At 35.0% G+C, this 72,089-nt stretch overlaps 2 protein-coding genes and 1 long non-coding RNA gene across 4 annotated transcripts; 2 read left to right on the forward strand and 1 right to left on the reverse strand.

Moving 5' to 3' along the window:
- Positions 1 to 13,765: 13,765 nt before the first annotated feature.
- Positions 13,766 to 16,319, reverse strand: LOC145090879 (uncharacterized). The gene is made up of 3 exons (XR_013701808.1): positions 15,729 to 16,319; positions 15,384 to 15,476; positions 13,766 to 15,297 (listed from the first exon to the last, which is right to left on the reverse strand). It is a non-coding gene; the product is annotated as an uncharacterized LOC145090879 (long non-coding RNA).
- A 10,769-nt stretch (positions 16,320 to 27,088) lies between these two features.
- Positions 27,089 to 29,793, forward strand: LOC145088915 (mitochondrial carrier protein MTM1-like). The gene is made up of 10 exons (XM_079027393.1): positions 27,089 to 27,226; positions 27,309 to 27,612; positions 27,975 to 28,064; positions 28,133 to 28,261; positions 28,355 to 28,414; positions 28,500 to 28,670; positions 28,759 to 28,831; positions 28,904 to 29,145; positions 29,231 to 29,289; positions 29,364 to 29,793. The coding sequence occupies exons 2-10, from the start codon at positions 27,349 to 27,351 to the stop codon at positions 29,494 to 29,496; spliced, it is 1,221 nt and encodes a 406-aa protein (XP_078883519.1). The 5' UTR covers positions 27,089 to 27,226; positions 27,309 to 27,348; the 3' UTR covers positions 29,497 to 29,793.
- Positions 29,794 to 35,245: 5,452 nt separating this feature from the next.
- On the forward strand, positions 35,246 to 38,317 carry GLA1 (Folylpolyglutamate synthetase family protein). 2 transcript variants are annotated; one of them, XM_079027395.1, is made up of 10 exons: positions 35,246 to 35,920; positions 35,993 to 36,090; positions 36,168 to 36,318; positions 36,387 to 36,449; positions 36,533 to 36,694; positions 36,773 to 36,964; positions 37,068 to 37,167; positions 37,260 to 37,391; positions 37,472 to 37,646; positions 37,765 to 37,993. In XM_079027395.1, the coding sequence occupies exons 1-9, from the start codon at positions 35,624 to 35,626 to the stop codon at positions 37,639 to 37,641; spliced, it is 1,365 nt and encodes a 454-aa protein (XP_078883521.1). In that variant the 5' UTR covers positions 35,246 to 35,623; the 3' UTR covers positions 37,642 to 37,646; positions 37,765 to 37,993. The 2 variants fall into 2 exon arrangements, with proteins under 2 accessions (XP_078883521.1, XP_078883520.1); XM_079027394.1 differs by having other exon boundaries at positions 35,247 to 35,920; positions 37,472 to 37,603; positions 37,765 to 38,317.
- The last annotated feature ends 33,772 nt before the right edge of the window (positions 38,318 to 72,089 follow it).

Below are 72,089 nucleotides of genomic sequence, written 5' to 3' on the forward strand. Positions count from 1 at the left end.
AACAGAAGAATAAGCCAAAACCTTGCAAAGCCCCTTGCTCCAAGCCTCTTAATCTTCAAAGATTTCTTCAACCAACACTCCTTCAAGACCCAAATGCTATCTAATTCTCTCACACACGAAAATTAGGGTTTATGGACTTCAAAGGGGAGCAAAGAGGCTGGGGAGAGGGTATTATGTTCTTTATATAGGGCTCAATCCCTGAGATTAGGGTTTTCTCCACACAACACCAACTCGCCGAGTCCAGCCACCAACTCGCCGAGTTGGTCACTTAACACGCGACCAGAATCGCGACCCTACTCGCTGAGTCCACCCATGGACTCGCCAAGTTGACCATTCACATTTTCACTTTGAACCCTGAACTTGCACTCCTGAACTTGGGATGTTACATATATATATATATATATATATATATATATATATATATATATATATATATATATATATATATATATATATATATCGAATCCTTGTCACATATACTATAACTTTAGTTAAGATTATTTATCCTAAATAACCTCTATCAAAATGTTGTTTTTATGATTATATTTTAATTCTCTAACCTGAAATTACGGACGTTACAGTTATCTCCCCCTTATAATGATTACATCTCATAATCATCAACAAAACAAGGATTGCATAATGACTCCATACATTACATTTCCATCCTAGGTAATAACCATAATTCTTATGTCTTTTGAAATGAGTTTCTAACTCTTAGACTTTTGGACTGCTGACGGTGCTCAATCTTGCACCTTTCTCTTCATTCAAAATTCGATCTTCATTGGAGACTCAGACTCCTTCTAGAATAGACTTAACCTAAGATAAGATTTTTACCTCAACTATCGTAATAGACCGATGGGTCATGCTCTAATGACCTTTCATCGTATGATGTAATTGTTGGGTTTTTTGGGCATAAGACATCCTATGTGCTCATACAAACCCTAATGCTTGGATCTAGGTTTCTCTATTGTACATGCTTCGAATCCAAGACTATAAACCCTAATATTAGCATATGGAAATCAATATTAACATATAATTAGGTTTAGGATATTACCTTGATTGTTATGTAGCAATAACAATCCCAATTCCTCCTTGAATTGACTTTGGAAGGCTTAGAGTCACAAGTGTCACTCCTCTAATGGCTTACAAACACCAAGAGCAAATGGAGAAGGTATAAAGAGAGAGGAGAGAGGTAGAAATTCGTCCTTAGATGCTCTAGGGATCAAGTGCACGAAATCTTAAGGCCTTAGGGGTCTTTATATAGGGTTGGGATTAGGGTTTCCGTCCTTATCCTTATCTAGTTACTTGCCCATCAAGCAACAATAAGATAAGCCTTGAAAATCCATATCTCTTGGACCTTGGACGATTTTAAGGATATCCTTATCCTTGAATTCGTCCATCCTTTAACAAGGATAACCATTGCCCTATTTTGCAACTATCACATAATTACAATTCAGCCCCTCTAGTTTAATTAATTACATTTGATCACAAAATTAATTCTTAATTAATTATTGACCAATATTAATTAAACAAATATGATTTCTCCTTTAATATATTATTCTTATAACATATTAATAAATCATAATAACCTCTCTCTTTATTTATTTCTCCAATCAAGTTGCTTTGGTGAAGGCAACCCAAAAGGACCATGCACCATCGGGTCAAGTACATACCAAAATAGTTATGGACTTAGACACTAATCCAACAGTCTCCCACTTGGATAAGTCTAACAACTATTCTGCGTATGACTTCAGATCCTGATCTGCAATTGTAGCTTTCCAAAGCCGCTGTCAACTCTGATCCTATCAGATACGCGTGTCCTTAAGATAAGGGATCATATATTCCTCCATTCTAGATATCATATGAGATATGATTTCAAATCATTCTCTTTGTACTATATCTCGATTCCGATTTATGACGACTGACTAATTGAACAAATCAAATTAGCCCCAGCCCGGCCGAGCATTTACGTTTGTCATCACTAAATCATCGAGGGGCCCAAAGATATCGCTTTTATCCTACTTTGGATAAAAGGAACGGATAAACTTTGATACAATTCTTGCTTGCACTCACGCACCGAATCACACACAACAATATGTTTTATAACACCAAGTTACTAGTGCGTTTACATATTATCAATGTGCAACCGATTCGCAAGATACAACTCACACATCTCGGTTTCAAGAATATAAGATGTTATCGTCTCACCAATCACTCGTGATACAATTCATGGAGTGATCCAAGTGAGCGTGGGTTTAATCCAATGCTCAAATTCATATTCATAAGCACTCATGAACGTTGCAGCAAACATTTGCTTATGTCTAATGTTCTTTAGACAATCCACACACCAATTCACGACAGTCTTCATTCATATCTACTTCCAACATATGAATGACTGTGGCTCGTTCGAATAATATGATTATTCTTAATAAACTCAATTATTCTGGAAGTCAAAACATGCAAATGTGAAACACAAGAATAATACTAATCCCATATGGCCTCAAACCTTTGAGTATAAATAAAACGCCTTTTATTTATCACCATATTGATTACTCATTATTTGTCGTTTCGGGTAATCAACTTCTTACTTGAATTACAACACTTGTCCCATGCTCCTAGCATGCACACAATGTTTACCTATGGTTCTTACTTTGTGAAATATATCACATTGAACACATTTCCAATCATTCTCATTTCACAACTTCAAATCCTTTTCATAAGTGAAAGAATATCAAGTTCTTGCTACTTATAGAATATGCTAGATTCTAACATTCTATGCAACTTATACTTTCGTAATGTCACTGCACAAAAGTCACAAAGACTATTGCCAATGATATTACAAAGTCTTTTATCGGAAATTGTTACAAGAAAATTCCTTAGATATGATGTCTCTCACTCAAAGTACATTCCTTTGAACATCCTTTTGCATAAAAGTTTCTAATCTAGTCATAGATTATCAATATTCAATTCCCAATGTGGATACATTTCCATATTTTCCATATGACAACTTATTCTTAATAGAATCTTATCTATTCCTAATAATGTCGATATGGTCCATCCAATATGAAAACATTTCCATATCTTCCAATACTATACTTCCAACTACTCACAAGCAACCAATCCTCGTCGAACTTGGATTGTCCTTTGATAGTTGTTTAATTATTTTAGTCTAAACCGATTCTAGTCCTTTTTCCCTCTAAATGCACTAGACATTTGGAAAATTTTAGAATGGTCAAACATTAAAGCATTTTCAATCGATCCTATACTCGAAGCGTATGGGACACGACGCATAATGTTTTATTTGCTATGTTCTCAAAATTCGAATTGTGAAGAGGAATGTCGTAATCATAATCGAAATTTTAAGAACACACTATGTACCCTTGACTAAATTTATTAACATTTCTCAACCTAAACCTTTAGATTTGAAATGAAGCATAATATTCTCTCCCTTAATTATAGCAAAACAACCTCTCAACTCTTACAACTTTGCAAAGTATGACTCTTGTTTTCTATAATTAATATTGCTAACCTTGAAATACTTTCCTTAATAATCATACAATTATAACTTTTATGCTCCCACTATCTTGATGATTATTATAAACATAACACTTATGCTCCCACTAGCTTCGACATGTATTCAGAAACAGCTAAACTTTCAGAAAAACAATACTTATTGAATTTCTTAAATTCATGTTTCTAATACTTAATGCTTTGATAATATTTTATCAAGGCCTTTTAAACTTATACACCTTTGCCTTAGATAGCTCATATGTGTGTCTAAACAATTAAGACTAATTGCCAAACCTCACAATTCAAATCATGGAAAGGGATACCGTAACCATAATTGAATTCGAGAATGCAATTTTATAATCACTATCTTCTTAAAATCTTTCTTAGTGAAAGCATTTACTCACAATCATTTTCATGAAGGAGGAAATCTTATGACACTTAGATTTAACGGTGTATTTGTTCCTATTCATGTGAATTTGTCAAAACCAAAGTTTACGAAAAATTCAAACTCATATGGATCGAACTTTCTTGATCTCGATTTCTTGCCTTGATGGTAACACAGCTGCCCACCATGTCTTCCAAGTAGTTAAGCAGCTCACATTTTTTATCAATGTACTTTCCATTGATCAAGGTCCTTGCCTTTTATGCATTCAAATGAGAACTCATAGAAAACATATGCATAATTAACTCAATTGGAACGACATAGAAACAAAATGATGCCAACACGATAGGTCGTGAACCTCAACTCGTGTGCTAGTGATGATTGATAAGGTCTATTTGATTTGTTCTTGAAACTTTTCAAGACCATTAAGACTCCCACTGACTCCTTGACATATAGGATCCTTTTGTCAATAAACATTTCTTGACAAACAAATATTCAAGAGTTAGTGTAGCTTTTATCAAGACTCTTCATAAATTGGTTCTAGTTGGTCTTTGTCTTATCCAAGACATCACAACTTTCCACATTTGATGAATATTATAAACCTTTAATACTTTTCACTCATTGTCACAATCTTAACTTTAAGACTTGTCATTGGAACGAAGTATGATAGACTTCTTGATTTAACCATTTCTTCAATCCTTGATTCATCTTCTTAAACATACAATTGTGCTAAGATTTACTTAGAGGATCAATTGAGATATGGTTCTTAATCATTAAGACCCATCATAAAGCATAAAAGGTACTCTCCCTTCTTCTTAGAATGGAGAAACTTTTATCTTTCTGCCTACTTGATTCTTCTTATTCGTTCTACTATTGATTTAAACCTTTTTTTTTTTCAATTAATCTAGAATTACACTTAATCTTGTAAGTATAATCACATTTACTAAACCTTTAGTAAATCATGATGAATTTCTTTGTTACTCTTATGGTGGACTTGATCAACACGCAACTTTGTGTGCTCGATCTCCTAGTCCTTCACTTGACACTTTGTCAACAAATTATTCTAATTTCCAAATATGAAATTTCTCATTCATCATGCAACCAAGTTGCGTGATTCCAAGTTTCTGTCCAATTGAAACTTGGGCGATGAGAAACTCTCCCTATTTGGTAAATTCTCGACTTTCCATAAGAACCAAATCCATTATTGCTAATATTCAAACATCAATTTTTCATATACGCCATTGCAAGGATAAATAAATAATATAAAATCAAAATTTATTTTATTGCGGAAAAATTTGTCGTTACAATGCAATTCATTGAGAAACTATGCTAATACATCTTTCTTAGCAATCTAATTCTAACTCTAAATAGTAGCTCAAGAATCTAATCTTCGAGAAATGCGGTCGAAATCCATTCCTTCATGGTTAGATTCTGCTCTCTTCTTCCCTTAAGCTTCCTTTCTTTTCTTCGATCCTACAAAACATCAATTGTAATCTTATCACATTATGTATTAAGAAGCTAGAATAGAAGCTTAAAAGAGTTAGTTAATGGATTTTACCTATATTAGAGCCATACGTTTCGACTCTCCCATCTCTTAGATCTCTTAGGTAAATGGGGCAGCTTCGTCTCCAATGCCCTTTCTCTTGGCAATAAAAGCAAATTGACTCTTTTGGAACATGACATGGAACTACTTCAGACATTGCCTTTCTCTTATGATCAAACTTTTCGATCATAGCATGTCTTTCGTTGTCATTGTCTATATCCATAAAGGTCTTGAAGGAAGATTCACCAATCAATTTTGCTTTTCTATTGCGCCAAACCATTGTTGATTCAGCAGCAATAAGCATATAGGTGAGATCTATAAGGTTCACGTCACGGTTCATCATATAGTACTCTCTTACGAACTCACTATATGAGTTAGGAAGTGACTGAAGAAACCAATCAACAGCCATTTCCTCACAGACAACGGATCCCATCATTCTTAACCTATCAATGTGTGACTTCATCCCTAGGACGTGTGCACACACCGACTTTCCTTCTTTATGTTTACTTGCCAAAAGGGCTTGAGTGATCTTGAACTTTTCAAGCCTTTGAACTTGTGGGTTAGGGAGAATAATTGGAGGAGGTGGAGGAAGTGAAGCATGATTTCTTATTCTTCGATCGAATCGTGGAATATCGTCTTCATGTGGAAGGCTTGTTCCACGGGATTTAGGAAAACCATAGTTGTCGAACTCTGACATCTACAAAACGGGAGAAAACGAATTCAAGTTAGTTGAGTGATTGAGTCCTCAGTAAATCACCCAAATGAGTTACTAAGGCTAGGACCCAACACAATATTCTACAACTCGGGAGAGGGATGCTGTAACCCTAATTGCAGAATATTTGAAGGTAAGTGAATGACGATTCACTAATTTCCACCACGAAAAACGAAAAAGAAATTTAAGTTTTAAATCTATGAAAACTCCTAGATCCTTTGAGATTCATTGAACTTTCAATGGCATGTTTAAATCTCGATATGCCCCTCTTGTTTGTGACTGGGATGCCGAGGATCACAAAGCGGGTGTGAATAACCATGCGAATTTACATGGTGCCCTCACATGTTACAGTCACCTATTCTATGTGCCGGTAAACCACACACGCTCCACCGAACTATGACAAACATTAAGTCACCCTTTGCTACCTTTGCTTAGAACCATTTAGTGTGCCGGTAAACCACACACGCTCCACTAACGTCTTCGCAAGGGCACAAAGTGTAATTTCATGGAATTGCATCAATTCAATTTTGCCTAAGTAACTAAGATTGGGAATTTTATGAAAACATTTAGTTACTTTAGTAATTCATTATACTTATAATGGAAGGTTTTGTCCCATCCTACCCGTTCGGCTAACGACCCTCCACTAGTCAAGAGTGCGGTGGGTAAGAGTGGATACCCATTCAATCGACATTTTATAGGCAATTTCCTTAAACACCCCTTATAGACTAGCTTCGTGAATGAGGCCTACTATCGGTAAGACTGACTTTTACTCATACATATATATAGTGTTAGACTTTTAATGTTATATATAGTATAGGGTGTATTTTACACTTTTAAAATATCAGGTGGTCAAATTTAACAATTATACTTTTAATTCAATTAAATTTTAAACCAAAAACTTTATGGATTTTTAAACCTCTTTAAATTATACACCTTAATTAATTAATAAAACCATAAGGGTGTCATTTGAACTTTTTCAAAACTATAATAAGGTTTTAGAATTTAACATTCCTAATTAAACTTTTAATCAACTTTTAAATTCCAAAACTTGAGGGCAAGTTTTGAAACATTTCAAAACATTAGGGTTTAGAATTTAAATATACATCAAAATTAAACAATTAATCAAAATTTAAATTACAAAACTTGAGGGCAAGTTTTGAAACTTTTCAAAACAATTTAGTTTTAATCTTTCTTAAAAATTTCGAATTTATGACATTTAAATTAAAAAAAATTAAATATTAAAACTCTTGATTTAATAATTATCTTGAATTAGACTATTAATTTAATTATTAAATCATAAGAGATTATCTAAATCATGAGGATAATTACCATTTATACATTTAAGATATCCTAATCCCTTAATTATCTCTATAGATTTCGAAAATAAGGATAGGATAATGCAAAATTTATAATTACCATATTTAACAATTAGAGGATAATTACAAGATATGGGATAATCCAAATCCCTAAAATTTAGGATCTTATCTTGGGGAGGAGGCTAATTTCGAAAATCAAGGGATTAAAACAAATCCTAGATTTCGAAATTTAAGGGTTTAAGGAAAGGATTTGAAGATCTTATTCAAACTCTTGCAAATTAGGGTTTGCAAACCCTAATCTCGAAAAAAAAACTTTAGCCTCTTAGGGTTTATTGGCAATAAACCCTAATATGTCAAGTTCATACAATTGAATTTTTTTATACATATTAAGCATCAATACAATAGAAACCAGTCTAGTCTCTGATACCACTGATGAGTTTTGGTCCTAAGAACATCCTATGTGCTCATACAAACCCTAATGCTTGGATCTAGGTTTCTCTATTGTACATGCTTTGAATCCAAGACTATAAACCCTAATATTAGCATATGGAAATCGATATTAACATATAATTAGGTTTAGGATATTACCTTGATTGTTATGTAGCAATAACAATCCCAATTCCTCCTTGACTTGACTTTGGAAGGCTTAGAGTCACAAGTGTCATTCCTCTAATGGCTTACAAACACCAAGAGCAAATGGAGAAGGTATAAAGAGAGAGGAGAGAGGTAGAAACTTGTCCTTAGACGCTCTAGGGATCAAGTGCACGAAATCCTAAGGCCTTAGGGGTCTTTATATAGGGTTGGGATTAGGGTTTCAGTCCTTATCCTTATCTAGTTACTTGCCCATCAAGCAACCATAAGATAAGCCTTGAAAATCCCTATCTCTTGGACCTTGGATGATTTTAAGGATATCCTTATCCTTGAATTTGTCCATCCTTTAACAAGGATAACCATTGCCCTATTTTGCAACTATCACATAATTACAATTCAGCCCCTCTAGTTTAATTAATTACATTTGATCACAAAATTTATTCTTAATTAATTATTGACCAATATTAATTAAACAAATATGATTTCTCCTTTAATATATTATTCTTATAACATATTAATAAATCATAATAACCTCTCTCTTTATTTATTTCTCCAATTAAGTTGTTTTGGTGAAGGCAACCCAAAAGGACCATGCACCATCGGGTCAAGTACATACCAAAATAGTTATGGACTTAGACACTAATCCAACAGTAATGGCTAGACTCACAACTAGAATAGAGCATAGAAGACACTTCCCTTCATGTTCTAATGTTATATAATCACATCATAATATTTAGTATTTCTAGCTACAGTCTGCTTAGTCTTAACGACGACCATGATACTTTATCGATCGCTTCGATCGTCTTTCCTTCGATCTTTTAACTAAAGTCAGATACAACATCGATCATGGTTCTCTGAACCAAGTAACAAACTTAGATTTATTGGAATCGATTCATCATGACCACTAAGGTCAGAATAACAATCATCTTCTTAGTCATTTATCAAAATGATTGTAATGATGGAAGCAAACGAAACAAACTTAACTACTAGTGCCTCAGTAACCTTGTGACTCTTCCTGATCCAAGTGTGAGTCTTGTGCTTCTGGTAACATATGTGTCTACTACTTTTCACACTTACTCATACTCGTCCCAAGAATTGCATCGCAGTTCTCCAAGTCACCATACAAGAAAATCGCACAACATCTTATCGCATTAAGTCATATAACATAATTAGGGATTGTATTACTTCTTGAAAATGATTACAATGTCATTCAAGTTCACCATACATCATGGCCTTTTTCTATCAGGTTACATAACATAATACTATCTATATAGGATGACTATTTCATATCTTGGACTCGGGACAAGCAACTCCTTATTCTTAATTTTCTGAAGTGTCATCTGCTTCATCAAGAATCATCTGGAATGCTCTTGCCTTTGGATTTGTGGAGCATTTGGCCTTGCTGCTTCATTTCTCTTTGGACAGTCATTCCTAAGATGCTCTGCTTCTCCACACTTGTAACACACACTTTCGGTGTAATTACTGACATAGTGACCAATATTTCCAAAGTTGAAGCAAGTAACTTCATTGGTTCATCTCCTAAATTCTTTCTTCCTGCACTTCTCACACCACTTGGCTTTAGTGTTATCCCCAGACCTCTTGTCGTTGGGTCTGGAATTTGAAAACCTACTCTTTTTATCGGGCCTTGACTATCACTCAAACTTCCTTTTATCTATGGTTTCAGCTTTCTCCAAACCTTTCTCCCTTATCTGGGTCTTTACATTCCTAGCCACTTAAATGGTTGCTTTCAGAATGGTCGCTAGCTTCATCGTTGGACCAAAATTCGTTCGTAGTCCCATAGAAAACTTGTTTACCTTGGAAAGTTCGGTAGGGACCAAGTTAGAAACTAGCTTCTTCTTTTCAGTGAAAGTTGTAACATACTCACTGACACTCATCTTGCCTTTCTTTAGATTCTGGAATACATTATTGATCTCTAGAAGATCTTGTTCACAATAGTATTGCAGTTATAACTCTTCAAGGAAGTTCTCCCAAGACATTTTAATGGCTTCTTCTTTCGGTATAGTACCAACTAATAGCTTCCACCAGCTTAGTACTCTAATCTTCAATTGTCTTAATGTAAGGACAATCTTCTGCCTGTTGCTACAACCACAACTTTCAAACACCATCTCTATTTCAAAGATCCAGTCCATTACTTCCACCAGTGTTGAGTTACCAGAAAGACTTGGTGGTTTGGAAGCCATGAAGTCTTTGTACTTGCATCCATCCTTTTCAATTTCCTTATCAGGATTGTTCCTCCTAACCCTTCGTGGTTAAGCTTGGCAAACAGTCCAAATATAGTTTCCTTCCTTTGGCTATTCCTCATTCAACTCAGGTTGCACAACTGGTACAGTAGGTTCATCCCTATTATCCAGTAGCATTTTGTATCACCTCATCCATTTACTCGGCTAACATGACATGAATTATTACTTGGACTCCTGTCATCATGACAGGTTCAACTATTGGCACGTATTTAGGTGCACACTCATTCGTACGAGGCTATGTTTGTCGGTTTCCATTACCGTTTCCTAATCCACTTTGTATCTTTACCATGATGTTATCTACACCGGAACAACCGTTCAGGGTCTCAGAATTGAGAATACATTATGATAGAGAAGATTCTACTTATGTTTAGACACATGATCCTCCTTATTACCCCCTAAAAGTTATATGGCAATTTTAATACAGTAATTAAACATTTAGAATCCTAGACACCTAATGTTTCATAATCCATGTCAGCAACATGCCTTAAATATAGTCAAGTAATAGCAAGTTAGGAAACCTAAAGCATGTTGTTAATCATTTAGCACATAGCAACAAATTAGGCACCTTATCCTAAAGTAAGCTAGTGTTTGTGTCAATTCAGGTATACTAAAAATAAAATTGACACACGCCTCACGACCATTGCTTAGAATTCTAAGTTTAAGTATAGATTTTCTCAAATATTTCTAGTTCGATTAAAGTAATGCTTTGATACCAACTGTAACATCACCATTTTCATAGTCAGAAAATACATTTTTATTTATGCTTATTTTAAAACATAGTTTATTTATAACTGCTGAACTTTTCCCATAAAAGTATTTATGAGGAAACATTTTTCATTGATTTATTTAAAAACTTGGGATGTCATAACTGACAAATGAAACATAAACGTAAACATAAACATAGTCACTACTGACCTTAAAACATTTAATGGCTTATATTTCATTGAATCTCATCATCATATCCAAACATCATATATACCTACGTATCGATACATGTGATAAAAAGAAACTAAGAGGATCGGGTTGGGAAACATGAAGAGTACATAGGATTTTCAACTGTAACACCCGTTTCTGCAAGTACATCTCTTAAAACTTTAATTTTATTTTATTTTGGAAAATGGGTCCTACGCGGAGCGTAAGTAATCACCTACACATGATGTAGGTCATCAAAATCATAACGGGGACTTAGGTCCCTACAGGAGACGTAAAGCTTGGTACGCCATGTACAAAAACGACATGTCAATCCGACTTGGAACGAATGAGATATGAATGTTTTAAATTTTTCACAAAAATCGGTTCCGACCCCTAAAAGTGGTTCCGGTTTACTCGGATCCGATGAACCCAAACCCGGATAAAATCATTCTTTAAACCCGGAACCGGAACCAGTTTTATATATTTTGGTTCCAGTCCGATTCCAATTACAGTCCGATTTTAATCTCATCCCTAGTTTCCACATGTTATAAACTAGTTTATATATATAATTAAAAAAACAAGAAAAAAAACTACACAAAATAAATGAGCTCAAATCTTACCAGTTTAATTAAACATATTGAAACCTATTTACATTACTTGGCTATACCAATGTCCAGCTAATACCGGTTATAAGCCTATAAATGGACCAAATTTGTCTATCGACTTCAAGCATCCAAATTATACGAGGACCAAATTTGTCTATCGACTTCAAGCATCCAAATTATACGACATGTCAGTAGTCCTTCATGTAGGCTTTATGCTTATAAAGTTTGTGTGGTTAGTGTTTATTGTTAATTTTTTTATAGGATATTATAATATATAACTTGTTATATATCATATAATATTTTTTTAATATATATATATATATATATATATATATATATATATATATATATATATATATATATATATATATATATACACACACACTAGCCGTCTACCCGCGCAATGTGATGGGCGACGAATAGTTTGTTTCGGCAATTCGTTTTTTTTTTCGGGACGAAAACTAAGAATCTAGGAAACCACATGGACCATTTGTATAAATTTGTTTAAAACATATTAAAATTTTCATTAATTTTAATCATCTAGTTGTAATAACTAAAAAAGACAAACGCAAAACAACATACATGTAGTTACTAATGGTTGATTGTATAATCACGCAATATTTCTTTATACATCAGATTTGAGGTATAGACTTTGTCATCGTTGAACCTTTTGCAGGATTCACTAATACATTTATATTATCACATGATGTCCCTCTAGACACTGCAACATAAAGTTTCCTATGTGACAAAATAGTTTTTGGTCGATGATTAGTTTTTGTTTAGGCGAACGTCAATTAATTCCATTTCGGTGAGTAGTTTCTTGTTGTCTATTAGCTTCATTTTGACAGACAATGATAATTTCCTTATAAACATGTGATATTACAAAGAACATGAAATGCATCAACATATATCTAAATTTACGTTATGGTTTAAGGTTTAAGAGTTATGGTTTAAGGTGTAGGGTTTAGATGATAAGTGTTAGTAGCAGGGTCATAGGTGGCGTTTTTAATGTGGGGATGATGTGACCGATAGTTTTCTTTAAAACAAATAGTTTACTCTTTTGAAGAATGACATTATTTTTTTCAATTAATAGTTGTTTGTTACTATCTTTAAGACTTTTGTATCGATATATAATTAACAAAAAAACAAAAAATGACAACGAATGTTTGAGCAATCTACTTTATTAGGGTAGATACAATGTATTCATGAAAGATGCAACTTAAAAATGTAAATATAAAATGAAACTAAATCAAATAAGATTCAGTTTATTCACTTTCGATTATTGAGTCTAGTTAAATAGACAAATTCAAATCAAGTTTTCTTTATTAAATAAAAAGAATATTCCAAAAAACAAACAAAAAAAAACGAAGCTCATTCGGTTGGGTTGGTTTTGATTTTTTTGACAACACATAGCAATGTCGACTAAATAATTATATTAGTCAATGGATTTTTAGGCATCAAATCTCATGAAAAAAATGTCACAAAATCACGTTTTTTTTTCATAAAATACATTTTTATTTTTTATGACAATATAACGATACAATATAACAATACATATATAGAATTTGGAAATTTAAAACAAAAAAAAAAACAAAAAACAAAAAAGAAACTGAAGATGATCTTTTTTAAAAGAAATAGACATTCAGAACACTTGTGTAAATATTTATTTTGACTAAAATCACAATCATTCACATAGAAAGCAACATAAATATTTATTACGTTTTAATCGTTTCTTAAACAAGGAACTCCATCGTATTCTCACACTTAACAAAACATAAGATTGAATTTTTAATATCCAATGATCTTAGACTTTGCTTATTAATGATAATCTTATTGTCGATTTCAAGCTAAAGCCCACAATGTTTTTGCTCAATGGTGATTACAAAAATGTTGAAAAAAGCATTCTAGTTATTGATTATCGAAGAAAGCATTATGAAGTTACAAGCAAACAGAGATGCAAACAAAAAAAGGTTTTAAATAATAATAATAATAATAAACTTATTACCAGTCCCCAAGAAAGGAAAATACATATTTTTTTCAGTGTTGTTGGGGGTTTCTTGCGTGGGTTGTCTTTTGGCGTGTGTTTCTTTGGTTTCTTTTCCTGGCTAGCTGGTGCTCTCTTTACAGTTAAGGTGTTTGCATCTATTACTACATGTGCTGTTCTTTGGCTCCCTCGATTTGTTTGTCAGTTTTTGCCCCAATGTTGCTGTTTCTTGCTTTGCTTTTTTCCATTTTGCCCCTAGTTACTATTAGGATTGCTGTCATGTTGGTTTTTTTACTGTCTTGCCCCTTTGCATTGTTCAGATTTTCCCCTTAGCGCCTTTTACTGTTGATCTCTGATGGTTTGGGATTGGTGGTGATTTGTGTTGCCTGTGGCTTGTGTATGTCTGGTGCTGGTTCTTTTTACCCTCGCTTTGGTTTGGTGTTTCAGAACTATTGGTTCTCTATAACTATGTTTTCCTTTTCTTTGGGCTTAGTGTTGTTGGTGTTTTTGTTGTCTTTACTATGTTCTGCCCCTAGCTGGCTTTTATTTATTCTGTTGTTTGTTTTGCCTTTAAAAAAAACATATTCTTTGCTAAGCTCAAAAGCAGTATAGTGGTAGCTATTCTTAGTTGGCTCCACCCACAGAAAACACAAACTCTATCGAAACTGAATTCTATTTTCTACTACAATATATGGTTGGCTGCTCCCATCACTACTTCATAACTACTGGTGTAACAAAGACAATACATGCCAACATTGAAAGAATGACAATATTTTCTTCTTTTTAATGCAATGTCATGATATTGTGGTCTAGAAAGACAATAATTACCTCTTTTCGGTCGTTTTTGTTTCCAACAACATTAGCATTGATGTTTCTCAGCAATGTAAATATTAATAAAGACAAGGAACATTATTCAAGTGATAATAAAAAAGGTACATATTAGGAGTGAGTAAAACTAACATAAAAACTAAAACCAAGAAACCTCCAAAGTTGGTAAAGAAAATCATGGATAACTTTATTGATAAAAAAACCAGCCACGGTTTTTTAAAATAGATAAATGTACAATAATTTTCTTATCATTTCCCTTCTTTCTTCTTTGGGTTTCTCTTCTTTGCATCAAAAATATAGAAAAAAACATAGATCACATACTGTGTAGGATCATATCGGACATTAGGAATCACATACTTTATCAACATGCATACCTCCATAAAAAAATCCTAGGAGAGTGGAATCAATTTGAAACTTGAAATATGGAAAACAAGAAATCCGAGCTTGAATGCTCTATGAACCAGATCAGCAAAGCCCTTGGGAAAAAAAGCTATTGTGCAATTCGTGAAATTCGAAATCAAAGAGGTTTCATTCTGTTTTTTCAAACACACACATATAAAGATATACAGAAAGGGCGATCAGGGTGTTTTACCTATTTTGAGTCGATATAGAGTAGCAGGAGTGTTTGCGGAACATCAAATTCATGTAAAGCACTGAAAAGAGACAAAAACACATTTATTATAAATCATGCGATGGATTCCTATAAAAACAAACTTTGAGAATATCAAAACTCAAATACCTTGATCTATATGGAACAACAAGATAGTAATTGCCATCTTTTTTAAGAATTGTATGCCATTAAACTGGAATCTGGAAAAACCATTTATGGCACCTGGTCGAATTCATGAAATTAGAGTAATTGCCATCTTTTTTAAGAATTATATTTATGCAAAATACATGAAATTAGAGTAATTTGTATTTTTAGAACAACATATACCTTATTTACACCATCATTTTTCCAGTATTAGTGTTGAGTAGTACAAAATCGAATTCATGAACATAGTATGTGTTATAACTAATAAAAAAATCGAATTTATAAGTAGTTGAGTAATAAAAATGTGATGCACATTATCAAAATCATTACCTGGTAAATGTTTTCTTAAGTAGATAAAAGGTAGCACCACCATCGTTTTCTGGTGGTGACAGCCATGTCAGTGGGTGTGTGAAGGTTACTCCACCATCTCTATGTACATTTAGATACTATATTTTATGAAGAACATGGATATTAGGTTTTAGATTCGCGTCACTGAAGACCTATTTGGCTACTTCGATTGCAGTAGAGAGAATCACAGGCGGAGGTCGACAAGCATGAAAGAGAGGGATAGGATTTAGGGTTTCTAAAGAAAGAAGTAGGGTGGGAATAAGTTTCGTCGTTGGTAGTTATGGTTTATGGAGGTGCGATGGTTGTGACAGATAGGGTTGCTGGAGGTGAGCTAGTGGTCAGATGATGGTGTGTTGGCCTTGGTTGTAGGAATGATGGAAAAGAGAACGTTTTTGCTAATCGGTTCCACATACTCCTTCAAGGTTTCCAGAAGAACAACCTATTGAACAATTAAGGAGAGATATGATGATAGTAAATAGTGGTGACAGAGAGACGAAGATGGATGTGCAATGGTGGTTAAGCGGCTGTCGAGATCAGGGTTTCTAGAAAATGAGAGAGAACACATTAATATTTGTGGTTTCTTTCCGAATTTCATTGAGTTTTCAAATTTGAATAAATTTTTTTACATAAAATTCGGGGAATTTGAAAGAGACTTTCAACTAAATTAGATAATACTGAAATATGAGAACAGATATGAGACGCGCCACAATAAAATAAGATATATATATATATATATATATATATATATATATATATATATATATATATATATATATGCATTGTTGTGGATGTTTGTAATTACTGTATTATCATTTGGACGACATAAATTATAATATTATTTTATTAGTGGTTACTTGTATTATTAGCTTAATGGTTTGGACGTCTTAAAAAAATAATATTATTATATTCAATCTATTGATAGAAATATGTAGATTTATTTTATAAGATAGTAAAGATAATATATATATATATATATATATATATATATATATATATATATATATATATATATATATATATATATATATATATATATATATATAGAGAGAGAGAGAGAGAGAGAGAGAGGTAAATTTTATTAAGAACTTAAAGATTTTGCGGGAACTCAAGAACTCGTAATTCGCTCATCATTTTTCAAAACCGAAAACACATTTACACTCCTAGACCAACGACTAAGGCATATCCATGGTCCAAAAAAAAAGATTTGACAATTTTTTTTTTGAAATGTGCATGCATGCACAATTGGCAGTTATATGAACTGCAGATGTATGATTATCCTTAGTAATATTGATAATCATCAGTTATATGATGTCACACCCCCAAACCAGAACGACGGAATCGTTCGAGGGCGGATGACTTCATGTAGTATCGAAACAGTTGAATACATAGTAAAGAAAGTAAACACAACCAACATATATATAATTGAAAAAGTTACATCGTTTGTAGGTATTACAGGTTCCAAAATATCAATTACAATATGTTGTCAAAATAAAATTAAACTAACGCCGCAACGTCCCTTCTTCAAAAGCAGTAGTTTACCTGTATTACTGAATCCCTGAGAAATACAAGGAGTTTTGAAAGAGTAGGTCAGCATTTAAGCTGGTGAGTTCATAAGTATTTAGTGACAATGTTTAAATAAAATCAAATGAAATTTGTTTGCAGATGTTTCGAAAGACTCCTAGGAAATCCAATATTTCCTACTAGTATAAAAGTAGTCTTCTACAAAGACTCGACTGTTTTGAAGGTTTTCTTTTATAAATCCAATATCCGTTCATAAGTGTGTGGTAGTTTAAAAGTTCCAACACTGAAATGCAATCGTGTTTTTCATGCCTAGAGTATTTGTGTAAGTATAAAAGCACTAAGGCATTTGATAACCCGGTAAATCAATAAGTTCTTAATACTCCATGTGAGTTTTATAACCATACTAATGACCCAGACTGCCTGTAACAACGTTCTTCAAGCGTTGAAATGTTATGACATTTGTCATCTCAGGCCTGCAGGCCTAGCTGTAGCTAACAACTTACGTGCGGGATTGTCAATCCCGTATAGATCTATACACAAGTATCACGCTCCCCCTACAAGGGATTATGGTATATAATACAGGACTTAAAATGCATACTCGAAGGTACGTGAAATGTTTCACAAAACTTAGTATAAAACAGATTTACGTATGAAAATGTCCATTTGTTCCTGAATATGAAAGTATCTCTTTGATATAGTATTTCTAGTATGTAAATGTTCATGATTTCCTCGTAAACTATACCTATTATAGTTATTCAAAGTGTGTGTTTCGTTCGTATAGTAAATCCTAGTGTAATGCTCACTTGTTATGTAAAGTATAACATCTAAAGTAACATAAATGATCACATATACTTCAAGTATAAATAAAGGGTTTGATTCGCATATATATATATATATATATATATATATATATATATATATATAAATGTTTTATTTCCAAAAGACAAGATGTTATCGTGAATATATATTGCATACAAAAGTTCACATGTAGTAGTTATGAATCACATATGATTCACTTGATAGAAAAGAGTATATATTGAAACTTTATGTTACACACGATAATAACCGTGTGTTTACTTGTATTCCCCCCCCCCCTTAAAAGTGTATAAAAAGCAGTGATAAACATTTGAAAGTATAGTTTATAGGGGTATGAACTCACTTGATTGATTGGGGAAAATGAGATGAAAATCGAGCAGAACTTCAGCTTGTGAAAGTCGATTTTCTCGGGATTCTCGGGAATCTCGGGAGAGTAGAACCTTCCTTCGGAACTTGAGTGTGAAAACCGGGGCTTCGGGAGGGCTTCGGGAGCTTAACCACATAGTTTCAGCACGAGAGAGGGAAGAATGGAGCACCTAAACCCGACACCCCAAGAGTTCTATTTATAGGGGGTATTTTTGAGTGCCACGTCGTGTCAAGGGTGTGCCACGTCGTGGGGAGCAATTCTATCCTCTACCATTGATGGGACGCCCTCAGTCACTTGCCGGGTCGCGGCAAAACAGTGTCATGTCGTGGCAAATCTCACAGCCTCGAATTTTGGACCTCGAACTTGTAAAATCCATAACTTTCGCGTACGAGCTCCATTTTCGACGTTCTTTATATGCACACGTAGCTAAAAATATGATCTACAACTCTCGTTTAGACTGCAGCGACAAATTTTGAATTTATTTTTAATTATTTATTTTTAACGGGCCGGGACACGAAAAGTCCGTATAAAATCCATAACTTCTTCATCCGATGTTCGTTTTCGTCAGAATTTTCGCCGTTGCGCTACTAATGTTGAGACCTTCGATTCTCATTTAGGTTGTTTTGGTCAAAAGTCTCTCGAGCTCTATTTCGATTTTTTTTAGCTGTCTACTGCTATATTCGGATCTTGAAAAATCATAACTTCCTCAAACGAAGTCAGATTTGGACGTTCTTTTTGTGTACGCTCATGGTTTAATGTTATCTATAACTTTCATTTAGATACTTAAGGCTAAATGCTATTGTATTGAAACTTCGTGTTTTTCGTTTAATCGGTGTTGTCAGTTTTGTCGGAAATCTTAGAATGGTCATAACTTCTTCGTTATAACTCAGATTTTAGTGTTCTTAGTATTTCTGTAAACCTTGACACAATATCTAACATAATAGGTATTCTTATAAAGACTTTTACATATTTAATTCTCGAAGTTAATTTCATTATTTCAAAGGTAGCTACAATATTTGACTTTTTAGGTCATTATATAAAGTCGAAATATCGGGTTGTCACATATGAGCTGCAGCCGTATGATTATCCGTAGTAATATTGACAATCAATAGTTATATGGATTGTGTGTCCAGTCCATATAAGTGCTGATTATCAATATTACTACGGATAATCATGTGTCCCGCAGTTCATATAACTGTTGATTGTGTATACATGCACATTTCAAAAAAAATTGTTAGAGTTTTTTTTGAGCCTATATATGGTTACACGCACCATTTAAAGAAGATTTATGGGCTTAGTTATGAAAAATGATAAGCGGATTACGAGTTCCCACAAATCTTTAAGTTTTCACAACAACTCACCATATATATATATATATATATATATATATATATATATATATATATATATATATATATATATATATATATATATTCACTAAAGTTGTCCAAAAAGTGAATCAAAACTTGATCCAGTAAAAAAATTAATCATCAAAGTTTTTTCCGAGAATTTTCTTTTATGAATCACGTTATTTTTGTATCACGTAATGATTCATTTTGTTGACTGACCAAAGAACATGCAAATGATGCAATTCTTACTCTTCCTGCTACCAAATATTTTACTTTATATTTGATCTTGATTATATATATATATATATATATATATATATATATATATATGTGTGTGTGTGTGTGTGTGTGTGTGCGCGCTTGTATAAAGGTTTTTATTGAATGAGTGAGTCTGACTTAAGTTGTAAAGAAAAGAAAAAAAATACAAAGATATAAGGGTGGAAACGTGTGGTATCGTCTGCAAGATTGGGATGGGTGAGGTTGCAAGGCGGTACCGGTGAAAAAACCTCCCTGAACTTTATAGGTACCGTAGAAATCTCTCGATTCGGGTTCCCATGTTGAATGTGATAAAAAAAATAAGAAGAAAAACGAGATACAGGGAGTATTCCAATTGAGGTGGCATTCATGGTGCTTGGGAATAGCACCCCGATCTTTAGGTATCGACAAACAAGGTAGGATGTTTTGGGATGACATTGTCTACCTTGAAGGATAAAAATTATATGATTAAGACAAAATAAACATGTATAAATAATTTATTGGATATTAACACAAAAGTTTTTAAGTTTGTCAAAAATTGACGATTTTATCACATATATAATGCATACATACAAGACTCATATTTAACACCTCAGTAGGCCTATATAAGCTTATAGCCCTTATCATAAAGACATGTTAGACTTCCAACCAACTCAGAGTCAACACCTCAGTGGGCCTGTAGGCATAAAACCCTTATCCCAAAGACCTATTAGACTTCCAGTTATCCTATTAATGGCATTGAAGGCTTACAACTAACTCCCCTTATGATCAATACATACCAAGCAAATAAACTAACCAATTTAGCACACAATCACACCCTATTAGTACCCATCCAACCTACCACTCTAGATATACAATGTCATACATGATATAGTGATAAAACCACCTGACTTAAAATATGAATAATCAGACGTTCACGTACTCAAATGGATATGCAACATAAACCACCTAAATAACAATCAGAGGTCAAACCTCAGTATACAACTTGAATCCCCCAAACTTGACCAAAAATCAACTTGGTCAAAAACTTAACGATAATGTTCAACGTGTCGCGAATAGCTAATGGGGGCGTCACGATCACAAGGCTAAAATACAGTCGCGAATCCAGTCCAACACTCACATCACGACCTAACTTCGTCACATCACGCTTTATGATGTGGAAGCCTTTTTCTCATTAAGCACTTAATCCATTCATATCAAGGCTTAAAATTTCAGATCCAAATCTATCAAAGGACTTAATGGATAAAGTTTATAACTTTATCTATATCCATAACCCAATCAAACATAATCTGCAACTATAACTCATAAATATCCCAAAAATGAGTTGAATCCTTTAATGGAAACAAGAAACTCAAAATGCACTCCTAAGGTTCTAAGCAAGTCTAGAAATCATCCAAAGTTAAAAAATAGTCTCGGAGTTCTCCAAACTCCAAGAACTTCATAAAAGGACCAAATGTGATCAAAATCTCTTCACAAGTCTATATCCAAGAATGAAAATGAATAAATCATGGAGCTTTAAGACTCACAATGCAAATAGAGGGTTTGGAAGGTGGAAACTTCAACTGGAATCATTTTCCAAGATCCACACGCTTTCTTCTTCTTCTTCAAGATTCTCAAAAACATACCAAGAATCTTTTAAAGGCATAATAGAAGCCTAGGGTTATGTTATGGAGATGGAGATGGGTGTTAAGATAGAACTCTAAAAGTTAGCATCATTATATAGGGCCCAAGGCCTCATACCTAAGGTTTGGGCTATGGTGGCTTCGCGTCGCGACCTATACATGGTCGCGTTGCTACTTATCGGCGTAACTAACGTCGTAACATCAAAAGGCTTCGTCTTACTTAGCCAAAAACCCCAATTCTCAATTTTAATTCAAACTTTAACACCTATTTTCATGTATGAATTTTACTTTTAAATTTTGAAAAGTTTGGATGGCCACGACATAGTGAATGGATCACTACGACATGTCATTGCTGCATAAAACATGTGTTTCATTTAGGCACCACGACGTGGTCACTATATGGCCACGACGTGGTGATAACAGAATGCGAAAACCTTAGATTTTGCGAGCTTTGAGCCTTATTTAAGAATATAGTGGCTAGGGTTTCATACACCCTCAACCTCCATCACTCCTTTTGACCTCAAGACAAAACCCTAGCCCTTCTTCAAGTTCTTGAGCTCATCCTTGGTGTTTTTGTGACATTTGAAGGAAGAAGAAGAATAAGTTCTAGTGCAAGGAATCATCAAGCAACTCATATCCACCCTTGTTGGCATCTTTTGGACCTTTGTAAGTCATCAATACTTGATCTTTTTGGTTCGTTTCTTATATTTCTAGGATTATTTGCATGTTTTGGTTCATAGTTAAGATTTGAATGGTTGAATGAGATAAATTTTGCAAGTTTGTGACTCACCAAGGTTCCTTGAGCAGAATATCTTCTAGGTCTAGAGGTTAGACGATAATTTTGAATCATGCATGTGGTTTAAGTCATTTTTTCCATATTTTGGCCTACCTTGAGTGAGGGACATGCATGTGTCATACATGTCCACAAAGTTTGGATTTTTATGGATCTTTAGGGTCCCAATAAGCTTATTGGTGAGTATGAACAAAGTTCTTAACGTATTTACGACTCAATCTATTAAGTTGTCAACATGCGGCAACTTCGGTATGGCGAAAGGGAAATCCGCGACTGTTTTTAGCATTAAACTACCATCATGTGGTGACCTTCTAATTTTACTTTGACCGTTGAATTTTTAACCTAGTTGAATTTTGGTCAAATGGCTAGTTTTAGAGTGTAGAATAAGGTTTAACCTTGAATGTTTCGGTAGGTGGGTTGTAACACTAGTTTCTCGATGGTATGAGCTGGAATTGATCCGATTTGAGTGTGAGGCGAGTTTTCTCACTATACTATGTAGGTTGCTAGATTTTCTTTGTGACATTTGCATGAAAGATGTGGTAGGATCACAACAATTGTATGAAAGACTGTGATGAATCACATCAGTTGTATGAAAGACCATGGTTGGATCATGACATGAAAGATTGCAGTTGGGATGTAGGAATGGAAGTAACTGTAAGACTATGGTTGTATCATAGCATTCACATGGGTTGAAATATACCCCCAGGCTAGGCCCACTGATATGTATTGTATGTGGTATTTTGGAAAACTAACTAAGCTTTGTGCTTACGGTTTTATGTTTAAATGTTTAATGTACTTCTGGTTCAAAGGGAATGTCCTAACCTGAACGCAGTGCTTCCCCTGGAGTTTTATTCTGCACTATATTTTTATGATTCATTCAGATGTTTTGAGGATGCTTTATACTTTGTTTGTCTTTTGAACAAATGATTGAATGTTTTGGATTGCTTAAAAATGAAGTTTTTACTTAGTATTTTTGGGACGTTACAAAATTATTACGAAAACAACTCATACCTAGAAAATGGGTGTGACAAGCAAAAAATCACTACAATGGTTTTACACACTTGATTCCTTCCTTTCTTTCACAATTTTGCATATAAGGTTATCGTCCAACATTATTGCTTCCTTTTTGCCCCCTCTTGCCATTAATAAAAGATATATTGTCTTTCAGCTTAAGCAACAATAGGACGATTAAAAATTTGGTAAACGTTTAAAATATAAAAAAGGGTACATGCTCAACATTGTCCCAATCAAAACTAATGTGCATATCAGAAATTGATATATAGATCGATGACATGTTTCCAATTAAAAGACATCAGAGAGAGGACATATCGATTTTGATGATAAATGTTGGAGTTTTTGGTGGGCTGTATTGATTATAGAAAATGGTGGTTGGAGGAGAAGATTTGATGGAAGCTTGTAAACATAGATGAGGAATTGATTTGAGGTGTATGTCTCAACGGATAACATGGGAAACTTAACTTTGAATAAATAGCACAAACTACCTTTAACTTTTAGAAACTACAAGTTTGATCCCCGAAAACAATAAACAACCTATATGGGAATATAGTTAGCACCAAACGTGACTGCCATATGACATGGTAACCTACCAACGAAGGTGTTACCTGCTAAATGACATATATAGAAAAAACATTGCACAATTTAGGCATCTACACATATAAATTTGTATTTACTATTTAGAGTAAAACTGTCATTTTATGGCAAGCTTACAGGTTTTTAATATCCCATAATTAATTTCTTGTTTTTTTGTGTGTTTTATGCAGAAAGTTTAATTATTTTGGAAAAAACTTCGATAAAGTCCCAAATATTTTTTTTATTGAACAGAAAAATGATATTATTCTGAGAAATCACATAATCTGTCATTTCCTGTTAAAATACAAAAAATGATTTTTTTTCGTTAATTTGAGCAACATAATAAATAATCGGGGACTTTTTGGTTAAAAAAAGATTTAGGACTTTATCATTTTTTTAAATAATTGGATTTTTCTACATATTTTATTTATTTATTTTTGTATATAATATAAAATATAGAATCAAGCATTTTAACCCTTAAATGTTTGGATAATGATAATATGTTATTGAAACATTTAGAACAAAAATCATACATACTTATAAAGCTAACATTTTTTCTTAAATTCCCCCCTTTTTAACTTCCTCAAACCACATTCATTTGAAACCCCATTTTTTAACTAATGCAACTCAAAAGTTTTCTTAATTATGATTTAACACTCAAAAGTTTTATAACTTAAATTATGTTTAATTAGCATTTAGTGAAAAGTTTACTATAAAAAGGTCAATCTTTTGGGAAGACATGCATACAAATCATATACAAATTTCAGAAAGAAAACAAACTTAAAGGTTTTTGTGTTGGGTTTAGGTCTTATGACCACTTTTGGAGATATGCTATTATATTAGAGATTTTAATTTTGTAAATTTGTTATACTAATTCGTTTTTTTATAATTTCTTCGTTTTTGTATTATTGTAATACAGTCGTTGTATATTGTGGTTTAATCGTTAATATATTGATCATATGTTATATAGGGTGATGTCGAAAATATTTAATTAATTATTTTAAATATGTTTTTTTTGTAATTGTACCGTTTCAAAAAGATAATTAGTTAAAACTCATACATATGTTATACTTTCCATCTCTCTCTCTCTCTCTCTCTCTATATATATATATATATATATATATATATATATATATATGTCAAAACATTTCAACCAAAATTCATTTAAAATCTAATATTTCAAATGCTTTTTAATAATGATTGTAAAATTTTCAACGTGTGTTACTTAATTGATTAATTAATAAAAATATTGATGTTTTGAAACTTCTAACTCTTAAACTTATATTATTTAATTTGTTAGTTAACTAAAATATTTTTCCTACATAAAGATAACATTTTTATGTTTGGTTACTCATATTTGTTTATGTAATTAGAAAAAAAAAATGTATATAGAATGACTACTTCAATTTCACATATGAATCGATACCACTAGAGAGGTATGTTGTCTTTAACTGGTGGTAGGAGATCCATAATTCCACATACCCTTTTTAATTATTTATATTAATGCTTAGTAATATCTATTTTATATTCCTATTCATCTTAATTTTTTAAGTAGAAAGTAAGGAAGAGGATTCTCGGCACACCCACATAAAGTCAAATGTACGCCTTGCAAAATATGTAATTAAAATTAAATATCATATTTACTAATCGACTTATTTTAAAACTCTTGATGACATTTATGTATAATGATATATTTTGTATGACTTCATTCTTAATTTCTTAATATTTGAAAGTTCATATATGAAACCTTGGATGTTTTGGTGTAATATAAATAGTATAATATAAAGTTTATTAGTTCAATATTGTTTATTAATAACTCATTCAAAACAACTTATTTTTTTATTTTATCCAAAAATATTATCGGACATAAAAAGAAGTAGATTATATTAATGTTATACAAAAACTTATAATATATATTGGATATTATAAAAGTAAAAGTAAAGTTTATAAGTTATGAACTATATTAGATAGTATCAAAATATAAGTTGATGAATTTTTATGTTATTTGATAATTCGGTTAATGCCGAAAACATGACTAAAAACATAAATTTCAACATATTTCTATTTTTTCCCCATAATTATTTAACCACTTAAATGCATTATTGCGCAACGTGCGAGGTTACGCCTAGTAACGATGATAATTAAATGATCATTAATATCTATATTCTAATAAATGAATATGTTTATTCTCTTATTGACAAATGTCATATTATTATAACTCTACGTTAATATTATATGTCACCTATCATGCCACTATCAACCTATTAATTATTAATTTTAAATTTCAAATTCTAATTACATTAAGTTAATAGTTGATTTTCCATTTTAATTTTTTTTTTCACTCTAATTATATTAAATTAATAACATTAGATTAAAAAATAAAATAAAATTAATACAGTTTATAAGGTCATATAACTTCACATATTTATTTAAATCAACGATTATAATTGTATATAACTTCAAAATTAATTTTAAGTAATAGTTTATTTAAAATAATTGAATAATAATTTTGATTTTTTAATATGAAAGTTTAATTATTTTTATAACCGTGGTTCTCAGGTTATAAATTAATCATCTATAATAAATGAAGATCAATTTTGACACATATCAATCTTTCATTAGTTTTGACACTTGTCATTTTATAATATTTTTGAAATAAACAATATTCGCATGTCAATTTATAATTTTTTTTTTAATTTTTAAAATTAAAAAGTCACATGATACTTATATATTTATAAATATAAAATATTAAATGTAATAAATATGATAATAATTGTAATTAATACGTTTCTTTTTTCTTTATTTTAAAATTTTATTTAAAAAATATTTAATGTTTATATTTTAATATTTAACATTTTTTTTAATAACACGTAAATAAATCCAAAATTGTTATAATTTCCGAATACAAATACTCAAATAGAGACTTGCAAATTTTGCAAGGTGTAGAATGATTCCATGATATAGAAGATTTAGCCACGACGAAAATACAAGACCTAGCAATTGGGTTTGTTATATAGGTTTTGACACGTATGAACACAACCTACTTCATAATCAATTTTGATTCGGTTTCCTTTTTCTCTTTGTGGCGTCAGAGCGTTTTTCTCAATTCCCTTGCTCCCCAAGCAATTTGGAGACACAAATTCTTCAATAAAAGCTGCGATCAAAAGGTAATCTTTTTCTTCTCGTAATCATAGTAAACATGATACTTAATTTGGTTAAAGATGAATATATGTATGGATTTCATTTCAGGATTAAGATCCTATTGGTCAAAGTTTTGAATTGAAGGGACATGGTAAAGAAGAACGAATCGATTCAGTATGAACACGATAATTTGTTTACGGACCCCGATCAATCTCCAGGGAATGCTATACATGAATATGAACTTGAGTTGATGTCTGAATCTTCAAGAATGACAGAACCCATTAAACCTCCGCCGCAACAGCCTATACCAACGAAGATGAATGAAAAATTAGGGCTTTGCGAAAGAGCTTTATCCGCCGCTGGCGCCGCCTTCCTCTCCGCCATTATTGTTAACCCTCTTGATGTGGCCAAAGTATGTAATTTCTCTGTTTCCCCCTTTTCCTCTGCACCACCTTTACTTTTCTCTTCATTTTTTTTTCAAGCCTCTTTGGTACCCTTTTCTTTACGTCTCGCACAAGGGTTTTGTTACAAAGCATACACCATCAATAATTTTTTTTTTTGAATTAATTTTTATAAAGGGTATCCAAATATTCAAGTTCAAAAGCAACTGTTTTTGACATACAAACTCAAGTTCAGATATCATTAATGCTCCCTTGAAAACTATGTATTACTTATTAATGTTGCTAATCTGTTGTTCATTCTTGTTAACTTCATATTGGGTGTTGATGACCATGGTAATGATTCTTCATTTTGTGTATGGTTGTGATCTGACAGACAAGGCTGCAAGCACAGGCTGCTGGTGTAGCATACTCACATCCAATGACTAATCTTACGAGTCGAATGGCTGTTTTTGGACCAAACATGGTATGGTTGCTTGTTAGAATGTTGTGCAATAATTATGATGTTGATAATCATGTAATTGTTTGTTTTAGATGTTTGCGGATCTAAGATGTTCTCCATCATGTACGCGCGCCGGAGTACATGGTACGGTGTCCATCTGTCCACCAGATTGCTTTGAGTACAAAGGAACACTTGATGTTTTCTATAAAATTATTCGACAGGTTGCTCATCTTCTTCCTTTTATATATATATATTCTGTAGTCCAGCAGTTTTCTAATTGTTGATCATTTTAAGATTTGTGAGTGTCTTTTCAGGAGGGATTTGCAAGATTATGGCGAGGCACCAATGCTGGTCTTGCATTGGCTATACCAACTGTAAGGCCCTGAACCTGATTTTTCTTTTTTCTTTTTCTTTTTCTTTGATTAATGAATGCTTAATGTTAATATATTGTTTGAACAGGTGGGAATCTATCTGCCTTGCTATGACATCTTCCGTAATTGGTTTGAAGAGTTTGCAGCTGAAAATGCTCCAGGCATGACACCATATGCCCCTTTACTGGCTGGATCATTGTCACGCTCATTGGCTTGCACTACCTGTTATCCTATAGAACTTGCTAGAACCCGTATGCAGGTTGTTATCAATAATACTACTTATATTTTTATCTTATCATCTAACTCTACTCACATTTTACTAATCTTTGATTTTTGTCACCACATAGGCATTTAAAGACTTCAACACTGGTAAAAAAGCTCCGGGAGTGTGGAAGATGTTACTGGATGTGAAGACAAATGGTAATTTAGATATAAAGTTATTGCACTCAAATTCAAGATTTTAATAATTGAGTTTATTTTTTTTGAGTGCAGTGCAAAGCTATCGCGCTCTTTGGACAGGTCTTGGAGCACAGCTGGCACGTGATGTGCCTTTTTCTGCAATTTGTTGGTCAACCCTTGAGCCAGTAAGAAGGCGGCTTCTGAGTGTGGTGGGTGAAGAAGCCAATGCCGCCAGCATGCTTGGAGTAAATTTCTCAGCAGGTTTTGTTGCAGGTAGCCTTGCTGCAGCCGCCACCTGTCCGCTTGATGTTGCAAAAACCAGAAGACAAATAGAGGTATGTATCATTTGTTGTATTTCCTTCTGAAAATAATTTTGGGTGAATTCTCATTTTTTACTTTTATGTTGACTTGTTATGACAGAAGGATCCTGTTAGAGCATTAAGGATGACAACAAGGCAGACTCTAATGGAGGTTTGGAGGTATGTGCGAACACAAAAACAGTTATATAACTTATTGCACTTTTGTGAATTATTAATTATATTTGTTTCATCAGGGATGGGGGAATGAGGGGACTATTTACAGGGGTGGGCCCACGTGTGGGGCGTGCAGGGCCTTCTGTTGGAATTGTGGTGTCGTTTTATGAAGTTGTCAAGTATGCTCTGCATCATCAACGTTCAACTTCTTGACTAACATGATCTCAAACTGTTCATTCTGTTAGACTTGATCTCCAGCTTGATGATGATGATGATGGAGGAGAAGAATAATACTCAATACATTATGTTGGCATGAAGATTAGCAGAGTTTTTGGTAGTCAGTAGTAGTTTTAGATGCTCTTCTCATTGCCTCATGAACACAACACTAATTTCCTTTTTTCTTTTAAGTTTTCTCTCTCCTCGAACAAAGTCAAGCTGTAGTTAAAATTTTGTATTTGATGCTGAACAATTTTGAACAGAATACAATATATATAATGATCAAATTACTAATCGTTGTGTTGTCGTTATAAAGTATGCCAGTTTCGTTTATTATTGCATTTACAAACTGAAACATGAAGTGGAAGATAGATCAGTCATTGTAAATGCACAACTATTCTTATAAAGTATGAGAGTCTTTTGTCTACTGATATTAAAAAAGAAAAAAAAAAATCTTCTTTACAATGTAAAATAGTAATAAATAATACAACATCCTTTTGACAATGTACGTCTGTCCATTCAATATGACCAAAATGTTGCATAATATAATCTCACATGATGCACCAACGCGAACACATCAATGGCTTATTGAGAGTGATATAGCTATCTGGGCGTAGGTCACGTACATGTCTGGGATTTTTTATTTTTTTATTTTTATTGAGCATTGCAATTATCACAACAATCTTTTTAAAAATTTATTATCAGTTTTTGTCTTTACCCTACAAAATATATACATGGTGAGCGTAAGTTCCATAATATGGAATAATTAATTATGCTCACAAAATTAAATCTTTCGTATTATGAATATCAAAAAGAAACTAACGAATCAATACAACGTAGATCTAAATACTCTCTACCATCTCATCATTCCCACCCTTCAAACCTCCAATTCAAGACGAAATATCTTTGACCATAAACTTGGCTTTCCAAGAAACACAATTCCATGCACAATACATCTTTCTTGATGAGCTCGTGTTTCTTAGGAATAAAAGGATGACGAATGGTGAAAAGAAACTCAAACTCAATGAATGAGGTACGTTAGCGCCAAAGCCACCACCATGAGCACGCAAGCGATCCCTTGATCAATCGTTAATCCTGTTTCATCACTGCATATACATATAGGCACACACATCAACTGATACAAACAATAATAGATATAAATAAAGATAAAGAGACAAACTGACACGGACCATCGACAGTTTGATCATCAAGCTCAGGGAATTGAGCCACGGATTCGGAGGTGAACCTTGGCCTTTGGTTTGGTGCCATTGTATGTGTCCTTAGCAACGCTAACGGTAGCCCTGCAAACGTCTCCGTGAGCAGAGTTACGTTTCGGGTGGTTTTGAAGAAGAGAAAAAGAAAAAGCCCGGAATTAAGATCAAAGTGAGGGTAAAAAAAACCAATAAAGGATATTGATGTATGGTGGTGAGAAGAGCAAGGGGAAGCAACACTTTGATGAGAAATAGTCAGCCTATTATTCGAAATATATCCCTACAACTTATCATAATATATGTAAAATGCCTAAAGTTTGATGGTATCCAAAACAAATTTCATGTTTTATCATCCAACATGTTAGAATAAAGGGAAGGTTCGTTGTGAACCACTCATAAGTCCGATTGATAATCGTTTTTCAGTTAAGAACCAATGATGATGGTAAAACATAGAATGTCAAAATTTGATTAATTTAATTAAGGAATGAGCATGTTTAAGTTTACATTTTATTTATTTTTGTTAAATTTAACATCCTCACACTATTTCTAGAACATCGTAATTTTATTTTATCTCAAATTGGTAATTTTCTCAAACTCGTAACATATGTTAAAGAAAAATATATTTTTTCTATAAATGATTCAAAATAAAAAATACATGATAACCTTTTATAAAATCTATTAGACCTAAGGTCGGTGGCGGAGCCATTGTTAAAGTAAAGAGGTAGCACAAAAAAAAAAAAAAAACAAATTCCGCATAATATACAAAAAGAAAAAAAATAATAAAAACCACAATTTCATTAGACATAACAAAGTGACAAAATAAACTATAAAATATATATTATATTTTAAAGTTCACCTCTTCGTTCTTTCATTTTTCAAAAACGAGTTTCATTTGCTTATGAAAGACTTCACTAATATATTGGTTTTTTCTCAATAGAAAATCACACTATTTAGTTTAAAAGTCTTTTATCTTATTATTATTATTATTATTATTATTATTATTATTATTATTTGTGTTCCAAGGGGCATAAACTCAAATATTACACGTGGATTTAGTCATTGTCATCGATTATAGAGGTTAAACATTTTAGGCCGACACTTAAATGACTGTCAGTGGTAGTGACAACGGTAGTGATGATGGTGAAAAATAATATCATATTAGAACTTATAATAAGTTATCCAAATTAGAAGTTATTTTTCTTTGTTTTCTGAAAAAATAAATCAAGAAAAACCTTTTATGTTTTTTTATCATTTGAAAAAAATAAATTGTCAGTTCTTAGAAAACCGTAAAAAACAAACACCACCTAACTCTTTAGTTATTCCTTGAAGTCATTTTGATTTATACCGGGAAAATGACTTACAATAGCTATCAATAACCCAAATTTTGCTCTTTGGGTCACTAAACTTTTAATTGTATCCAATAACCAAACAAACCTTTTATTTTGGTTTTAAAATACCATCGATTACAATTTTTATCGGTTAAAATGACAACGAATACCATCATTACCCATGCCACGTCTTACTAATAACCCATTGTAGTCATTTTTTCTCAAACCACAACTTCAATTACATAGATTTTTACCAATTAAAATGGCAAGATCACAAAACAATATAACATTGCTAATGACTATAAGTTGTGTGGGTGTTCATTGTCATTTTAATCAATAAAAATCATAATAGTTGGTATTTTACAACTAAAATAAAAACTTGGTTTCTTATTGGATATAATTAAAAGTTTAGTGACCTAAAGAACAAGTTTTATGTTATTGGTTGCCATTTTAAGTAATTTTCCTTTCTTTAATCTGCAATCTCACACTCAGCTCTCCTCATGTAGAAACTTTCACACTACCTTGGCTCTTGGCTCGATTCTTTCTTCTTCGCACATTGTCGCTGGTCGTCGCCGTTGATTACAACCTCTTCCGATCATCCTTCATCTTGACCCTGTGCAAGTAATATCCTAGACATTCCCTAAATCCCTCCCTCAATTCCTCCACCTCCACTCTTCTGTGAACTTAGCTTACTATGGTTTTGTTTAAGAACTTCTAATCTTCCAGTGAATTTTGTTTTAGAACTAAAATTATTTTAATTTAAGTCATTACGCACTACACCACATCCTTGTATCACACTCTCATTAACACATATACACTTAGGGCTGTAAACGAACCGAATGAACACGAATGATGGCTTGTTCATGTTTGTTCATTTAAGTTAGCTGAACAAATGAACGAAAACGAACAGATAAACGAACGATTTTTCTTATTCATGTCCGTTCGTTTAACAAATTACATTATTGATGTTCGTTCGTTCATGTTCGTGAACATGCTAAACGAACGAACATAAACAAACATAATTGAACATATAATATAGTAATGTAATCAAACACAATTAAGCATATATTAACATAAAAGAAACCTATATGAACGAACAAAAACGAACGTTCACGAACATAACTGAACAAATGAAACAATTGTTCATGTTCATTCATTTATTAAACTAATGAGAATTTGTGTTCCTGTTCGTTCATTTATTAAAAAACGAACATACACGAACTTTCCGCTGAACGCTTCACGAACAGTTCGTAGAATGTTCAGTTCATTTGCTTCGTTTACTGCTTTTTCTTGATAGTTCTTAGAAAAAAAACATATTAAAAGGATTTTGTCAACTAATGTCATATGTTTTTAATTGGAATAAACATAAATTTATGATGAGTTTATTGATTAAAATTAGTGATGTAAACAACATTGTGTTGTGGTTTAAGGTCAATGAAATTAATGATAAAAAATAGTGATGAATTATGATAACTATTAATGGAATTATTACAAGTTAGGGTTAACACATTTGATATGATGTCTTAGAAGATGTTTCTAAAAAAATAGGTTTTCATTGACATATACTAACTATATTAAAAAAAACAAATGAAATTACTGTTTAAAAATAAATTATATAGAATGAAAATCATAATGTTACATATCAAAGTAGGTGTTTGTAACACTCCTAACACTTTGCCACACAAGATTGTTAACATTTAATCTTAGCATTTCCTAGGGAGTGGTAACACTCATACAACTTTATTTTTTTTTTTTAAATTTCTTTTCATAATTTAATTTAATCATTTTATTTTAATATACAAATATTAAACACATTTTATTATTTTAAACCACACACATTTTTGCAATCCAAATCCTCTCCCAATAAATACCCTATTTTTTTTTCTCGAGAAATTAAACATCCTCCTACTTTTTGTTCCTAAAAATCATCATACCAAATGAAATAGTGACATGTGTAACATTTAATGTTCATTTAATGATATTTTAATATACTAATATGATACATGTTATCATTTAATAGGGTAGGAGGAATTGCAGGAAAAAAAATAGAAGGATATTTAATTTCTCTTTTCTTTATCATTAGATCACTAACAAACGGGTATGAGTTCAAGAAAGGAAACAGTTAGGGGTGTATGAAGATCAATTACCCCCCTTTGAACTTTTCATTAAATCCTCTCCAGATTCTTGAAATCGACCTACCTCTTTCTCCTCTTTCCCTATCTTCCCAAATCTTTTATGAAATTTTTGTGTTTTCGTTCATAAATGGGTTTCTTATTTCATGAATCGACAAGTTTATTGAAGTGGGTGTGTGAAGAGCATACACTCATCTTCAATTAGCTTTTAAATTTTTAGGGTTTGATTTGATTTCACCAGGATTGAGAATAAAAGGTTGTCTTTGTTATCGACATCGAGAGATTTTGGATCATGTATCTTGTTCTTGGTGTTTGGGGCAACTTTTCTTTTCGTCTTCTTGTCCGAAATTGTTGGTAATTTCTTCAACATTTATCTTTTTGCCGTCCAGTCCAACCATTTCCAACCAATCACAGTGCTTTGCTCTCTTCTCGCCAAAACTTCAACGACTGCCCGATAGCAAACCCCTTAGCGAGTGTTAAGGGATGGTGTTTCAAGTTGGCTAGTGAGCGTAGCGAGGCCGGTGTCAATCTCCACTCCGTTTAGCCTAACTTCTAAGGCTGGAGGGAGTGACCTCGCCACCCCTCTCGCCAACAGCCTCGTCAAGAGACGCTACACCACTCCTTAATATTCGCTATGAAGCTCATTAGCAGGAGTTCTAGCGAGAGGAAAGAGAAAGAAATGGAGCAATATGATTGGCAAATGAATTTTTTTTCCATGAAATTGAAATTTACAAGTTAAAAAAAAAATATTATCAATTTGCTCGTGGATGACACAGATTTCACAATTTGGCAGTTTTGGTCCTTCGATTTTAGCTTTATGACAGATTCGACTCCAACTTAACTTCTTTTACAACATAAATTTCTAGAATTGGCATAAAACCCCTGCAAAATTTTGTTGTAATTTTTTTAATTTAATATGAAATGTTGTGTTTAATTGTTTGTGGTTTAAAAAAAGTTACTTAAAAAATATAATTTAATTAATTTTGAAAAATAAAATTGGTGTGTTAGGATTTAGGTGTTAAAGATAAAAAAGATGATGTAGCACCCAAAAAAAGTGACGTGACAACATATTACGAGGGTTATGGTTTGTTTCGAGTACCCCAGTCTTGCTAAGGTAATCTGAATCCAGTTTGCCTTTCTTGTTATCTGCTCTTATCGTTTTCTAGGTTTAGCTTCATTTGGGAAAAAAATGTCTTGCTAAGGTACTCCAACTCTTCGATAAAAGGCCTACCATTTACGAACATAACTTCTCTCTCATATACAGTAGGTTATAATAACTTTAAAGATCAGGGTTTTAATCCTGGGACGTTTGTAGTGTTTTGACGTAATCTTCATTTAGTCATAGTCAAGTCAGCAATTAACGTTTTAAGAAACCTTAGGGAATGGCTGTTAAGTGGCAAATTAGCTAGTTATGACGAGGGATATTACAAAACACAAAACATAAGATAAAGAAATGAAGTTCTCCGGGATCGTGGGCAACCACCGCTATCTCCATCGCCTCCATAAGTCTTTAATTGCAGCTGGAAACAGGACACTTGTAAATGATATAGGGTTCAAGCACAAGTTCTCAGGATTGATATCAGAAGAAGAGTCAGAACTGAAAGAATTCAATGATTATCTGGATAATCTAAAGAACCATGAAAAATCCGGTGTTCCAAAAGGGGCTGGAACCGACTCCGATGATGGTTTTGATCTGGGAAGGATGAAACGGCTAATGCAATCGCTTGGAAACCCTCAATCTAAATTTAAGGTTTGTGTTCTCTTTTAACATTGATTCGGGTCAAATATCTGAAACTTGAAGTTATGATCATTAATTATACAGGCCGTTCACATTGCTGGGACCAAAGGAAAAGGTTCAACTGCTGCATTTCTGTCCAATATTTTACGCGCTCAAGGCTATTCTGTAGGTTGCTACACCAGGTATTATTACTTTTTGTTAATCACATTAGTTTAGTACATGATTACAAATGATGTTAAGCCACAAGACATGATCACAGTCCACATATCAAGACCATTAGGGAACGCATAACATTAGGAAGGCTGGGTGATCCGGTATCAGCCAAGACAGTAAATTCCTTGTTTCAAAGGATAAAACTTGTTCTTGATCAGGCTGTGCAGCTTGAAAAGGGGCACCTTAGTCATTTCGAGGTACGACAAATTAATCACAAATTTGCTGATTGCTAGTCTGAATTGAATGCTTAACTCATGATATTTAGGTTCTCACTGCTGTGGCCTTCAATCTATTTGCTGAAGAGAATGTTGACATTGCAGTTATTGAGGTTCATTTCATCTCTAGACTAAACTAGATTTCACCAGAAAATGGCACATTTGCTAATGCTTTGCCCTTGCCCTTTTAATGAAGGCTGGATTAGGTGGTGCACGCGATGCGACTAATATAATCTCAGGTTCAGATGTTGCAGTTTCCATTATCACAACAATTGGTGAAGAACATGTGGCTGCATTAGGGGGCTCTTTGGAAACTATCACAGTTGCAAAATCAGGCATAATTAAACATGGACGCCCAGTTAGGTGGTTTCTAAGTGGGGCCATATCTTCTTCATCTGGCGATAAGCATAAAAGTTTTTTATAAATTTTTTTTCAGGTGGTTCTAGGCGGGCCCTACCTTCCACACATCGAGCTCATTCTTCGCAATAAAGCATCTTCATGTTGTTCTCCAGTAATCTCCGCATCTGATCCTGGAAACACAAGTGTGATTAAAGGGATTACCAATGTCTCTGGTATTCCTTTCCAAGTATCTGATATCATACTTCACATTAACAGAGACTTACAACTGGTGTGTAATGTGATGTGATGTGAATGCCCTTTTCGGTTATGAATGTATCACTTTATCCGTCTCCTTTATTCATTCAGTAATGAAATGTTGTAAATTTATGTAGTGTTTTGAGGCGTATGATGTAAAATTGCGTTTGCTGGGATGGCATCAACTTCAAAATGCTGCAACCGCCACATGTGCAGCACTCTGTCTTCGTGATCAAGGTGCTGCCTGCATTTGTTTGAAAGAGTTGTTGTTATAAATAAATATATATTTTAATTTTGTAATTTGTGGAATTCCATTTTCCATTTTCCAGGATGGAGAATATCAGATGGATCCATTCGTAGTGGTCTAGAAATTACACACTTACTGGGAAGAAGCCAATTTTTAACATCCGAAGAAATAGAGGCGTTAGGACTACCTGGTGCTACCATACTACTGGATGGAGGTTCAACTTCAAATGTGAATGTTTTTTTTTTCTATGAATTGAAAAGAAAAAAGAAAGTTTGATTAATTGATTCATTCCAGCACATACCAAGGAATCTGCCAAGGCTTTGGCTGACATGATTCAGATAACATCTCCGGAAGCAGCTTTGGTTTTTGTGGTTGCTATGGCAAGCGACAAAGACCATCAGGCATTTGCAACAGAATTACTTGCAGGTGCATGTGCTAGTTCTTTCATACTTGACCAAATATGAAACTTGTAAGCAATATATGTAACATGATGGAAGTATGAATGTGATAAATATCGAAAATACCCCTCAGAGATAAACTTGTAAGTAACATTGATAACTCTTATTTTGTTGTTGTTGTTGTTGCAGTGAGGCGACCGGTTGCGGTATTGTTGACGGAAGTTAGCATTGCTGGAGACCGGTACAGGAGTGCTTCTTTGTCCTTGTTAAGAGACGCTTGGATGGAGGCGTGTAATGATTTGGGTATTAAAATTTATGAAGAAGAAGAAGATAGGCTGAAAAAACACAATGATGGTAATGCTATGTTACTGTTGAATGGTGGTTCGTTGATGGAGTCGTTGAGGGTTGGCGATGAGATCATTCAATCGAGAAGCCGGGATACAGCAGCAGCAGCAGGTGTTTTAGTGGTTACCGGATCCCTGCATATTGTTTCTTCGGTTTTATGCTCCCTCTGAACTCGGTTTCTTGGAGGTTCTTTCAACTTGTTTTCGTGTATTTAAAGATTGTTCAATGTTCCAAATATCAAATGTTCTTCAGGGATCGTCCCATTCAGCTTCAAAATGGTTCAATGGAGTTTCGTTTGACACTTCCAACTTGTTAAGATTAATTACAGATTCATATTTAGGAAATTTTCAGAATACTCCTTATATTATTATTTGATTAACAACAAATGTTCAGAAAAGTCTCGTATTGTTGCTTCATTATCTGTAACCTTACTTTATTTGTAACGTTCTAAAATTTAAAACCAAAAATTTCATTTTTATATTAACAAAACCATCAACCAAACATGTTAATAAAAACCATAAAGGAAAATCATCCAAAATACATCAGAGTTAAATGAGGCGAAAATCATGGTGTGTGTAATGTGATAATCCCGAGCTCTTCTCCTTCGATCCGGAAGCACCTGAAACACAAACTGAAAACCATAAGCATGAAACTTAACGAGTTTCCCAAAATACCGCATACCATACATATCTGCCCGCTTAAGGCTGTGTCAGGTCTATTTCACCTCCGAGTCTATTCCAACTCATGTGTCGGCCCAAGACCGTACCAGGTCTATTTCACCACCGATTCTATTTCAACTCATATGTTAGCACAAGGCTGTACCGGATCTATTTCACCCCACATACATATAACAAACATGCACACATGCATACATACATATAACAAGAGTCGCAACGACTACAAGCACATACAATCCTAGTGTCCTACAATGAGCAAACTCACCTCAGTCTGCTGTCAATCAAACGAATGCTCGGGCTGTTGAACCGGGGAGTCCTCGCACTAACCAATCAAATAAAACCCCAATTAATAACTAGGCCATAAACCATATCCGAGAATCTAATTCATTAGTCCCAATACCCAGAGTAAAAGACCAGTTTACCCTTACCTAACTTGGCTTAATAACCGAGGCCCAAATCCAATGGAACTAAATCCCAATAGTGATCCAATTCCTAAAGGACACCCCAAAGCCACCTATGGGCCTAACTACAAAAGGCCCCAAAGCCTATCAATGGCCTAAAGTAAAAAAACTAGTGGCCCAACAAGGTCCAAAAACTGTGAGATTCACTCGTTTCGATTCCAAAAACTCGTTCCCGACTCAGACAACTCAGCAAGGGATGGGTTTCACCTCCTCACGTCATGAGACCTCATGTATCACGTCATGAGAACGGTCTGAAGCCAAAACCAACGTTTCAACATTCTTAATCCATTCAACCTTTAATTTCGACTCTTACAGAAGCTTAAGGGGACCCTAATGGTCCATAAAAAATACTTGCTTTATGGAAATGCATGCACCATGCATGTCCCTACACCATTTTAGGTCAAAAGTAAAAATATGGCCTCAAATTCTCATGCAAGCCTCTAATACTTCACCAACTTCCAGATCTGAATGAAATAAGACTCAAAAGACCATTTGAATCCATAAAGTTGCTAACTTTATGGATCTCCTTCACTCCAACTAGCTACAACTTAAAGAAATGGGACCAAAAGCCTAGATCTAACGATGAAATGAAATGAAGTTTAGGTCTTGGCACTTACAAATGGTCCAACAAGAAAAGAGCTGATGATAATGATGCTTCCGTGCAACTTCCACCACAATGATACTTCTTTCTCTTCTTTCCTCTTCTTCAAGCAAACAAAGCAATAAGAATTATCAAGGATTTCAAAGAGGGTCGAAATCAGGTTTCAGGAGGCTTAAAGGGTGAGAGAGGCTGAGGATGTGCAATCCTAGCCTCTCATTCCTTTAAATACCCGAAATATTAGGGTTTTGAGTCATCAGGTCGTCCTCACGTCGTGAGACTCCAAAAGATGCCATCAATTGGTCAACTAACACTCACGACGTGGCCATCATATCTCACGTCATGACCCCTTAATAAACTAAAAATTTAAGAAATTAAATACCTACAGGATCTGGATGTTACATTATTATCTCTATGACATACATTCTTGTTTTGCTATAATAAGTGCATATTTGATCTACATGTTTAGCAAAGTTTTGGAGGTCTAGTTTTTTTTACATAAAGTGAATTTGGCAATGTTTTCTTGCAGGGTTTAGCTCCTCATTTTCACCCATCATCTATTTTTGGTCTATTAAAAATAAAGAAATGAAGATTTTACTCATTTTTATCTTTTATTATCTATTTACTTGCCAATTATTAAGAGTGAGCCCCACCTACATTTCACTGCATTTTATTAGGGTCCTCCTATATGCACAAATTCTTTCGTGTATTACATCGAAATTAGTAAACTAATATTATAAAATTTTTAAATACAATCATACGACATGGTGCTACTGACCATCAAATTCTATATTTTACTTTTTTCCCTTTTTATTTGGACTGATTTTCAAAAAATACGTACTTAATGTTTTTATTTTATATTTAGTCTCTTTTCATTTTAGTAATTTTGAAATAATTAACAAATAAAAGTTGTATATTAACATAAGAAATCACAATCTATTACATACGCTAAAAAAATACATTAATATTATAAATTTATTTTTTTATTGAATTAGTATGCGTTCAACTAGATTTGTTTGACGATTTGTTAAATATAAATGGAGTTATATTCTTTAGGCAAGCTCACTATAATAGTAAAATGCAAACTCCAATAACAAAAGTTATAGACAAAACCAATGAACATGAATGTAATTTTGTTTATATATGTTCGATTATGTTTTAACCAAACAAATGAATGAAAACAACTGAATTGATGAACGTTTAGTTCGTTTATAATCATATTTATAGCTATACAGAAAAAAACCCATTATATTATTTAAAACATAATATCCGTTTTCCTAATTAGTGGTAAAACAAATTATATAATTTATTATTGCTAGTTTTTTAACAAAGAAAGCAATTAAATTTTTTCCTATTATTTAGTATGCTTTCGATTCTGCATTTCCCACTATATCGGTTATTTTCGATTCTCTGTCCGGTTCGTCCAGGGTCCGAGCCGATGCTCACTTCCAGAATTGTAAATTCGTTAAATTTTAAAAAATAAAATATAACTAATATCAGAACAAAGTTATGAAGCATCGCTAATATCATAACAAAATAGTTTAATATTATGGTGGATGGTGGTGGCGATGGCAATGGCGGTGGTAGTGTTTGTAGGTGGTAAATGTGTTGATGACAATGATAGATGTGGTGGTGGTGGTTGGTAGCGGTGGTGGTGGTTGCTGGCAGATGGGAGGTGATGGATTTATATATGAATATACTTATATTTATTATCACATATAAATATTACCAACCCCCCATCGTGTGTATATGACATAACGTTTTTTGAAAAAAAAAATTATTGGCTAAGAATGATTTCTATTTTCATAATCTTTTTGTTTCAATTGAATTTACATTTTTTCTTTCTCTCTCTCTCTCTCTCTCTCTCTCTCTATATATATATATATATATATATATATATATATATACATCTTTCTCTCTTTCTCTCTCTCTCAGTGGCGGACCTTAGTGGTGCCCCAGGGGTCCCGGACCACTGCTCCGACGCCTGCACATAGTGTAATTTTTTTTAATGTTTTTTCTATTGGGTGCACCGGCTTAAAACATGAGTAACACTACTAATATAGATTTATTTGGAAATTTTTTTTAGTGCCACCCCCTACAAAAATGTTCTGCGTCCGTAACCAAGGAACCAAGAAACCAATCTTTTTTTCAACTTTTAGAACTTATTTTTTATAAAAAAAAACTAAAAATACAGAAATTCATAACTTTTTATCCTTTTTCCAATGATATAAATTCGATTTTTTTACGTCAAATTCACAATGTAAATCTTCGAAAATTCACAACGTGAATCCGGATTCACACGGTGAATCCGAAAAATATTTTTCACATTCACAATGTTAATATATGAATTTAGATATTTTTAGATTTTTTTTTCGATAAAGAATAAGCTCTAAAAATAAAAAAAAGATTTGGTTCCTTGAAGAACCCATAATTATGGTTCTCTATTGAACTTTTCCATATATATATATATATATATATATATATATATATATATATATATATATATATATATATATATATATATATATATATATAAACTAAAATTTTAAAAAGAATAAAGTTTGATTTCAAATCTATATAAATATAAGGGGCGTTTTATGTAAATTGAAAATTAATATCTTCCAATTTTAAATAAAGACAAATTTATTTTAATAGATTAAAAATAGTTAAATTTGCTGAGTGACATATATCAACTCAGCGACATGGTGAAGACACTAGGTGGCGGTGGTGGATAGTCGTCGGAGGTAGGTGACGACGATGTTGTACAGTTGCTGGAGGTAGGTGGCAGCGAGGTTGTACAGTCATTGGAGGTAGGTGGTGGTTGTAGATAGTAAACCTTTACAACTTCTATTTCGTGAGAATTACAGTTTATGTCATTCCGTGTTTTGACAAGAATTTCCCTTAATTAGTTGGTTCTTAGGTTCTTAATCTTTTTTTGTTCTCATTTGAACCTTTACCTATATATATATATATATATATATATATATATATATATATATATATATATATATATATATATATATATATATATATATGCTAATAAAAGAGTAGCTCTTTTGCCATGTGTCACCATATTAGCCATTTTAATTAATATGTTGCCACTTGTCAATCTATTAGTTTTCCATTTTAAATTTATTAGACCTCCTCATTAAAAGAGTAGCTCTTTTGCCATGTGTCACCATATTATACATTTTAATTAATGTGTTGCCACTTGTCAATCTATTAGTTTTCCATTTTAAATTTATTAGACATCCTCATTAATGTGATTCTATTTTAAATTTTAAATTTTAAATTTTAAATTATTATTTTCATTAATTTACAAATAAAAAATATCTAATATATATTAAAAATTAATTTTATATATTTATTTGAATCAATGATTATAATTTCACATAACTAATAAAAAATATCTCTTAAATTAATAATTTATTTAAACTTATTAATAATTTTGAGTTTTTACTATAAAAATTTGATTAATTTTATAACTGTGGTTCTCACGGGTTATAAACTAGTATATATATATATATATATATATATATATATATATATATATATCATCTTACCCTAATAAATAAAAATGTTATTGTCACCTGTCATTCTCTCATTCAATTAGCTACATGTTATTTTGTCATAATTTTGAGATATATTTATTTTCCACTTGTCATTTATTTCATTATTCATTTTCAATATATCATTAAATTAGTTTCTATAAATTAAACCTACTATAATAACTATTAATTTCAAATTTGAAATTTCAATTTTAATTTCAAATAAATTTACACTTTAAACCTTTGTATTTAACATTTTGTTATAATAACTGGTTTAGTACACGGGTCTAACAATTAAACATATAACTTTAATTAATTTATTTTTTGCATGTTTTTTTTTCTCATAATTTTCACTTATTTCATATTTCAAATTCAAATAAACTTTTCATTTAATCGCTCTTATTTAACATTATGTTTTTATCAACCCGTATAATATACGGGTCTCACAACTAGTATATATATATATATATATATATATATATATATATATATATATATATATATATATAAACTAAAATTTTAAAAAGAATAAAGTTTGATTTCAAATCTATATAAATATAAGGGGCGTTTAATGTAAATTGAAAATTAATATCTTCCAATTTTAAATAAAGACAAATTTATTTTAATAGATTAAAAATAGTTAAATTTGCTGAGTGACATATATCAACTCAATCAACTATTCGTGTATTTGGAAATCAAGTCGTGTGTTTAGAATTACCCATTTTAGATTACTAAGCATGTCACATCTCATTTGCTCTTAATATCCTCGCACTTCACTAGAAATAGACGTACGGATATAATATACCTAACATCCTTTAAATCTGTATGTTTTATTTCTTTGCCTTCAGCTAGCTTGTACATTCCATAACTCATTTTTTTTTATATAATCTCCTATACATCAGACATGTACCTTTCTTTCTCCCTACCTCTATTCATCAACACTAGACTCTCTCTCTCTCTCTCTCTCTCTCTCTCTCTATATATATATATATATATATATATATATATATATATATATATATATATATATATATATATATATATATATATATATATAATCTGTATGTTTTATTTCTTTGCCTTCAGCTAGCTTGTACATTCCATAACTCATTTTTTTTTATATAATCTCCTATACATCAGACATGTACCTTTCTTTCTCCCTACCTCTATTCATCAACACTAGACACACTCTCTCTCTCTCTCTCTCTCTCTCTCTCTCTATATATATATATATATATATATATATATATATATATATATATATATATATATATATATATATATATATATATAATCTGTATGTTTTATTTCTTTGCCTTCAGCTAGCTTGTACATTCCATAACTCATTTTTTTTTTATATAATCTCCTATACATCAGACATGTACCTTTCTTTCTCCCTACCTCTATTCATCAACACTAGACACTCTCTCTCTCTCTCTCTCTCTATATATATATATATATATATATATATATATATATATATATATATATATATATATATATATATATATAGTAGGCGAATCCTCGTGCGTTACGCGTGAATATAATTATTTAATTAAAATAAAAATTATGATTTAGTATATATACATGCAAAAATAGGGGTGACAAATCGGGCCATCGTGTCGTGTTTTTGTCTGACACGACAATGTTTTATGTAACACGAACACGACACGACACAATGTCATGTTTTTTTAACTAACATGAAAACGAATCGATTAAAAAACGACAACCACGACACGACACGGCACGACAAATATAACATAATGAAAAAAATAGTTTAATTAATTAATATTTAATCATACATAACACGAAAACACGACAAACACGAAAAACACGACAAATAAATGCTAAATCGTGTCATTTTCGTGTCGAATTTTAAACACGAACACGACATCATGTTTTTTACACTTAACATGAACACGACACGAACACGAATTTGAATTTCAGTTTCGTCCTAATTTCGTTTCGTGTCGTGTCGTGTCAACAATTGCCACCCTATGCAAAAACCAATGTCAGTAGCAAAATAACACATATAGTTAACTTATTAGTTTTATTAACTGTAATAATAAGTTTATATCATTGGTTATTTCTATTATTAATTGATAATTTTATAGACCGTTTTATGCTGTGTAAATTGTATATTAAATGTATGTTGATTTTTATATATCTCAAATAAAAAAGTAGTATGAAAAAAATAGAATAATATGGAAAAATACTACAACTTTTAACAACATAAAAACATTACAACATTTAGTATAACATTTACACAAAAAAAATTATTAAACACTTATAAATCTTTTAAAAGGAATATACAGAAATCAACATACATTTGTTATATAAAAACATTGTTATAAAAAAAATCGCATTGTAATAACCATTGATGCGACAAAACTCATTTTTTCAACTCTTTTCAAATAACCATTGGAATGGAATGAAGGGTCCAAGTAAAATAATGATTTGAAATTGAAAGCTATAGTGATTGTTTAGTACTAAGACCAATATTAAAAAAAACATGTTAAGAGTTGGTTAAGGAGTGGGAAGTGTTACACGTGAAGTATATTTTTATAATTTATATTTATAAAAGTATTAATATTTTATTTAGTTTTACTTTAGCTTTAAGGTGAAGAACGAATTGGAAAAAAGAAATTGAATAATGTAATAAGATATAATAGAGTATTTATTTTTATTTGTAACATCCAGATTTCCAGGTACATTATTTATTCTTTTATTTTGGAGAGACTCGGCGAGTTGATGCTTAGACTCGCCGAGTAGAGTCGCGGATTCCATCCGGGTTAATGACCGGACTCAGCGAGTCGATTAGTGGACTCGACGAGTCCGCGCTGTTTAATCAAACCACAATCCCCAAGGTTTGAGGCCTATTTAAAGGGGCTTATAGCCACCATTTGCTGCTACCAGACCCCTGAGTGAAACCCTAGCAATCTAGAGCGTTTGTGAGGAAGAAGAGGCCATTGTTGATCCTTGTGTGGGTATTTTTGCAAGAAGAAGGTGACCAAGGCAAGAGGGAACTGAAGAGGGTGCTATTATGTGGATTTCAGAGCCTAAGGACTTCATACTGAGGTATATATTCGATCCTTCTTCAGTTTTGGGTGTTAATCCTTGAGAGTTAGGGTTTCTAGCCCATTTAGAGTATGAATGATGGTGCAATTGGTCCCTTCTTGTGTTGAGGCTTCGGATATGGATCCAAAGAGGTCCAGAGACCTAAGCCCCTTGATCTTTATGGGGTGACATTGGGTAATATGAGCTTAGGGTGACATATTGTGGCCATTTCTTTAAATAGAGCCATTGGGTCTTTGCATGGGCATCAAGATCCAAACTTTACGTGTTTATATTGCTTAAGGGGGCTAGATATATCAGTTAGAGGAACGGATCTGACCTAAGGAGGTCATTTGAGCTCGAGCATGGCACGAATTCGCCGAGTACCAAGAGCAGACTCGACGAGTAGGGTTAGGGTTTCCCCGTAGTTCACTCAGTGAGTACTTGCCGAGTTGGGGGAATGACTCGGTGAGTCAGAGGGAATTAGAGGACTAGAGTTCAAGGCGGAACTCGCCGAGTTCATAATGGGACTCGGCGAGTTGAGTCGGGGTGGCCCCGTGATTCATGTCAGGTGTAACCCGTCGAGCAGGGGAAAGACTCGACATGTCATGCAATACTAGAGGGTTAGTAGACACGCGTAGACTCGCCGAGTCACCCAAGTGCACTCGGCGAGTCAGGTCAAAGTTTAACCGTTGACTTTGTTGATTTGTAGGGTTTGGTCAACAATGGGATCTTTGTGTCAAGAAAGGGGTAAAATGGTCTTCTACCCTTCTAAAGATGACAAGAGAGGGTTGAGTCTAGTCTCGAGAGTTATATTTATGAGAGTATTTACTTTATGTGATTATGCGGAGGCTAGACCATATTTCTACCGAGTCAGAGATTTACCGAGACATCTGAGGTGAGTTTTCTCACTATACTTACCTAGAGTGGTAACAGAGTTATGTGCTAGTGTATTGTTGAGTTATGTGCCAGTGTATTTGTATGCTATTTATGTGTTATTGTGATATGTGATATGCATGATTCAGAGTTTCCAGAGATAGGACCAGTGGGACCATAGAGTTAGGGCTAGAGAGCCCACAGAGAGTTGGGACTAGGGGGTCCCACTGAGACACACTGACTAGAGGGTCAGCAGAGCTATAGCCTTGAGTGGCTAATATGTGTTAGAGTGGTATTTTGGGGAACTCATTAAGCTTTTATGCTTACAATGTTATGTGTTATGTGTTTCAGGTACCAGTGATGATAGTGGGAAGGCGCCGGCATGATTCGTACACACACATGGAATTTTATGTATTTCGATCTTGGGAAATGTTTTGTGGAACAGAGATATGATACAATGAAATTTTATTAATAAATGTGAATTAAAATGTGTTTTGAAAATGTAAAAAATTGTTTTAATTTTTACGGTTTTACAAGTTGGTATCAGAGCCTTGGTTTGAGGGATTCGGATGCATCTTCGGGCGTATCTGAACTCAAACTGAGGATTTGAGAAAAGTTTTGATAACATTTTTTTTTAAAAGAGTAAAAAGAGTTTTGAGACAAACAGAGGAGAGCCGTGTGTACGATCAGCCAGCGCCCGAACGGTGATTTCCCAAAATACCCTTGCAATAAGTGTTATGAGATATATTATGTTATGTTATATGATGAGCTATATTATGCATGCTAGAGTAGACTAGGTATTCTTATTAGGACTAGAGTGGCCTGATATATGATGCCTTAGTCTAAGAGTTTTGCTGCTAGGGATGCTTGAGAGTGTTTAGATAGCAGCGAGGAGCTTATGAGAGATCTGCTAGTGAGTGGCATATGATTTAAGAGAGTAGAGTGCTTGGAATTTGGGACTCTGGGAGGAGGACTTGGGATGAATGCTGATGCGGTGTGGACGGTAGTATTGGGCCCGTACTACCGAAGGCACCGGGTCAGCGCGAAGCCCAAGTAAGAATCCTTAGGGTACCAGAGATCAGGTAGGATTGGGATATCCAGTGTGTGTACACCCAAGCGAGTCTCTGATATCTTGTGTTGTATTTCAGAGAGACATCATAGTGGGGACACGCCATAAGCCAGGGACTAGTGATGGGGGTGTGAGCGACGAGGAGTTCCGCCAGATGTTTCATGATGAGGTGGTTGCTGCCATCCACGCTGAGATTCCAGAGATGTTCGGGTCTATCAAGACCACACTGATAGAGACATTTGACGAGAGATACGTTGCTCTTTTGGATGTTGTTGTTACTGCGGCCATTGCAGCTGTAGCTGCGGCTAGACCGTAGGGTGGTGATGCGTTGCTGTTCCGGGAGTTCAGCAACACAAAACCACCGGAGTTTGATGGGACCCAGGACCCGATTGCAGCGATGAGGTGGATTTCAGAAATCGAGGGGTGTTTCTTCACTTGCTCATCTCCAGAGCATTTGAGAGTCCGGTTCACGTTGAACTAGCTTCGCTTGGGAGCGAAGGACTGGTGGAAGTTTGTGACGGCGCATTATTCGCCTGCCGAGCTGGCTGCAGTGACCTGGGAGAGGTTCACTGCTATGTTCCGAGATGAGTATGTTCCCCAGGTGGAGAGGGAGCGTTTGGCCCAGGAGTTTCTGACCCTCAAGTAGGGTACTGAGTTTGTCACAGTGATTACGAGGATGTTCCATGAGCGGGCGATGTTCTGCCTAGAGCACGTGTCCTCTGAGCAGGCATGTATAAGCCGATATCTGAGTGTGTTGAGGAGGGATATACGAGAGTTCGTGGCGAACTCGACGTACCGGACATTTGCTGAACTTCAGGAAAATACCCTGAAGAGGGAGATAGAGCTGGAGACCCAGGCTGGGGAGGAGGCTGAGTCTTAGGGGAGAGATCGGCGACCGGCACAGTCTCAGCTGGCAGCCAAGCGGGCCAAGCCCGCTGATTCGAGATCTGGGAGTCAGAGGGGCCGCACTTGTGGCAAGTGCGGCAAGAGCCACGATGGGGTGTGCAGATTGGGGTCTTGCTACAAATGTGGCAAGGAGGGGCATATGGCCAAGGATTGCCCTAAGGGGTTTGCAGTATGCTTTCACTGCAACCAGACCGGACACCGGAAGACAGAGTGTCCATAGTTGCGAGGGACAGCTCAGGGAGCATCTCAGGGATCTGCCCCTGCTGCTATCAGAGCTACTGAGAGTCGGCCAGTGAAGGCCAAGGCACCGAAGGCACGAGGGAGAGCCTTTCAGTTGACCGCGGAAGAGGTCCGCGCAACGCCCGATGTCGTGGCTGGTATGTATTCTTTCATGTATTTATTTTGATGTTTGAGATATTGTGTTTATATTATGTTATGCGTAGGTACTTTTCTTGTGAGCTCTGTACCTACTTTGGTGTTATTTGACTCGGGTGCGAGTTGGTCTTTTGTATCTTTGGCTTTCAGTCAGCACATCAGTATTAGTTAAGAGGCGTTGAGTCGACCTCTGAGAGTTTCCATAGCTGACGAGAGGGCAGTGTATGCCACCGAGGTGATCCGATGGTGTGTACTCGAGATTTTCGACATTGAGTTTCCGATTGATTTAGTTCCTATTGCGATCGGAGATGTCTGTGTCATCGTGGGCATGGACTGGTTGAGAAAATTTGGAGCGGTCATCGACTGCGAGAGGCAACTGGTGACCATATGAGACCCTAGTGGGGGAGTTCTTTCGGTGTACGGCGAGGGTACATGTTCTGGGTCAGCATTTTGTTCGGCTGCTAGAGCGAGACAGAGTCTACAGCAGGGCTGTCGTGGGTTTGTGGCGTATGTGATGGATACGAGGGTTGATTCAGGGAGGCCGAGGACAGTTGATGAGGTTCCTATAGTGCAAGAGTTCCCGGATGTTTTCCCGGAGGAGTTGTCGGGCGTGCCTCCTAAGAGGCAGGTAAAGTTTTGTATCGATTTGGTTCGGGGGGCAGCACCTATCGCCAAGGCGCCCTATCGCCTTGCACCTCCAGAGATGCAGGAGTTATCCTTGCAGCTTCAAGAGTTGCTGGGGAAAGGGTTTATTCGGCCGAGCAGTTCGCCGTGGGGAACGCCTATCCTCTTTGTCAAGAAAAAGGATGGTTCACACCGGATGTGCATTGATTACCGGGAGTTGAACAAGTTGACGGTCAAGAATCCTTACCTGTTGCCAAGGATCGATGATTTGTTCGATCAGTTGCAGGGAGCATCTTGGTTCTCCAAGATTGACTTGAGGTCTGGATATCATCATATGAGGGTGCGAGATGAGGATATCCAGAAGACAACATTCCGAACTCGTTACGGGCATTACGAGTTCTTGGTGATGCCTTTCTGGCTCACCAATGCACCGGCGGCGTTCATGGATCTCATGAATAGAGTGTGCAGGCAGATGTTGGACTGCTCGGTGATCGTGTTTATCGACGATATATTGGTGTATTCGAAATCCATAGAGCAGCATGAGGAGCATTTGAGGGAGATCCTTGGGGTTTCGAGATCGGAGAGGCTTTATGCCAAATTCTCCCAGTATGATTTCTGGTTACGAGAGGTCCAGTTCCTTGGGCACTTCGTTAACCAGAATGGGATATTGGTCAATCCGAACAAGATTGAGGCAGTGATGAGTTGGGAGGTGCCGAGATCCCCCACCGAGATCGGGAGTTTCTTAGGATTGGCAGGCTATTATCGGAGATTTATCAGGGATTTCTCCAAGATCGTCGTGCCACTCACCAGGTTGACCCGGAAGGGTGTTGATTTTTCATTGGGCCCAGAGTAGCAGGCCTCCTTTGAGACACTTCGCCAGAGACTATGCGAAGCCCCAGTGTTAGCCCTTCCGAAGGGGATGGAGGACTTCGTAGTGTATTGTGACACGTCAATATCGGGGTTGGGAGCAGTGCTTATGCAGAGAGGGCATGTGATAGCATACGCATCGAGGCAGCTGAAGCCTCATGAGATGAGGTATCCCACACACGATCTGGAGTTGGGGGCAGTGGTGTTCGCCCTCAAGATCTGGCGTCACTATTTGTATGGGGTTCGATGTACCTTATACACGGACCACAAGAGCTTGAAGTATTTAATGAATCAGCCCAACCTGAATATGCGACAAAGGAGATGGTTGGATGTGGTGAAGGATTACAATTGTGAGATCATGTACCACCCGGGCAAGGCTAACGTGGTAGCCGATGCCCTGAGTCGTAGGGCGGAGGGCGCCCCGATACAAGATGTTTGTATGAGGCTAATGGTGATGACCTTAGTGTTTGACGCCATTCGAGGGGCCCAGGCTGAGGCCGTGAGACCAGAGAACCGTAAGAGGGAGCGGGTTATCGGGCAGGTATCGGAGTTCGTCACCGATAGCCGAGGGCTTATGACCTTTCAGGGTCGGATTTGGGTGCCGTTTGTGGGCGGAACGCGTACCATCTTGATGGAGGAGGCGCATAGATTGAGGTTTTTGATCCATCCTGGGGCCACTAAGATGTATTTGGACCTGAAGAGAGAGTATTGGCGGCCCTGTATGAAGAGGGATGTTGAATGGTTCGTTGAGAGGTGTTTGACCTGTCATAGGGTTAAGGCCGAGCACCAGAGACCTCATGGTAAGTTGCAACCGTTGGAGGTTCCCGAGTGGAAGTGGGAACAATTTACCATAGATTTTATCACCAAATTGCCGAGGACTGCTAAGGGCGTAGATGCAATTTGGGTGATTGTGGACAGGTTGACGAAAAGCGCTCACTTCCTTGTTATCAGTGAGAGCTCTTCCGCTGAGAGGTTGGCAGAGTTGTACGTGAAAGAGGTGGTGTCACAACATGGAGTGCCGATCTCGATCGTCTCAGATCGAGATGTGTGTTTCACTTCCAGGTTCTGGAAGAAATTTCATGAGGAGTTGGGCACGAGGCTTCATTTTAGCACCGCATACCTGTAGGGTTTTGAGCATTCTAACACTCCTAAGTGTACATGCAACCATAAATACCTTGGATCTATGTTTTCTCTATTATACATGCAAATAAGAACTTCCAAGGTATTATCCTAATCTAGCATACAAAACAATGAATGTAACAAGATATAATACATACCTCTTTGATGTAGAAAGTCTTCATGAAGCTTGAGTGCCTAGTGCCCCAAGTGTGACACCTCAAATGGTTCACACAACACCAAATACACTTGGAATAACTTGAGAGAAATCCACAACTCATGAAATCGGCTAGCCCTTATTTTTACACACTCTAGTGGCCGATTTTGGTCAAGAATAAGATCTTTATATAGTGTTACAATTAGGGTAAACCCTAATTGTCATGACTTTCCATTTCCTTGGATCCATGGGTTCAAATACACCATGGAGCATCCATGGACCATCCTATGGGTTTTAGCCCAACTTGATTATCCATGGAGCATTATCCCACTATACAAGTATGGATGATTTACACAATCAACCCATATATTTAATTAGTCTTCTTTTGATCACTTAATTAATCCTAGATTAATTCTTGATCAATACTAATTTAATAATCTTATTATTCTTATTATTAATATACTAGAACTTATAATATATTAATAACCATAAGTGTCTTATTTCTCTCATTATAGTCTATCCAAGTGCATGATGCCATGCAACCCAAATGGACCATGCCGGGTCGGGTCAAGTCTTACCAATTATAGTTATGGACTTAGACATTAATCCAACAGTCTCCCACTTGGATAAGTCTAAAACTAATATTGCGTATGACTTCAGGAACCGACTGGCAATCGTAGCTCTCAAAAGCTTCTGTCGAACTCTGACCTTGTAGATGAACTCTGACCTTTGTCAGTGACTTGTCCATTAGATAAGGGATCATATATTCCTCCATTCTAGATATCATATGGACTGAGACATGGATTATAATCATTCTCTCTGTCCATTTGTTGTTTCCCGATTTCCGATTTATGACGACTGACTAATTGAACAAATCAAATCAGTCCTGGCCCGGCCAAGCACTTCCATTTGTCATCATCAAATCATCGAGGGGCCCACAGATATCGCTTTTATCCCGAAGGTAAAAGGAATGGATAAACTTCGACTCATATGGCTTGTTCTACTACTTGTTGAATCATACACAAAGGCACGTTTTATAGCACCGAGTTACCAAATGCGTTTTCGTGCAATCAATGTACAACCAACTCATAGTAACAACTCATATCTCTAGGTTTGAAGAATATAAGATATTATCGTCTCATGATCACTCGTGATAAAATCCATGAAGTGATTCCAATGAGCGCGGGTTGAATCCAATACTCAGAACTTATGAGCACTCATGAGTGTTGTAGCCCTTTGTCCAACACCTTAGACCTCTACAAGCCAACCCATGACAGTCTTAATTCATATCTACTTCCAACATATGACCGACTGTGGATGGTTTGAATAACTTAGTCATTCCGGAAGAATAACCCAGTTTATTCGGGAAGTCAAAACATGCAAAGTGAAACACAATAATAATTGAATCCAATATGGTATCAAAACCTATGAACATAAATAAAACACCTTTTATTTATCACCATATGATTACACATTATTCATTGTATACTGTTTCAGCTATCAACTTTATTCTTGAATTTAAAACAATAGTTGTCCCATGCTCCAAGCATGTACACTATATTTTCTAAACACTAGTCATGCCATACACCAAGTATGCATACTATGTTTGTCTATGATCTTTACTTTGTGAACTAGATCCATTGAACATAACTTCAATGATTCTCTTTTCACACTCCCAAATCCTTACTGCAAATACAAGAATTCCAAATTCATGTCATTTACTGAAATCTGTTAGATTCTAAACTTATATGCATTGATCCTCTTGTAATGATTATGCACAAAGTCAGAAAGACTTGACAACAATCATTACAGAGTATTCCAAAGGAGATCAGCTCCTTGGAAAAATCCTTCTTGCATTAAGTTTCCTAATCTTAAACAGATTGAAAATTCTAACTTTGAAACATTTCCAGATTCCATTTTGACTATCACTTCTGAATAAGAGTTGCCTCCTTACAAACTATGTCAATATGGTCCTTCCAGAATTATCACTATACTTCCAATTGTCCTTGAGCAACCAATCTTTGGTAAACCTTAGATTGTCCTCGACAATTGTTTAATCCTTTTAGTCATATCCAGTTCTAAGCCTTTTCCCTTCTTAATGCCCTAGGCATTTGGAAAATTTTAGAAAGGATGAATATAACACATGTAATCGATCCTATATCCGAAGCATATGGGACACGATTCATGATGTCTCACATAAAGACTAAACCAGTCTTTTGCTATAGTATGTCCATTTCAATTTGCCAAGTTCTCATAATTCAGATTATGAAAAGGGATGCCGTAATCATAATCGAATTTTAGAACGCAAATAATGGACCCATATACAGAATTTCCTTATGTTGAGCCATTCCAACATGAAATTCATATATATATATATATATATATATATATATATATATATATATATATATATATATATATATATATATATATATATATATCCTTGACTAAATGATTAAAACCTCAATCTAAGCTTTTAGATTTGAGATGAAGTATAATTTCCTCTCCCTTAATTATAGCAAAACAACTCTTTCCCAATTGAAACTTTTGTTTTCTATAATTAACATTGCTAGCTTGCAATACTTATCATAATTATCATGCTCCCACTAACATGATGATTATTAGCATAACACTTATGCTCCCACTAGCTTTAACATGTACTCAGAAATCAGCTAGACTTCTAGAAATCAATACTTCATTGACTTTCTTACCAAAGTTCAGATTTCTGATACTAGATTGTTTTGATAAGACTTTATCAAAATCATACACCTTCCCTTAGATAGCACACTTGTGTGTCTAAACAATTATGAAGAGGGATGCCGTAATCATAATGGTTAGACCTTTTTGCCACTTCTCACAAGTCCAGGTTAGTGTGTCGGTAAACCACACACGCTCCACTAACGACTTTGAGAATGCAAATATCACAATTGCTATCTAGGTAAAATCTACTTAGTGAAAGTGTTTCCTCACCATCATTTTCATGAATTGGAAAGAAACCTTATGACACTTAGATTTAATGGTGTATGTGTTCTTATCCATGTGAATTGTCAAAACCATAGACACAAGACAAGGATAATGACAAATCCACACTCATATGGATTGAACTCAATCTTAATTTCTTGCCACCTGGTAGCTCAAGGGCCTGCCATTGCTTCCAAGTTGTTGTGCAACTAATTGAGAACTCTAAGAACTCATATGCAAAGCCAACTTTAACTGGAATTGGCACAGAATATGTCAACACGATAGGTTATAAACCTCAAGTCGTGTGCTAGTGAAGAACTTCAGGTTTTACTCTTGATTAGTTCTTGAGACTTTCAAGACCTTTAAGACTCTCACTGTCCTCTTGACATATAAGACTTTCTTTTCAGTTATTCAAGAGATAGTGTGGATTCTAATCAAGACAAACACTTCACAAAATTGGCCTAAGTTGGTCTTTGTTTTATCCAAAACATCACAACTTACCAATTTCAAATGTACAAGAGTAGAAAACTTTTACTCTTACATTTGACAAGTGTTTTAAACCTTCTTTGAGACATGTCACTCAAGTTACAATCTTGGAGTATGACTCTAAGAGTTGTATTGGAATGAAGTATGACTCATCTTCTTGATTTAACCACTTCAACAATTCAAGTTCCTCTTCTTAGTCATAAGAATGCACTAAGATTTCCTTAGAGAACTAATTGTGCTATGGTTTATTAATCATTAAGATGATCATAGAACTGATACTAAAGTACTCTCCCATCTTTTCAGATTTGAGAAACTTTTATCCTTCTGCCTACTTTGATTCTTCTTATTCGCTCTGCCATACATTGGAACCTTTTTCCAATGTCTCAGAGTTACCCTTAAGCTTGTAAGTATAATCATATTTACTGAGCTTTAGTAAATTATGACAAATAATCTTATCAATCTTTTGTGGTGGACTTAATCAGTGCACAAGACTATGTACTCGACCCCTTAGTCCGTTACTTGACTCACACATCCATGTGAACAAGTAGTTAGTCTTAATTTTCCAATACTTGAAAGTTCTCATTCATCATGCTATACAACTTGCATGATTCCAAGTTCCGGTCCAATTGAAACTTGGGTGATGAGAATCTTTCCTTATTTGGTAAATTTAGACATTACCGCAAATGAAAGAATCAATTTCATATTTCCACTCTTGCTATTAATGGAATCATATAAGCAACAATTTTTCATCAAATGCCATTGAAGGATATTTTAAAATAAATAAAATCTAAAATTTTCTTTTAGTTTAAAACGTTGCGGAAAAACTTATCCTTACAATCCATATGAAAACTTGTTGTTATCTATTCCTAAGCAATATCTCATAACTCCTAAGAAGTAGCTCAAGAATCCGATCTTCAAGCTACGCGATAGAAATCCATCTACGCGATCAGATTCAGCATATTCTTTCTTTAAGTTTCTTTACTTTTCTTTGATTCTTAAAACATCAACATGTGACCCAGTCACATCATGTATCAAGAATCTCAGATTAGAAACTTAGCAGAGTTAGATAGTGGACTTTACCTGAAGTAGAGTCAAACTTATTGACTTCAACATCCTTAGGTAAATTTGGCAGATTCGTAACCAATGTCCCTTCCTTTAGCAAGATAAACATATGGACCCTTTGATAATGGTACACGGGACTATCACAGACTTAGCTTTTCTCTTTACCATTTGGTCAACCGAGTTGACTATGGCCGATCCCTTTCCATTGGGAAGAGAATGCTTTTTTGGATTTCCTGTGTCACTATTGTCAATGTCCATCAAGTTTTAAGGAAGTTGATCTTAACAAATAGATAAGATCATTAAGGGTCTTGTCATAGTCTGTTTCATAGGTGTCCCAAAGGAACTCACTATGTGACTTAGAAAGTGATTGAACCACCAACTTTCTCAAGACTTTGACACCCAACTCTCCCGGCTTGTCAATATGTGACTACATCTCCAAGATGTGATCACACCTAGACCTTGCCTTGCCAATAGGGCTTGAGTGACCTTAAAATTTTCAATAACTTGTGGGTTGGGGATAATAATTGGAGGAGGTGAATGAAGTATGATTTCCAAGGGACATCATCTTCATTTAGGAAAGCTTGTTTCAAGAGATTTGGGAAGATCATAAATGTCTAAACCAGACATCTTTTGGGAGATATTCAAGATAGTTGATCTTAAGTCCTTAATATGACACCCAATATGAAATATTAAGACTAGGAACCAACACAATACTTTTATAACTTGGAAGAGGTATGCCGTAATCCAAGCTATAAAATATTTGAAGGTAGGTGAATAACGATTCACCAATTTCCACCAAGATAAACGAAATGTATTATTAGGTTTTAATTGGTTTTTGAAACTCCTAGATCTTTTGAGATTCATTAGACTGTTCAATGGCATGTTTCAATCTCGAGTGTGCCCTTCAGGTTTTGTGACTGGGATGACGATGATCACAAAACAAGGTGTGAAGTAACCATGCAAATTACTTGGTACCCTTAAGTGTTTACCCCTCAATCGATGTGCCGGTTAACCACACACGCTCCATCGATACTATGATAAACATTAAGTTACCCTTTGCCTACCTTGTTAAATACGAGTTAGTGTGCCGGTTAACCACACACGCTACACTAACCGACTTAAACAAAGTGCAAAGTGTAATTTCATGGATTAGCACCTTATTCACATTTTCCTAAGTAACTAAGATTGAGTATTATTAAGAGTTTAGTTACTTAGTATTTATCATTAATACTTTTAATGAAGGGAGAATTATAGTCCTGTCAAACTCGTTCGACTAACGACCCTCCACCAGTCAAGCAAGCGGTGGGTGAGAGTGGACACCCATTAAGTTGTCATTTTATAGGCAACAACCTTATACCCACCTTATAGACCGGCTTCGTGAATGAGGCGTACTAGCGGTAAGACTGACTTTACTCTTATACATATATATATATATATATATATATATATATATATATATATATATATATATTATTAACTTATAATATTATAAAGTATAAGGGTTGAATTTTAACTCTTTAAAATTCTAAGGGCTAACTTGGAATTAAAGTATTCATAAGTGAAAACTTTTCAAATTCCAAAACTTGAGGGCAAGTTTTGAAACTATTCAAAACTAATTAATTCCATAACTTATGTGTTTAAAGTAGTTTTAATCCAAAAACTCTTCAAGTTCCATAACTTGAGGACAAGTTATGGAAGACTTTAAACTAATAAAAGAATTAACTTTTCTTTATTTTATAACTTATGGAATTAATTAAGGTTACACTTTATTTATTTATTTATTATTTAATGAAGAGACTCTTGGTCCTCCATAACTTGAGGACAAGTTATGAAGTCATAAACCCATTTAATTAGAACTAGACTCTTCATTTTTGTAACCTTTGCCAACTTTTATGAGTTTTATGAAACTTAAATGTGACTTTTCATATAACTTGAGGACAAGTTACAAAAACACATTTTAGAATCAACTCTTAGATTAATTTGGATTGAAAACAACTATTTCACTCAACTTTTCTATTAATCTAAGCAACTCATAAGAACAAGATAATTCAAATCAAACTTTTTCATGTAATTAGTCTAAACCTTAAACTAATACAAAACATGAATCTATTGACAATTATCTTTGAAATTGGATTAGCATGAACATTACCACATCAAAAACAAGTTTATAAGTCCAAAAACATCTTAGGGTAATGTTCCTAGTCCAATTCCAGCCAAAAAAGTCGAATTTATGCTGTCTGGGGGTCCAACTCGTCGAGTGCATGAACCAACTCGGCGAGTTGGATCGATTTGATCACTTTTTAGGCATGGACTCGCTGAGTCTCCTGATGGACTCGCCGAGTCTGATGATCAGATAGCAACAACTTCGATTTTTTAAGCAGTTTTGCAAGTATAACAAGAAAACAAGCCTAGGCTCTGATGCCACTGTAGGGTTTTGAGCATTCTAACACTCCTAAGTGTACATGCAACCCTAAATACATTGGATCTATGTTTTCTCTATTATACATGCAAATAAGAACTTCCAAGGTATTATCCTAATCTAGAATACAAAACAATGAATGTAACAAGATAGAATACATACCTCTTTGATGTAGAAAGTCTTCATTAAGCTTGAGTGCCTAGTGCCCCAAGTGTGACACCTCAACTGGTTCACACAACACCAAATACACTTGGAATAACTTGAGAGAAATCCACAACTCATGAAATCGGCTAGCCCTTATTTTTACACACTCTAGTGGCCGATTTTGGTCAAGAATAAGATCTTTATATAGTGTTACAATTAGGGTAAACCCTAATTGTCATGACTTTCCATTTCCTTGGATCCATGGGTTCAAATACACCATGGAGCATCCATGGACCATCCTATGGGTTTTAGCCCAACTTGATTATCCATGGAGCATTAGCCCACTATACAAGTATGGATGATTTACACAATCAACTCATATATTTAATTAGTCTTCTTTTGATCACTTAATTAATCCTAGATTAATTCTTGATCAATACTAATTAAATAATCTTATTATTCTTATTATTAATATACTAGAACTTATAATATATTAATAACCATAAGTGTCTTATTTCTCTCATTATAGTCTATCCAAGTGCATGATGCCATGCAACCCAAATGGACCATGCCGGGTCGGGTCAAGTCTTACCAATTATAGTTATGGACTTAGACATTAATCCAACAATACCACCTACAGACCGACGGGCAGAGCGAGCAGACGATTCAGATGCTCGAGGACATGATTCGGGCATGTATACTGGACTTCGGAGGCAGTTGGGACACATTTTTGCCTTTGGCTGAGTTTTCCTATAACAACAGCCATCATTCGAGCATCGGTATGCCACCCTTTGAACCGTTGTATGGGAGGAGGTGTCAGACTCCCATTTGTTGGGGTGAGGTCGGTCAGCGTGTGATGGGTAGTACAGAGATAGTACTTCAGATGACTGAGCAGATTCAACAGGTCAGACAGAGGTTACTGACGGCTCAAAGTCGTCAGAAGAGCTACGCAGACAGACGTCGCTCGGAGCTCGAGTTACAAGTTGGTGACTTCGTACTCCTGAAGGTATCTCCTTGGAAAGGAGTGATCCGATTCAGGAAAAGAGGCAAGTTGGGGCCTCGGTATATTGGTCCTTTCAGGGTGACCGTCAGGGTGGGCAGGGTAGGGTACCGTTTGGATCTACCTGCGGAGTTGAGTCAGATTCATGATACCTTCCACGTGTCTCAGCTGAGAAACTGCATCGCTGATGAGTCGGCAGTGGTTCCATTAGAGGACATTCAGGTGGATGCGAGCTTAAACTATGTTGAGAGGCCGATCATGATTCGGGATAGAAGGATCAAGACTTTGAGAAACAAGGAGGTGCCATTAGTTCAGGTCCAGTGGCAACATCGGAAGGGTTCCGAGATGAACTGGGAGCCGGAGTTAGAGATGCGCGAGCAGTATCCAGAGTTATTTGTGGAAAGAGACTTCGAGGGTAAAGTTTGATTCTAGTGGGGGAGAATTGTAACATCCAGATTTTCAGGTACATTATTTATTCTTTTATTTTGGAGATTTTGGAGAGACTCGGCGAGTTGATGCTTAGACTCGCTGAGTAGAGTCGCGGATTCCATCCGGGTTAATGACCGGACTCAGCGAGTCGATTAGTGGACCCGACGAGTCCGCGTTGTTTAATCAAACCACAATCCCCAAGGTTTGAGGCCTATTTAAAGGGGCTTATAGCCACCATTTGCGGCTACCAGACCCCTGAGTGAAACCCTAGCAATCTAGAGCGTTTGTGAGGAAGAAGAGGCCATTGTTGATCCTTGTGTGGGTATTTTTGCAAGAAGAAGGTGACCAAGGCAAGAGGGAACTGAAGAGGGTGCTATTCTGTGGATTTCAGAGCCTAAGGACTTCATACTGAGGTATATATTCGATCCTTCTTCAGTTTTGGGTGTTAATCCTTGAGAGTTAGGGGTTCTAGCCCATTTAGAGTATGAATGATGGTGCAATTGGTCCCTTCTTGTGTTGAGGCTTTGGATCTGGATCCAAAGAGGTCCAGAGACCTAAGCCCCTTGATCTTTATGGGGTGACATTGGGTAATATGAGCTTAGGGTGACATATTGTGGCCATTTCTTCAAATAGAGTCATTGGGTCTTTGCATGGGCATCAAGATCCAAACTTTACGTGTTTATATTGCTTAAGGAGGCCAGATCTATCAGTTAGAAGAACGGATCTGACCTAAGGAGGTCATTTGAGCTCGAGCATGGCACGAATTTGCCGAGTACCAAGAGCAGACTTGACGAGTAGGGTTAGGGTTTCCCCATAGTTCACTCAGTGAGTACTTGCCGAGTTGGGGGAATGACTCGGTGAGTCAGAGGGAATTAGAGGACTGGAGTTCAAGGTGGAACTTGCCGAGTTCATAATGGGACTCGACGAGTTGAGTCGGGGTGGCCCCGTGATTCATGTCAGGTGTAACCCGTCGAGCAGGGGAAAGACTCAACGTGTCATGCAATACTAGAGGGTTAGTGGACACGCGTAGACTCGCCGAGTCACCCAAGTGCACTCGGCGAGTCATGTCAAAGTTTGACCGTTGACTTTGTTGATTTTGAGGGTTTGGTCAACAATGGGATCTTTGTGTCAAGAAAGGGGTAAAATGGTCTTCTACCCTTCTAAGGATGCCAAGAGAGGGTTGAGTCTAGTCTCGAGAGTTATATTTATGAGAGTATTTACTTTATGTGATTAGGTGGAGGCTAGACCATATTTCTACCGTGTCAGAGATTTACCGAGACATCCGAGGTGAGTTTTCTCACTATACTTACCTAGAGTGGTAACAGAGTTATGTGCTAGTGTACTGTTGAGTTATGTGCCAGTGTATTTGTATGCTATTTATGTGTTATTGTGATATGTTATATGCATGATTCATAGTTTCCAGAGATAGGACCAGTGGGACCATAGAGTTAGGGCTAGAGAGCCCACAGAGAGTTGGGACTAGGGGTCCCACTGAGACACACTGACTAGAGGGTCAGCAGAGCTATAGCCTTGAGTGGCTAATATGTGTTAGAGTGGTATTTTGGGGAACTCACTAAGTTTTTATGCTTACAGTGTTATGTGTTATGTGTTTCAGGTACCAGTGATGATCGTGGGAAGGCGCCGGCATGATTCGTACACACACATGGAATTTTATGTATTTCGATCTTGGGAAATGTTTTGTGGAACAGAGATATGATACAATGAGATTTTATTAATAAATGTGAATGAAAAATGTGTTTTGAAAATGTGAAAAATTGTTTTAATTTTTACGGTGTTACATTATTACTATAAAAACATCTAAAAAATGAATACATACATATAAATTTTTCAAGAACATAATGAACGCATTTTTTTAACACATAAATAATTCTTGGTTTTCAACAATAAATCTATGTCATATTTAAAATCATGCGTTTTAATTCATCACTATCACCAACATTTTGGAATAATAACTGTATACTCTTTTTTATCAAAATCAATTATCAGAAGTTCCATCCATGTTATTTATACCAAAATAAATGATAGAAACTAACATAGTATATAACTAATAACATAAAATACATGTTGAATAATGTTCTATTGGACAGAAAAATAGATTGTCTTAACATAAAAGAGAAAGACGACATAAAGATACATACATGTTAACAAAGTTAATTGCTCTAACTGATAAATAGCTTAAAAATTGATTTACCAAAAGCTCATGAAAAGTAATTATTAGTCCCACTTCATCATCTTATGATTATAAAAAGATCCATAACACATAAAATTAAAAAGTTGTTTCAAGTATACCTTTACAAACATACCCAAATTTGAAGCTTGGTTAATATATAAAACTTTACATGCACCAAATTTGCATTCACTTGCATTTACGTTTAGAAAAGTTGCAATCGTTCTCTTACATCCATGGAACCAATTGTATAACTCTTCAAACTCTACCAATATAATCTATCATTTTGTGTTGACATACAGACAATATGCAAACTACAATGTTCTTATATAGGCTAAATATTTCATTTAACTCATCAATTAAATGTCATGATTTGAAGAGTTTTGGATGTTACAAATCACAACATTTCAATTAATCATAAATTGAATAGTCTCGGGAGTTTCAAATGCATGTGGTTCAAAGAAAAATGTTTTGGAGGTTTCAAATGAATATATATATATATATATATATATATATATATATATATATATATATATATATATATATATAAGGACAAAAAATTTAGTATTTTGGTTCAATTTATTTTTTCTCACATTTTTTTTATATATAAGAAACAAGTTGAAATGGAAAAACTGGTTTTTCTAAAAACCAGAAACCAAAAACTAAACCATTTTTTTTTAAAAACGGTTTGAATTTTTGGTTTGATTTTTTTATTATGGTTTTGATTTTATTTTTATACACCTTTATTAACCAAAAACTTCAAACTTCATTCAATCACAAAGCATCATACATGCCTAATAAAATGGAATCAACATGGTATGGTTTGAAATTATGTAGAAAATTTCAATAAAAAAAATTTCTATATAACTCAAAAATGTATTTTCTATAATTTGACACAATGGGGAATCTACTTCATTTGGTATGTGGATTATTTGTATTTAGTTTAAGTTGGATAATCTGTGAACTATTGGTCTAAAGACTTATTTCATTGTTCTTGTTTGATTTATTGTTTTTGGGTAGGATCATTTGTTCAACTATCTATCCGACTCCCAACTACATATGACTACATATTCTTGAGGCGGTTGTCAATATTAGCATTGGCCCTGGTATGGATGTGGTTCCGACGAGAGGGCGACGATGGTAGGGCGGCTGAGAGCCGATAAAAGTAGTGGCTGAGAGTCGGTGACAGAGTGCCAATAGATGTTACATATGATTGTATGTATGTTGTATGCTTGTGGATAAGAGAGTTTGCAGGTCGGAGCTAGAGCTGAGGATTTTGCTTGGATACATTGTATGCATAGTGGAATATGTGGTATTATGAGGAACTCAGTAAACTTTATGCTTACAGTTGTGGATTAAATTTTTTTGCACGTTGTTCGTGTGAAGAGCTCGATGGGGTTGTACGCTAGCATCGAAGATATTGTTTTTGTTGCTTTGTAATTCAACTATGTTAATCATATGGTTTTCAAACAAATGGATGTTACAACATGATTTCAAGAAAATGGTTTTTATTGGTTAACTTATTTTAAATGAAAAATTCTTTTGTAAGTTTTGGGACGTTACAAGGACTTAATAAATTTGAATGAGAAGTCATCCGCTCCTAGCACTGGCTCATTCCCATAACCCCAGACTACCTCCATGATTTCCTCTACATTAAAAGGTTCTGTAAGAAATGAAGCCTCTTCGAAGGATAAAGTTTTTAGAGCATTACAACTTAGACCATGTCTTGTTGGATCTGTTTCGGTGAATTTTTTATGCAAAAATAAAAACTTATTGTTTAATTAAAACCGGGACCGACGACCACACTCTATTAATCATTAACTCGTTGATTCTTCCTTTCGATATATTTTTGTTAATCAGACCATGGAAAAATATGAGTTTTTGTCTCCCTCTACCACCCATTTGATCCTTGCTTTTTGCTTTAGATCGAGATTCCTTAACATCTCGATATCAAGAATATTTTGTTTTCAATTGAGTCGATTTTCTCTTTCCACCGTTGATAACTACTTTGACTCCGCAATGATTTGAATTGCGTTAATGTTCTCCTTTAAAGTTGTGTACTCATGGTTCTTCATTTTTTTCCCAGAAATAACCAAGATCTAATGGCAAATTTAATGGCTTTAAGACAGGCATTAGAGCTTTGTCAGGCGCACCATAAACCACCACTTGAACTATCACATTTCTTACCATCTCGACAAATCCATCTTTGTTAAGCCAACTATTGTAAAACCGAAAAGGTGGAGGTCCCAAATCAATTAATGACAATATCAAGTTCGAGGTCCAAATTCAATTAATGAATTACTAAATTGTTTTTTCAAATAGATTCACATCTAATAAAAATATTGATATGTTTTTTTTTCAAAAATTTTTATCTATAAAATATTATACTAGACAATATTTTTCTTGGTAGTATTTTATGAAATTTTAATTCACAACTAAAGTATTTGTTTTTGTTTCTTTTATAAAGTTAACCATTCAAATTATATAATTTTTTAAAATGTTTCAGTTCTTGAAAAGAAAATTATAAAACCAGTCCAACTAAATTATTATTTAGTTTGATCATATTGGATTTGAATTTAGTTTGGTATATTCGAATCTATGTTTTGAATACCGAAATCAATTTGTATTCATTTAATTGGATCGTATTGAACCAATATCTCCAAAAAAACTCTCTATATGAAATGGTCTTCCTCATTCTTATGGAAATAGTTTTCTTCAATCTTACAGAGATGGTCTTCTAATTTCAAGTCAAGGTAAAATTGTTTTTCCATTCCTTAGGAAATGATGGAATTAGACATAATATCTCTTCCACCACCTCCTCCTGTGACTGTCCCAACATCACATTTTCCTTATGTTGAAAGCTATGATACTATTCAATCCCTATTGGCATGTAAATATTAAGATGGAAACTTTGTGTGTACGCATGTTCTAAAAGGAATCGTACATTGACAAGTTGGATAGATTGGGTATCGTTTCCCAAGGGAGAAAGCCATTGACTTGGTTCTTCTCTCGCTTCCAAAGTCATATGACTAGTTCATTGAGAACTTTTATATGAGGAATATCGACATGACTCTAATTGATCTAAACGAAATGTTGATAGTTGGTGAAGCAGAAATGCTAAGAGCACATCTGAAGTAGAGTTGCTTATAGAGTCAAATTCCAAGTTTTCCATGGACATTAGTGATGGTGACATTGGTGGTTCAGAAAAGATTTCTCTTCCCAATGGAAAAGGGTCGTCCATGTTGGATTAGTGTCTAAGTCCATAACTATAATTGGTATATACTTGACCTGACCCGACATGGTCCATTTGGGTTGCATGGCATCATGCATTTGGATAGACTAAAATGAGAGAAATAACACTTAAGGTTTATTAATATATTATAAGTTCTAATATATTAATAAGATTATTTAATTAGTATTCATCAAGAATTAATCTAGAACTAATTAAGTGATCAAAAGAAGACTAATTAAATATATGGGTTGATTGTGTAAATCATCCATACTTGTATAGTAGGCTAAGATTCCATGGATTATCAAGTTAGGCTAAAATCCATAGGATGATCCATGGTGTATTTGAACCCATGGATACAAGGAAATGGAAAGCCATGACAATTAGGGTTTACCCTAATTGTGTCACACTAAGTCTATGTGTGGAGGGCAAGCCGATTCATGAAGTGATGATTTCTCTCTCAGTTATTCCAAGTGCATATGATGTTGTGTGAACCATTTGAGGTGTCACATTTGGGGCACTAGGCTCTTGAGCTTCATGGAATCAAGCACCAACAAAGAGGTATGTATTTCTACTAGTTTCTATATTACTTGTATTTCATAATATGCTAGTTAGGATAATACCTTGGAAAAATTGATATTTGCATGTATAATAGAGAAAACATAGATCCAAGGTATTTAGGGTTGCATGTACACCATAGGAGTGTTAGATTGCTCAAAACCCAACAGTCCAAGATCAAATCGTTTGATCGTATGGTAAAGAGAAAAGGCTAGTTTTAGGATCGTTCCGTGTGTTGACCCTAAAGAGTCCATTTGTTTTTAATAGCAATTGAAGGGACATTGGAAACAAAGCCGCCCAAAGTATCTGGAAGATCTTAGAGATAGTAAAGTCAAGTCGTGTGAATCTACTTCAAGTAGATCCATTATCTGACTCCGTTGTTTTTCCTATTCATAAACTCTTAATAGCTCTCACTTCCTCTAACCTCTCCGAATAATAAGCTTCATCCTTGACCCTATTTTTCTTTTCGTCCTTCTTTCGCAACATGCAATAATTTGCCATGTGATTTACTCTGTTGCAATAGTGACAGTCCAATCTAGAGTCTCCTTTCAGATTTTTCTCCACCTTCGACTCTTCATTTTTTAATTCTTTCTTATCAATTTTCTTTTCCTCATTTACCTTCCCAAAAAAACTTCCCTTAGATTCACCTACTCTTGACATTGCATTAAAAGGATTTTTGTAAAACTTCTCCACTCGATTATTTGAATAAAAAGCTACAGCTTCGTCATCAGAGTTGACGATTAGACCTTCGTCATCAGAGTTCTCCTTCTAAGCCACTTCTTTCTTAACTTCTCTTCCAGATACCTTCGACACTAGAGCAAGAGGACCACCTAGATTGATCCTAGTTTCTTCAACTTTCTCATTCACTTCTAATTCACGTGCTTTCAACACATTGTAGAGATCATTTAGTGAAAAATAATCGAAACTTTGTTGTATCTTTACCATGAGACTAATATTTCACCATTCTTTGTGAAGCCCATAATAAATGTTAGATTGAACTACGTTGTTGACCTTGTGATTCCGTATCTGTTGCACTTGTATATCAATTCATTCAGATGATCATACTACAATTCAATGGACTCTCCTTCTTTTTGCTTAAACTCTCTTAACTCTAACAGACAATGCTTGACTGAACTGATTTTTGTTTTCTCACTACCCTGATACTTCTCCTTTAAAGTATTCCAGATCTCCTTTGAGGTTTTGCAGCTACGAACATAATTGTATACGACTGGTGGAAGAGCACTACAGAGTTCTCGCATACATCTCTTTTCATTTTTCAGCAACTTGTCAGTTTGATCATTAACATTTGGATTTTTAGCAGAAGTTCCAACACTTCGAACAGAAGAAGGAGGATGAACATCATCAGTGATGCATTTCCAAATTTCCTCATCGATTCCATTTAAGTAGTCCTCCATACGATCAACCTATTGATCGTAAAACTCTGGAATCAACATAGGAATCTTCGTTGATGATCCAACAAGATGAGAATAAGATGTCATGGTGTTCATGTTAAAGTTTGCCATTATTGTACGGAAGGTTTTTGAGAAAAACTTCAGGAATTTGAAAATTAATTGATGAATCAACCAAAAAACAGAAATTCGTCACTCGATTAAATAATCTAATCGTAGACTCGAATCACTACTGAAGATCTAATAAGATTTTAGAATAAAAAGTGTTGAAAATTTTGAATCTAGAACGAGACTCAAAATACTTTTGAAACTTAAGAAAATCAGATCAATACAAAATGATTCCTGCTCTGATACCAAATGTAGTGTTGATTGAATCGAGTTTGAATATGAAATCATAGTTAAGAAAAGATTTAGAACTCAGAATCTAAATATAATCTGGTTGGCTCGATATATTGCTTTCCAAGAATACATGTAACATCCCATATCAGAGTGTAATCCCAAGGATCCCGTGTTCGGAAAACATAGTGTGATGTGCTGCGACCAAGCCAGCTCCTCTCCTTTGAAACAAAGTACCTGAAACACATAACACGGTAAGCACACATGCTTAGTGAGATTCCCAAAATACCACGCACAAGTAATTAGCCACTCGAGGCTATAGCTCTATAAGACCTTTCGGTCAATGCGTCTCAGCGGAACCCCCCAGACCCATAGCTCATTGGACCCTCCCGGGTCATAGCTCGTTGGACCCTCCGGTCCGGTCTTGCTCGTTGGACCCTTCGATCCGGTCTGGTTGAGAGCCTTCCGGCATCATAGTTCGTTGGACCCTCCGGTTCGGTCTAAGAAACAAATGATACAACATACAATACATATCACACAAACATGCATAACTCAAACAAGCACATAAGACTCTCTGGACACACATGGTTACCACTCTAGGTAAAGTATAGTGAGAAGACTCACTTGGCACTACTGAAGTCCCGCAAACTCAATCCCACACTGCTGAAGTCCCGCAGACTCAACCCCAGCTACTGAATGACAGGTTCCCGAACTGTCAACACCAAAATAACACCCAATTAATAATTGGGTCTCACTACATAACCATAAGTACATACTTTGGATAATTATTGCGTTACCCTAAGCTTTGCTTATTCAAGCCCAATGCCCAATCCTTATGTAATGCCCCGTTCCTAAAAGTACTTATTTGTGAGTCCCCGGGATTTAAGAGGAAGAGTATTTTGGTCCTTTTATGGGAAAGTGGGAAAAGAAGGCCAAATATGAAAATTTGGGACACGCCGAGTACGCCCAGCTTACGCTGGGATTTCACCCAGCATAAGAGCGTAATTGGACGCGGGTGCAAGGTTGAGTACGCCCATCATACTCTCAGAGTTCTAATACCCTAAAATTAGGGTCAGCCACTATATAAGGAATAAGTTGGTTCATACCCTAGCCTCCATAAGCTCTCTCTTAACCTCAGAAACCCTTGATAGTCGTTCCACCTCCATTGTTGGGTGTGTTTGGCCTTGGAAAGCTTATTTTGGCAAAGGAGAGGCTAGAAGTAGAAAGAGGAAGTTGTCAAAGAAGGAGTTGAGTGGATGGAGCCTATAGATCTGGAAAGATATCATCCTTTGGAGCCTATCTGAGGTATAAAGCTTCTTGCTTGTCATTTATATTGCATAGATCTAAGGGTTATGAAGTTTTGACATCATTCTTGTCCTAAAAGTCCTCATCTTGATTCATGTTTTGAGTTGGTCGAGATTATATATCCTTTCAGACCTTTGGAGAGGTCTTGAGTGAGAAAAATGAGGTCCCAAGGGCTGTGGTTGTTCCATGTGTGAGATAAGTAGGTCTTAATGGATTAAGACCTTGGATTAAGAGCTTTATGGACGTCCCAAGAGATAAAGTTTGAGACTTTATGAATCTTAGGCATATTTGGTCTAAGGATCTGAAGTTTGGGCTTAAGAGCTTAAGCCATTAAGAAGTTATGAGGACTTAATGAGCAGCGAAGTTACGCCCCGCGTAGCGGGTCAATGCCCCGATCTGCATTTTCGAATTAGCATGTACGCCCAGCGTACCAAGGAGGGTACGCCTAGCGTACTCCCTCTGTTGGGTTTTTCATTTTGGGCCTTAGGGATTGGGCTGTTATTGGGCTGCTGGATTTTGGGCTGTGACTGGACATATTGGATGGAGTATTGTGGACCCATTAGTTGTTATGGACCATGGGTCTAGACCCATTTGGTGTGGTGGGCCTAATTTAGTAGATTGGGCCAATAGTGGGCTTTGCATTGGACCTTTGGACTTTGGGCCATTAGTGGGCTTGAGAGCTTACCTAGTGTTGGGCCGGATTGAGTTAAGGGTAAAATGGTCAATTTACCCTTGGAAGGGTATTGTGCTTAGCCTAATGATTATTTGTGCTATGTTGGGTAGTTTGGGATTTTCGGTGAGTCGGTGATTCGAGAATCTGCTTCTTCAGTTCAGAGTTTCGGTAGTGGCAAGGTGAGTTATCCTCACTATATCAACAGGGTCTAAGGCACCAAGGTCGGCCATTTATCAGATTGAGATCCGGGTATTGTTGTTATGTTATTGCTTTGATATGTTTGCATCCTGGTAGCTAGGATGGTATATGTTAGAGACCTGGTTAAGGTCGGTATCCTGTTATGTAGGATGATGCAATGCTAGTGACCGGTTAGGTCGGTATCCTGGTTAGGATGATGATATATTATGTGATCTGCTAGATCGGCTTGTTGACTGTGAATTGTTATATGATTGTATGTTTATGTGCACATGGATGTTTGGACTGGAGTTGGGTTGAGGCGGGTCCTGCTTTGTGTTGTAGGTCAAGATACCCAGGGCGGACCGGTTGTCCCGAAGGCCCAGCGAGCGGTCCGGATAGGCTGTAGGCCCCAAGAGGGCGAACCAGACATGCCGAGGCTCGGAGAGTGGACCAGGCCGACTGAAGGCCCGATGCGAGCGGACCAGTCATACTGTAGACTCAGAGAGTGGACCAGGTGGATTGAAGGCCCGGTGCGGGGGAACCAATCACACTGCAGACTCGATGTATATGGCTAGACTCGGAGGGTGGACCAGGTGGACCGTTGGCCGGTGCGGCGGACCAGTCACACAGTAGACCCGAAGTGCATGGCTGTTATGTGTTCTGATATGATATGGCATGTTATGCGTGTATGGTATATGTGGTTGGTATTTTGGGGGTAACTCACTAAGCTTTCGGGCTTACAGTTGTGATTTAATGTTTTTCAGGTTCTTCAGGAGACCGTGGCAAGGCAAAGGCGTGATCGTACCGCTCCTCATGATTACGTTTTATGATGTGATTCTGGGAAGACTCTGATAATAATTGTATTGAAAACCTTTTTGTAATAACATTGAGAAAATGGGTTGTTTTGAAAAGTTAAAATTGGTTGAATTTTTATGGTCGTTACACCTTAGGCCCCCCATTAATTATTCTAGTCCAATTACTTGACTTTGGATGGCCCATTAATAGCCCAATCATCAAGGCCCAACAATAAAACCCAAGTGAAATTAGGGCTTTCACATAAAATGACGATTAGGGTTAAGTGTTTCTCACTTAACCCATTAAAGATTTAATCCATTAAGTCCATCATTCTTCTAAATAAGTCATATGGTGTGATTGGGCTTAATCACACAATTCCATTCCAATGGCCCAAAAGTGGGTCCCAATAAGTCCAAGTCCATAAATCCAATATTAGGGTTTTTTAAACCCTAATTAGGGTTTCCAACCCCATCTTAGCCCAATAGGCCCAATTGATATGTCTTTTGATCAATTAAGGTTCATTAGACTCATTAAGGTTTCACTAGGCCCATTAGTCATCTGTTTGGGCTTTTAGGTCCATTAAGCTTCATTGGGCCCATTAGGGTTCATTAAGCCTCATTGGGCCCATTAGGGTTTCTTAGTCCCTTGTCTAAACATCCAAACGAGTCAA

This window comes from Lactuca serriola, chromosome 2 (genome assembly GCF_051521515.1).
Source record: "Lactuca serriola cultivar US96UC23 chromosome 2, Lser_US96UC23_V15, whole genome shotgun sequence".
NCBI lineage: Eukaryota > Viridiplantae > Streptophyta > Magnoliopsida > Asterales > Asteraceae > Lactuca > Lactuca serriola.

Coding starts and splice junctions, on each gene's coding strand:
- LOC145088915 (XM_079027393.1), top strand. CDS start 27,349: ATGGTAAAGAAGAACGAATCGATTCAGTATGAACACGATAATTTGTTT. Junction 28,065..28,132: donor CTGTTTTTGGACCAAACATG/GTATGGTTGCTT, acceptor TGTTTGTTTTAG/ATGTTTGCGGATCTAAGATG. Junction 28,415..28,499: donor TTGCATTGGCTATACCAACT/GTAAGGCCCTGA, acceptor TTGTTTGAACAG/GTGGGAATCTATCTGCCTTG.
- GLA1 (XM_079027394.1), top strand. CDS start 35,624: ATGAAGTTCTCCGGGATCGTGGGCAACCACCGCTATCTCCATCGCCTC. Junction 35,921..35,992: donor ACCCTCAATCTAAATTTAAG/GTTTGTGTTCTC, acceptor TTAATTATACAG/GCCGTTCACATTGCTGGGAC. Junction 36,450..36,532: donor TTGACATTGCAGTTATTGAG/GTTCATTTCATC, acceptor CTTTTAATGAAG/GCTGGATTAGGTGGTGCACG.